Genomic DNA, 72,089 nt, shown 5'->3' with positions numbered 1-72,089 from the left:
CACATTGCAGGCCAAAATCATGGTGCAGCCTTACAGGGGTTATCCGATTTTTTTATATTTTTAATTTCATGTTCCAACCTTGATTAGAGTAACAACTTTTTAATTGGCACTTATTAAATATTGCTTACTGGGCCAGCACTCCTTGGTCTTCCGGGATTATGTGCTGTACATTGTACATGGGATCTTAGCCTAGTCACAACCCTCAGAGCACGTGAAAGATTGTGCATACAACAAAACAGATACAGTGGCGTGCAGAAGGCCTAAAAAGTGCCAGCATATGTAGAATGTAAGACGGTACAAGGAATCATTGTGGATGATAGGTACGTGTCACTGAGGTTCCTGGCCTCAGTGGAGTAAGAGACGTTTTTTTGTGTGTCAGCAGCAGTTGCTGTTTGACACCTTAATACTTAGTATGGCTGTATAGCTGATTCGGGACGGCTCTTACTGGAAGTAGTCAAAGTGTTGGGTGGGTGACTACTCCCCATTTTCCAGGCCGGGTTTTGCCAGGCCTAAAAACCAGCCAGCACTGCCAGGTGAGGAGGATTACCTCAGTCTGACAGTGGAGCTCAGGAGAAGTGTTTGCTGGGATCTGAGGCATGCTCCGTGCTGGAGGGCTGATACGCGTCTGTAAGGGAAACGGGCCCCCTAAAAGCATGCTATGGACTGCTGGAGGCAGAACTGCCAACAAGGTGATTTTTGTTATGTGGACTTTCCATTGTGTGTGAACTAACACCAAGACTACAAAGTGACATTTTGTTTTTGCTTTATGTGTGAATAAACACGGAAGTTTGATTTAAGAACTGGTATTTTGCCTCTGTACTGCGTCCGCACACCCTGTCTACCAGAGCGAATCCCCACAATTGGTGGAGGATGCGGGCAAGAGCAGTGAGGCTGGCAAGAACGCCAATATTTTTGGGTTCTGCATTTTTCCAGGCACGGTTGTATGTCGTATATACCAGTTCCCCACAACAAAATGGAGGCTGTTGTGAAGGCCCTCATGGAGGCTAATCTGCAGCAGTGAGAGATAAACCTGCACCAACGCAAGGCTAATAAGCAGCAGCAGGAGACCAACCAGTTGCTGCTACAACATGTGATGACTTTGCAGACAGCAGGAGCAATCCCGAACGTCCACGATACCCAGAAAGCAGTCCGTACCGCGATTCCTAAGATGACCCCCGCAGACGACATTGAAACCTACCTGGCGATGTACGAGAAAGTGGCCATCAGGGAGAAGCTACCCCGAGACCAGTGGGCTGAGGTCGTCGCTCCGTTCCTGGCATCCGATTCCCAGCGAGTGTATTTCGACTTGCCGGACGATCAAGCGACCGACTACCAAAAAGTAAAGGGTGAGATTTTGGCAAGACTGGGGGTGAATGTGTTGGTCTGGGCCCAGCAGGGGTTTAAGCCGGCAGAGCCTGCGAGACCCCAGTATTATGACTTATTTCACCTCTTGCAAAAGTGGCTACAGCCTGATGTGCTGAATCCCACGGCTATGCTGAATAGACTATTGGCAGATATGTTCTGGAGGGCTCTGCCACCCCCTCTCTAGCACTGGATCGGCCAGGTGTCTCCTGGCAATTCCCTGGGAATGGTGGACCTGGTGGAGCGCTACGAGGCTACTAATAATCTTACGGGGGGGGGGGGGTCTTTTGGGAGGGGGAAAATCAAACCCCGTAAATCTCCATCCCAGACCCGGCGACTTGTACTAACCAAACATACCCGGGATGTACCCCCTACGAACCTGGCTCCGATAGTCTGCTGGCGGAGTCAGGAGCCTGGCCATGTAAGAGCTGACTGTCCACATCAGGTGTAACCCATGGATACTAACCATGGCTACCGTCAGTCGTTATATGCCAGGAACTCTAAACCACTTGTGCCGGGTGGAAGTGGGAGACACTCCAGAGGAGGCTCTGCTGGACTCAGGGAGTCTGGTGTCCCTAGTAAGGGCTCCCCTGGTACGGTCCACAGAGTATACTGGCCGGAAAGTCGGGCTTATGTGCATCCATGGAGACTTAAAAGACTATCCCACCGCCCTGGTGTCTCTAACCACAGGGGCCGGCAGGTGGACTCACAAAGTGGCAGTTGCCCCAAATTTACACTACAAACTTATAATAGGGAGAGACTTCCCGGTCTTCCCGGCACTGTGGCCTGCTACGAGAGTGACTGATACCTATGAGACAGGGGTAACCCAATCAGAGTGGCCTGGCTCCAGGGGGGGGGGGGGGGGCAGAACCCTGGGAACCCGAGGCCGAAGGGCCAGCAGTAGGGGTGATTGCCACTTCGGTGGAAGATCGGGGGACAACCCCACTGAATGTAATGGTGGGAGATATAGAGCACTTGCCGCCGAGGCCTGAGCTCGCTGACCTTAATGTCTCTGGGGATAATTTTGGTACTGCACAACACCGAGACCCAACCCTATCACGAGCTTTGGGAAATGTATTAATAATAGATGGTGAACCACAACAACCAGGGGCAGAGTCGGTGTTTCCCCGTTTTGTGGTTCATCAGGATATGTTATATCGGGTAAACCAACTGCGGGGTGAACATATTGAACAGTTAGTGGTGCCCCAGGCTTATCGCAAACTAGTGTTAGAGTTAGCCCACCAACATGTTCTCGGGGGGCATCTGGGAATGCAGAAAACACAGGACTGGATACTACAACGGTTTTACTGGCCCAGTGTGTTTAGAGAGGTGGACGACTTCTGTAAGTCTTGCCCGACCTACCAAGCAACTAGCCCCTAGCACCTTTTCCGCAGTCCCTTGGTACCTCTCCCGATCATCGAGGTACCGTTTGAGCGAGTTGCGATGGACCTCGTAGGCCCAGTATAAAAGTCCGCTAGAGGACACCAACACATCTTGGTCATCCTAGATTACGCCACTCGTACCCGGAGGCGGTGCCACTGCGACATACATCCACTAAACTGATAGCTAAGGAGCTAATGGAAATGTTCTCCCGAGTGGGGCTACCTAAAGAGGTTCTGACTGACCAGGGGACCCCTTTTATGTCTAAGGTCATGAGGGAGCTCTGTAAGTTGCTGCATATCGAACAGTTACGGACGTCCGTTTACCATTCGCAAATGGACGGTCTGGTTGAAAGGTTTAATAAAACATTAAAAACCATGTTAAAAAGGTTGGTGTCTAAAGATGGGAAGGACTGGGACCTTCTTCTGCCCTATCTCATGTTCGCTATGCGAGAGGTGCCCCAGGCCTCTACTGGGTTCTCGCTCTTCGAATTGCTATATGGCAGACATCCTGGCGGTTTGTTGGACGTAGCCAAAGAGGCGTGGGAACAGCAACCCACTCCGCATAGAAGTGTCCTTAAGTATGTTGCCAAGATGCAACAGCGGATATAGACCGTTTTGCCTCTTGTCAGGGAGCATATGGCCCAGAGTTCGATCTATAATCAGCAGGCTCGGGTCAGGATCTTTAACCCGGGTGATCGGGTTCTGGTGCCAACCGTAGACCGTAAGTTCCTGGCCAGGTGGCAGGGGCCCTACAAGGTACTCAGAGGAAGTGCAGATGATGCTGAGGCTAGACGTCATTGAGGAGTCTAAAAGTGAGTGGGCTAGTCCTATAGTGCTAATACCCAGGCCGGACGGGACACTACGGTTCTGTAACAATTTTTGTAAACTGAACGAGATTTCCAAATTCGATTCGTATCCCATTCCCCGGGTGGATGAGCTTATCAAGAGGTTAGGACAAGCCTGGTATTTTTCTGTTTTGGACCTCATGAAAGGGTACTGGCAGGTGCCATTAACGGAGGCTGCCAAAGAGAATACTGCCTTCATCACACCTGAAGGGCTGTATCAGTAGAAGGTGCCCCCACCAATTTTCAACGACTTATGGACATTGTGCTGCGTCCACATCGTCGGTATGCTTCAGCTTACCTCGACGATATTGTCATCCACAGTACCGATTGGAAAAGTCACCTACCCAAAGTGCAGGCTGTAGTCGACTCCCTTCGGAAGGCGGGACTAACCGCTAACCCCAAAAAATGTGCGATAGGGTTAGAGGAGACTAAATACCTGGTGTATGTCATTGGGCGCAGAGTGATCAAACCCCAAGTAAACAAAATAGAGGTGATAAAAAATTGTCCCCGACCTGTCACCACTAAACAAGTAAAGTCATTCCTAGGAATGATAGGCTATTACATGAGATTTATTCCCCACTTTGCTAATGTAACCATTGAAAGAGTTATTGAAGGGACGCAAGTCAGTGATGGTTCACTGGAATGACCGGGCGGAAGAGGCTTTCTCCGCTTTGAAGTCGGCCCTATGTGGGTCCCCGGTTTTGGTGACGGCCGACTTCAAGCTGGAATTCATACTGTATGGCATGTGTTCACCCCTCAGGGTTGAACAAAGGGAGGAGGTATGTAAGAAGGTACAAGGAATCATCGTGGATGATAGGTACGTATCACCAAGGTTCCTGGCCTCAGTGGAGTAAGAGATGTTTTTTTATGTGTTAGCAGCAGTTGCTGTTTGACACCTTAATACTTAGTATGGCTGTATATCTGATCCGGGACGCCACTTACTGGGTGTAGTCAAAGTGCTGGTTGGGTGACTACTCCCCATGTTCCAGGCCGGGTTTTGCCAGGCTAAAATCCAGCCAGCACTGCCAGGTGAGGAGGATTACCTCAGTCTGACAGTGGAGCTCAGGAGGTGTGTGTGCTGGGATCTGAGGCTTGTGCCATGCTGGACGGCTGAGGCCCATCTGTAAGGGAAACGGCCCCCTAAAAGCTTGCTATAGACTGCTGTTGGCAGAACTGCCAACAAGGTGATTTTTGTTATGTGGACTTTCCATTGTGTGTGAACTAACACCAAGACTACAAAGTGACGTTTTGTTTTTGCTTTATGTGTGAATAAATACAGAATTTTGATTTAAGAACTGGTAATTTGCCTCTGTATTGCATCCGCACACCCTGTCTACCAGAGCGAATCCCCACAAGAAGTATACGTGTAAAAGAGTGTCAGTATGTGTAGAAGTATGCGTGTAAAAGAGTGTCGGCGTATGTGGAAGTATGCGTGTAAAAGAGTGCCAGCATGTGTGGAAGTGTGCGTGTAAAAGAGTGCCGGCATATGTAGAAGTGTGCGTGTAAAAGAGTGACGGCATGTGTAGAAGTATGTGTGTAAAAGAGTGCCAGCATGTGTGGAAGTGTGCGTGTAAAAGAGTGCCGGCATATGTAGAAGTGTGCGTGTAAAAGAGTGACGGCATGTGTAGAAGTATGTGTGTAAAAGAGTGCCAGTAGAAGTGCATGTATCTATACACACAGCTCGGTTCTGTTACTGTATCTATACACACTGCTTGTTCTGTTACTGTATCTATACACGCAGCTTGGTTCTGTTACTGCATCTATACACACAGCTTGGTTCTGTTACTGTATCTATTCACGCAGCTTGTTTCTGTTACTGTATCTATACACACAGCTTGGTTCTGGTAATGTATCTATACACGCAGCTTGGTTCTAATACTGTATCTATACACGCATCTTGGTTTTGTTACTGTATCTTCGCACGCAGCTTGGTTCTGTTACTGTTTCTATGAACGCAGCTTGGTTCTGTTACTGTATCGATGCACACAGCTTGGTTCTGTTACTGTATCTGTGCACACAGCTTGGTTCTGTTACCTTATCTATGCACACAGCTTGGTTCTGTTACTGTATCTATGCACACAGCTTGGTTCTGTTACTGTAGCTATGCACGCAGCTTGGTTCTGTTGCTGTATCTATGCACAGAGCTTGGTTCTGTTACTGTATCTATGCACGCAGCTTTGTTCTGTTACTGTATCTATGAACTTAGCATGGTTCTGATGCTTTATCTATGCACACAGCTTGGTTCTGTTACTGTATCTATTGGGGGGTATCGCTCTGGTATACAGGATTAGCGGACGCAGTACAGAGGCAACAACAAGTTCTTTGGATCAAATAGGTCAGTGTTTTATTCACGCTTTAGGCAAGTGACAAAACAGGCAGTCATAATCAAACAAAAAGTCACCTTGCGGTGTTGGTAGTAATTCACACCATGTGGCAATTCTGCCTCAAAGAGTCCTTGACCATAGCAGCACCAACCCGTTTTCACGCCAAACAGGTAGCAAGCCTTCATCCAGACACAAGGCTCCCAGATCCCAACACAGAGAGACCTGGCTTCTAAGCCCAGCTGCCTATTTAAGGACAGCCAGGTGCTGCCAAAACCTGGACGGCACTTAAAATCTGGTCCAGTATTTGACCTCACCTGGCTGTAAATCAGCCCAGCAGCACATGCTTGGAGGAAAATACCTGTTTTCCCAGACAAAACCTCTCACTGTGTCACATAACCACCCCCCCCCCTTTGTTCAATCCTGAGAGGGGGTGAACACACGCCAGACAGTGTACCCGGGACAGGGCATCCGCATTTTCCTGTAACCGTCCTGTCCTGTGTTCCTCCGAAAACTTAACGTTTTGTAGGGAGAGAAACCATCGGGTGACCTGGGCATTTCTGTCCTTGGTCTGGCTCATCCACTTGACAGGGGAGTGGTCAGTCACCAGGCGGAATCTTCTCCCCAATAAATAATAGCGGAGAGATACTAGTGCCCACTTGATAGCCAGGCACTCTCTCTCCACTATACTATACCGGGTCTCGGCTGGGGTGAGCTTACGACTGAGGAAGACAATGGGATGCTCCTCCCCGTTGACTTCCTGAGACAGTATAGCACCGAGGCCTACTTCGAAGGCATCGGTCTGTATTATAAACTCCCTTTTGAAGTCGGGCATCACCAAAACCGGGGACCCGCACAGGGCCGACTTCAAAGCGGAGAAAGCCTCTTCCGCCCGATCATCCCAGCGAACCATCATTGACTTGTGTCCCTTCAAGAGTCCTGTCAAGGGGCGTGGCTAGAGTAGCAAACTGGGGAACAAACCTTATGTAATAGCCCACCATTGCCAAGAAGAACTTTATTTGCCTAGTGGTGACAGGTCGGGCCAATGCCGTATCGCCTCTATTTTGTTCACTTGGGGTTTGATGACTCAGCGCCCAATGACATACCCCAGGTACTTAGTCTCTTCTAACCCTATCGCACATTTTTTTGGGTTAGCGGTTAGGCCAGCTTTCCGAAGGGAGTCCACTACAGCCCGCACTTTGGGTAGGTGACTTACCCAGTCTGTACTGTGGATGACAAAATTGTCCAGGTAAGCCAAAGAATACCGACGATGTGGACGAAGCATGATGTCCATTAGTCACTGAAAAGTGGCGAGGGCGCCATGCAGACCAAAGGGTAAGACCTTATATTGATACAGCCCCTCAGGCGTGATGAAGGCAGTTTTCTCTTTGGCAGCCTCCGTTAAGTGCACCTGCCAGTACCCTTTCGTGAGGTCCAAAACAGAAAAATACCGGACTTGTCCTAACCTCTCGATGAGCTCATCCACCTGGTGCATGAGATACGCATCAAATTTGGAAACCTCGTTAAGTTTTTCAAAGTCGTTACAAAACCGCAACGTCCCCTCCGGCTTGGGTATCAATACTATAGAACTGGCCCACTCACTTTTTGACTCCTCAATGACGTCTAGCTACAACATTAGCTGCACCTCCTCCAATATGGCTTGTCGCCGAGCCTCGGGTACCCGGTATGGTTTTAATCTGACTTTTGCCTGAGGCTCAGTGACAATGTCATGCTGGATTATGGAAGTGCATCCAGGGAGGTCCGAGAACACATCCGTGTTCCGACTAACGAACTCCCTGGCCTCCTGAGTCTGTTTAGAGGAGAGGCTGTCAGCAATTTTTACTGTGGCAGCAGCTTCTCTTGCATAGAGGCAGAGGGGCCGGTACCTCTTCTCCTGTACAGGTTTGTTGTAGAAATATTAATATTAGAAATCCGCTCGCATCAGGCTTTGTGTAAGGAAAGGTAAAAATCTCAACTGCAGTCAAACAAAGGTGTTACCATCTTGAGTTCTTCTGAGCAACCGCCCCTCCTCCACAGTCTGCTCACCTTTTATTTCGTCACAGTAACAATAGAAAGGGGTTGGCCCATCACCTGACCACTTACTTCATGTAACAAGGATACAGAAGTGATGACACAGGAAGATGAGATAGTTCAGGTACATGTCAAAGGACAGGGGAGGGCATCAACGTGGCTGGACAGTGCAATGCACACACCCCATCCCTGTATAAGGAAGGATGAGCCATGTCCATTGTCTAATCAGCCAGGTGGTCGCCCATCCCCCATCACTGTCAGCATGGATCCCATTCAATACTGCTCAAAGTGACCAGTATCTAGTGAAGATCATTCTACTGGTTCTTATAGGTTTGAGATTATCTGCAAGACATTGCTACGGCTATTGTCAGTATACGGTACGAGTATACCGACAAGGCAGATATGCATGTCTTAAAAGCAGATATGTATCCAGAATGGGATAGCGACGCCGCAGCAGAGGTATAATATGTATCTCTCGTTATGCAGACTTCACTTCTCTAATGTGTATAGACATTTGAAGGGAAGAAGCCCAGTGCATTGTCCTTAGTGCTCACAAACCGGCAAACGCCCCCCTACACACTAAGAACATGTCTCCAAGCCCATGAGAAGGTTTTCATACTGACGGTTTTACCACTGGTCCTGATTCAACCCAAGTACCCTCTGCTAGAGCGTTCTTCGGTTAAATTTGACACAGGGAGACAGATGACAATCTATAAAACACACACACATCCTAAGATAAAATGTCTGCATAATAAAATTTCCACAACAGTCCCTCCTCTTTGTCATATGCTCCCCAGTGTCCCTCGATGAATCTCGATCTTCTTCTTGTCTACGAAAAGTCCTGAATCCATAAAACAAAACAGATGATGGAAAACAGAAAGTCAATCTTGACACGTAGCTTCTTTTCTTCGTGAGGTGACTCAGGAGGTGGCGTTTCGCGTTGGTCGCCGGCTGGTTTGGAATCCTCTGCATTTGGTCCATGGTTTGGTCTTCAGGGCGTCTTGTCTGTTCGGTAACTCGGTCGATTAGACATCAGGAACATCTCACTCTGGCGTATAGAAGGAATGGAAACAAAAAACATAAGTACATGTCATATTTCCTTTGGCCCGATTCCAATGGAAAACCAGAGCCCCAAGACCTCCCAAAGCTTTAAAAAGGATTCCGACCCTCACTAGTCATAGCTCCACCTCTGCCCTGCTCCTGTCAGTATGGGCCTGACCCTTGTCAATGGTGTCTGCTAGCCAGGCATAACCATACCACATCTACGGGTCGCCTAGCTGCCCGGACACCCACACAGGATTAACAAGCGAGGAGCAGGAGCCAGAGCTAATATTAAACCTATAGCTGATTTTACCCTCTAGGAATGTATCGTTATGTGCTATCAACAAATGTCTCCTTGTAACAAATAAACAAAAGTGATACTCTTCATTCTTTGACTTAGTTGAGCAGCTTCTTGCAGTGACCTGTGTGGATCCAGTTGTCTCGTCCCTCGAACTTCAGAGAGGTTGGCGTCATCAGCAGCATCTGGAATGGCCCAAGATATCCCGTCCTCGGATGTTTCTTTAGCAAAACCCAATCACCTGGTTGACTAGAATGAACACTGGTTATTGAGTCTGGGTCCGGGAGAAACTCCCGAACCCTGTGGTGGACATCGTGTGATAACCCGTGGGGCTGCCTGGGGGCATACCTGATGGAATAAAAGGGTTACAGCGGAACATTCAGGCCATGAATCGGCCGTGATTTTTACCTTCTTTGCAAAAATCGGACCCAAGTACCATCAAAGAAAAGGCAGTCCTGATGGTTCTCAACGTAATTCCCTACTAGGTTAGAAATTGATTGACATTTGAGAGGTTAGAATGGTTAGTAAAAAGTTTGAAGATCGTTGTTTTCAGCACCACTTTCCCCCCTTTTCATCGTCCTTAAAACCAGGACGAAGAGAAGCTGGATTTAACATGGTGCATCGTCTCAAGGTTAGATGGAGAGATGAGGGAGGGATGAGAGAGAGATAGAGAAAGAGAAAAGCGCTTCTATTGGACTCCGTAGTTTTAGTTGGACGGGAGTACATGACAGTGCTAGTTCGCACTTTCTGGGACTTTTGAATGCTCTGTTGCTGGAGATCGATGGATTCGTGCAGCCACAGTTCTGCTTTCTGGAGGGAACCATGGCTTTGGAGTCTAGTGGGGAATTCACGGACAAACTTTTCCCCATCCAGACCTCAAAGGTCCCTTCTTTTGGGGTGGGTCCACTCTGAACCTACAGTCCCTTGGTGCCAATCTTTGAGGGGCTTAACAACTCCTCCTCCATAGATGGATTTCATGTACTGCTTGGCTGTCCTATAGTCAGAAGTGGTACCCTTCTGTTCCCTAGATTTCCCTAAACCCATGCTCGAGCCTTCTAAAGGTAGGTGCGTCCACCTACAGTGTCCCGCGACACACGCTTGGACTGTCTTGCGACACACACCTGGACGGCTGCTACTCCCCTTCGTTCGCCTCTGAGTTGCCCTAGGGTTTCTGGCACCGACACATGGACTCTGTTCACCCTAGTTAGACCTCATGAAAAGGAGTAATCAGTGTGAGGAAAAAGGCTCTCGCCGAAACACGGCGGCCCTCTTAGTCTCCTAATGATATATACCAGCCTCGGTTTTGGCTCTGAATAGTGACCTGACCACAGGATAAGGCTTCCAATTGACCTGGAGTGGAATGTGCGCACAGGAAACAAACACACAGTACTCCTGTGGGGAAAGGGGTTACTCACACAGCTATTGGTATGCCCGGGTGATATATATCACCTTGTCTCCTTAAAAAAAGCTCATTAACTCACTTTCCTTTGCCTATATTATTCTATATAGTCAAGCTGAACAGCACACAAAGCCCTTTTTGCAGTGACTGATCAAAAACCTCTCGCTCAGCAGCAACCCTTGAATTCAGACAGTAGTTCCCACACAATATCATGAGACCCCCAGTACTCCTAACCAAATCTACAGAGAATAGAGAGAGAGAGAGAGAGAAAGAATAAGAGAGAAAGAAAGAGAAAAGCGCCAAAATATGAAAAAGGAAAAAATTAATAATAGCCTAAAAAAAAAATGGGTTAGTAAAAAGGAAAAACTAAAAGAAAACTTGATTACATCAAAAAACTAAAAAATAAAAATGGGTTAGTAAAAGAAGACCTGTAAAAAGGAGAGAAAAAAAAAACAACATAGAAAACTTCAGTTACAGAAAGTCTTGCTATATACATTGAGATTCGGTAAAAAGTAAATTTTAACTTAAAAACCGAAACTCAAATACAAAAACAAAAATCTTAGGAACACATACAACTGTATAGGACTGAATTAACACATCAATGTCTTGGAGGGTTCAACTCAAACCGTGAAAAATAGCAGGAGAATTTCTACCCACCCAGTCATTGAAATGTTAATTTGCCCAGTCCCAAACCAGCTTCAGATTCATTTTACCACAGAAACAGGATTTAACATTACAAGGTCCCAAAACCGTTTTTTGTTTTTTTTTAGGGGAAGGGAAAAATCTATTGAAATTAGGTCTCAGAGTTCCTCCATTTTCTGTAAATACAAACAGTAAAATGGTTTACAAAGACCTTAATTTACCATTCTCTGGCACACAAAAATTAGAAACTCTACTGAATTCCAGGAACCGATCTGTTTCCTCTCTGAGCTTCAAATTTTCACATTTTAACCGTTCATATTGGGATTTAAAATCTGCTTCATTGATCAATGACTTTGGCTGTCCCTGGGTTCTCTGCCTTTGCAAAGAACCATATCTGGGACCATTACCCCACCTTGCTGAATAAACCACTTTACTTCTAGGTGTGGTTCTGGGGTACTTAACATACCTGTGTCTGTTGCCATTAGCAACGTCACAATATCGTGCAATGTGCCCGTATTCCCTGCATGCAAAACAACAAATAGCTTTCCTCCCTGCACAATACCTTGTCTGGGCACATGGTGATTTGACTTGGCGCACAACATTAACCATCCTAGCATGACTAGATCCCACACTACTATCTGCATTGAGTCCACTTACCACGGACTCATCTGAGGAATCTTCTGGCATTGTGTTAATACTTCCAACTCCAGGATCAGACACATTGTCCATCTCCATCCCTGAGTCGGTTCCACTATCTGACCCACAGTCCTCAGACTTCTCCATGCTTACAGCCCATTCATTGCCTCTAACCCCAGACACATTACTCTCTAACGGTTGCTTCAATGCATCTGGCTGCACTAAGCACTGAGAATGTTCATCTTCTGTCATCCTGCAGAGAGCAGACAATTCCCTTACAGCACCCTGTGCATGCGTCAGGCTTTCAGATAACCATTCATTCTTGAGTTGGAGCTCAGTATTACACCTCACAATACATTCATAATTAGCGCTAGCCTCAGCTGCCTGCTGGACAAAAGTTCTCAATTTAACAATTTCCACTTTTAAATTTTCCACTTCTCCTTCCAAACTCAGCTTCAGCCTACAAGACTCCTGATATTTATCCGCTATCCACCTAGCAGCAAAAATCAGAGCATACTTGCCTTTCCTTTTGCACCATTTTTTGGTACCGATCAGGTTTGCTACACAATTCTGAGCTTGCAGCCATGGATCAGTAGATCCATGCATAGCTTGAAGAATGGCCGCCGTGTCCTTCAACTTTGCAACTTCTTTAACCACCTCAGCCCCCCTAGCTTAAACACCTTTAATGACCAGGCCACTTTTTACACTTCTGCACTACTCTACTTTCACCGTTTATTGCTCGGTCATGCAACTTACCACCCAAATGAATTTTACCTCCTTTTCTTCTCACTAATAGAGCTTTCATTTGGTGGTATTTCATTGCTGCTGACATTTTAACTTTTTTGTTATTAATCGATATTTAACGAAATTTTTGCAAAAAATGACATTTTTCACTTTCAGTTGTAAATTTTTTTTAAAAAAACGACATCCATATATAAATTTTTCTCAAAATTTGTTGTTCTACATGTCTTTGATAAAAAAAAAAATGTTTGGGTAAAAAAAATGGTTTGGGTAAAAGTTATAGCGTTTACAAACTATGGTACAAAAATGTGAATTTCCGCTTTTTGAAGCAGCTCTGACTTTCTGAGCACCTGTCATGTTTCCTGAGGTTCTACAATGGCCAGACAGTACAAACACCCCACAAATGACCCCATTTCGAAAAGTAGACACCCTAAGGTATTCACTGATGGGCATAGTGAGTTCATAGAACTTTTTATTTTTTGTCATAAGTTAGCGGAAAATTATGATTTTTTTTATTTATTTATTTTTTCCTTACAAAGTCTCATATTCCACTAACTTGTGACAAAAAATAAAAACTTCCATGAACTCACTATGCCCATCACGGAATACCTTGGGGTGTCTTCTTTCCAAAATGGGGTCACTTGTGGGGAAGTTATACTGCCCTGGCAATTTAGGGGCCCTAATGTGTGGGAAGTATTTTGAAATCAAAATGTGTAAAAAAAAATGACCTGTGAAATCCTAAAGGTGCTCTTTGGAATGTGGGCCCCTTTGCCCACCTAGGCTGCAAAAAAGTGTCACACATCTGGTATTGCCGTACTCAGGAGAAGTTGGGCAATGTGTTTTGGGGTGTCATTTTACATATACCCATGCTGGGTGAGAGAAATATCTCGGTCAAATGCCAACTTTGTATAAAAAAATTGGAAAAGTTGTCTTTTGCCGAGATATTTATCTCACCCAGCATGGGTATATGTAAAATGACACCCCAAAACACATTGCCCAACTTCTCCTGAGTACGGCGATACCAGATGTGTGACACTTTTTTGCAGCCTAGGTGGGCAAAGGGGCCCACATTCCAAAGAGCACCTTTAGGATTTCACAGGTCATTTTTTACACATTTTGATTTCAAAATACTTACCACACATTAGGGCCCCTAGAATGCCAGGGCAGTGTAACTACCCCACAAGTGACCCCATTTTGGAAAAAAGACACCCCAAGGTATTTCGTGATGGGCATAGTGAGTTCATGGAAGTTTTTATTTTTTGTCACAAGTTAGTGGAATATGAGACTTTGTAAGAAAAAAAAAAAATCATCATTTTCCGCTAACTTGTGACAAAAAATAAAAAATTCTAGAAACTCGCCATGCCCCTCACGGAATACCTTGGGCTGTCTTCTTTCCAAAATGGGGTCACTTATGGGGTAGTTATACTGCCCTGGCATTTTAGGGGCCCTAATGCGTGAGAAGTAGTTTGAAATCAAAATCTGTAAAAAATGCCCTGTGAAATCCGAAAGGTGCTCTTTGGAATGTGGGCCCCTTTCCCCACCTAGGCTGCAAAAAAGTGTCACACATGTGGTATCGCCGTACTCAGGAGAAGTAGGGCAATGTGTTTTGGGGTGTCTTTTTACATATACCCATGCTGGGTGAGAGAAATATCTCGGCAAAAGACAACTTTTCCTATTTTTTATACAAAGTTGGCATTTGACCAAAGATATTTATCTCACCCAGCATGGGTATATGTAAAATGACACTCCAAAACACATTGCCCAACTTCTCCTGAGTACGGATATACCACATGTGTGACACTTTTTTGCAGCCTAGATGCGCAAAGGGGCCCAAATTCGTTTTAGGAGGGCATTTTTAGACATTTGGATCCCAGACTTCTTCTCACGCTTTAGGGCCCCTAAAATGCCAGGGCAGTATAAATACCCGACATGTGACCCCATTTTGGAAAGAAGACACCCCAAGGTATTAAATGAGGGGCATGGCGAGTTCATAGAAATGTTTATTTTTTGGCACAAGTTAGCGGAAATTGATTTCCGCTAACTTGGGACAAAAATTTCCATCTTTCATGGACTCAATATGCCCCTCACGGAATACCTTGGGGTGTCTTCTTTCCGAAATGGGGTCACATGTGGGGTATTTATACTGCCCTGGCATTTTAGGGGCCCTAAAGCGTGAGAAGAAGTCTGGAATATAAATGTCTAAAAATTTTTACGCATTTGGATTCCGTGAGGGGTATGGTGAGTTCATGTGAGATTTTATTTTTTTACACAAGTTAGTGGAATATGAGACTTTGCAAGAAAAAAAAAACAACAACAACAATTTCCGCTAACTTGGGCCAAAAAAATGTCTGAATGGAGCCTTACAGGGGGGTGATCAGGGAGTGTATATGGGGTTATCACCCCACTGTCATTGATCACCCCCCTGTAAGGCTCCATTCAGACGTCCGTATGTGTTTTGCGGATCCGATCCATGTATCCGTGGATCCGTAAAAAACATACGGACGTCTGAATGGAGCCTTACAGGGGGGTGATCAATGACAGGGGGGTGTTCAGGGAGTCTATATGGGGTGATCACCCCCCTATCATTGATCACCCCCCTGTAAGGCTCCATTCAGATGTCCGTATGTGTTTTGCGGATCCGATCCATGTATCCGTGGATCTATAAAAAACATACGGACGTCTGAATGGAGCCTTACAGGGGGGTGATCAATGACAGGGGGGTGATCAATGACAGGGGGGTGATCAGGGAGTCTATATGGGGTGATCACCCCTCTGTCATTGATCACCCCCCTGTAAGGCTCCATTCAGACGTCCGTATGTGTTTTGCGGATCCGATCCATGTATCCATGGATCTGTAAAAAACATACGGACGTCTGAATGGAGCCTTACAGGGGGGTAATTAATGACAGGGGGGTGATCAATTTCAAACGTAACTGGGTTGAAATTTTCTACCAGACTAAAGTTAAGTCCTTTGTTAAGGGCACTTATACATGGGGCTGGAAGTTCAAGTGTAGTCAAGTTTACAACAAGACTCTCTCTGGATGTTATGGTGGAACAACATGTCATTGGCGCCATGACACCTGTTTTCTGTTGCGTGATGACTTTCTTGCTGGTCTTCCTTTTCCTTCCCCTTCTTGTGCTGTGTCTAAAGGGGGTATGTTCTCTACGGCACTTTTGTTCACACTGGCATCATCCGACATGCTGGAATCACTGTCTGTTGTCCAGTAGTCACTTCTGTTTTTTCTCTGAGGACGTCTTCTTCTCTGTCTTCTTTTAATCCAGTCGAATATTTTACCGCTGTCATAATCACATTTATCACGCAGGAATTTATCTTTTTTTCTTTCCTTTACTTCTGACTGTGTGATGACTAATTTTTTGTTTAATCTTTTTTCAAAATTCATCAATTGATTTTCCGTCAGTCTTTGCGTTTTTCAATTCTTCACTGATTCTGTTATATTCCTGTTCTTCCCTTTTTAGTACTAAGGTGAGTATTTGAGAGGAGAAACTCATATGCAGCTCTTTCCACTCAGTTGTGAAAGCTTCATCCTCCTCATATTGGAGGAGTTCTTTATACAGGGAGTGCAGAATTATTAGGCAAGTTGTATTTTTGAGGATTAATTTTATTATTGAACAACAACCATGTTCTAAATGAACCCAAAAAACTCATTAATATCAAAGCTGAATATTTTTGGAAGTAGTTTTTAGTTTGTTTTTAGTTTTAGCTATTTTAGGGGGATATCTGTGTGTGCAGGTGACTATTACTGTGCATAATTATTAGGCAACTTAACAAAAAACAAATATATACCCATTTCAATTATTTATTTTTACCAGTGAAACCAATGTAACATCTCAGCATTCACAAATATACATTTCTGACATTCAAAAACAAAACAAAAACAAATCAGTGACCAATATAGCCACCTTTCTTTGCAAGGACACTCAAAAGCCTGCCATCCATGGATTCTGTCAGTGTTTTGATCTGTTCACCATCAACATTGCGTGCAGCAGCAACCACAGCCTCCCAGACACTGTTCAGAGAGGTGTACTGTTTTCCCTCCTTGTAAATCTCACATTTGATGATGGACCACAGGTTCTCAATGGGGTTCAGATCAGGTGAACAAGGAGGCCATGTCATTAGATTTTCTTCTTTTATACCCTTTCTTGCCAGCCACGCTGTGGAGTACTTGGACGCGTGTGATGGAGCATTGTCCTGCATGAAAATCATGTTTTTCTTGAAGGATGCAGACTTCTTCCTGTACCACTGCTTGAAGAAGGTGTCTTCCAGAAACTGGCAGTAGGACTGGGAGTTGAGCTTGACTCCATCCTCAACCCGAAAAGGCCCCACAAGCTCATCTTTGATGATACCAGCCCAAACCAGTACTCCACCTCCACCTTGCTGGCGTCTAAGTCGGACTGGAGCTCTCTGCCCTTTACCAATCCAGCCATGGGCCCATCCATCTGGCCCATCAAGACTCACTCTCATTTCATCAGTCCATAAAACCTTAGAAAAATCAGTCTTGAGATATTTCTTGGCCCAGTCTTGACGTTTCAGCTTGTGTGTCTTGTTCAGTGGTGGTAGTCTTTCAGCTTTTCATACCTTGGCCATGTCTCTGAGTATTGCACACCTTGTGCTTTTGGGCACTCCAGTGATGTTGCAGCTCTGAAATATGGCCAAACTGGTGGCAAGTGGCATCTTGGCAGCTGCACGCTTGACTTTTCTCAGTTCATGGGCAGTTATTTTGCGCCTTGGTTTTTCCACACGCTTCTTGCGACCCTGTTGACTATTTTGAATGAAACGCTTGATTGTTCGATGATCACGCTTCAGAAGCTTTGCAATTTGAGGAGTGCTGCATCCCTCTGCATGATATCTCACTATTTTTGACTTTTCTGAGCCTGTCAAGTCCTTCTTTTGACCCATTTTGCCAAAGGAAAGGAAGTTGCCTAATAATTATGCACACCTAATATAGGGTGTTGATGTCATTAGACCACACCCCTTCTCATTACAGAGATGCACATCACCTAATATGCTTAATTGGTAGTAGGCTTTCGGGCCTATACAGCTTGGAGTAAGACAACATGCATAAAGAGGATGATGTGGTCAAAATACTCATTTGCCTAATAGTTCTGCACTCCCTGTACACTCTGAGTCCCCTGGGTACTTTGCCGCTCATGTTGTATGACTTTAGTGAGTTAACTGTCCAAAATAAACGAACCTCTTTATCTGCGAGGTTAGTGACACGCATCTCCAGAGCTTTTGTACTTAACCACCTCCGGACCGCCGAACGCAGCGCCGCGTCCTGGAGGTGGTTGATTCATTCCTCCTGGACGCATATACGCGTCCTCTCGCGAGACGCGAGATTTCCTGTGAACGCGCGCACACAGGCGCGCGCGTTCACAGGATCGGAAGGTAAGCGAGTGGATCTCCAGCCTGCCAGCGGCGATCGTTCGCTGGCAGGCTGGAGATGCGATTTTTTTAACCCCTAACAGGTATATTAGACGCTGTTTTGATAACAGCGTCTAATATACCTGCTACCTGGTCCTCTGGTGGTCCCTTTTGCTTGGATCGACCACCAGAGGACACAGGTAGCTCAGTAATATGTAGCACCAAACACCACACTACACTACACCCCCCCGTCACTTATTAACCCCTTATTAACCCCTGATCACCCCTGATCACCCCATATAGACTCCCTGATCACCCCCTGTAATTGATCACCCTCCTGTCATTGATCACCCCCCTGTAAGGCTCCATTCAGACGTCCGTATGTTTTTTACGGATCCACGGATACATGGATCGGATCCGCAAAACACATACAGGCGTCTGAATGGAGCCTTACAGGGGGTGATCACCCCATATAGACTCCCTGATCACCCCCTTGTAAGGCTCCATTCAGACGTCCGTATGATTTTTACGGATCCACTGATACATGGATCGGATCCGCAAAACACATACGGACGTCTGAATGGAGCCTTACAGGGGGGTGATCAATGACAGGGGGGTGATCACCCCATATAGACTCCCTGATCACCCCCCTGTCATTGATCACCCCCCTGTAAGGCTCCATTCAGACATTTTTTTGGCCCAAGTTAGCGGAAATTATTATTTTTTTTCTTACAAAGTCTCATATTCCACTAACTTGTGTCAAAAAATAAAATCTCACATGACCTCACCATACCCCTCACGGAATCCAAATGCGTAAAATTTTTTAGACATTTATATTCCAGACTTCTTCTCACGCTTTAGGGCCCCTAGAATGCCAGGGCAGTATAAATACCCCACATGTGACCCCATTTCGGAAAGAAGACACCCCAAGGTATTCCGTGAGGGGCATATTGAGTCCATGAAAGATTGAAATTTTTGTCCCAAGTTAGCGGAAAGGGAGACTTTGTGAGAAAAAAAAAATATATATCAATTTCCGCTAACTTGTGCCAAAAAAAAAAAAATTCTATGAACTCGCCATGCCCCTCATTGAATACCTTGGGGTGTCTTCTTTCCAAAATGGGGTCAAATGTGGGGTATTTATACTGCCCTGGCATTCTAGGGGCCCTAAAGCGTGAGAAGAAGTCTGGGATCCAAATGTCTAAAAATGCCCTCATAAAAGGAATGTGGGCCCCTTTGCGCATCTAGGCTGCAAAAAAGTGTCACACATCTGGTATCGCCGTACTGAGGAGAAGTTGGGCAATGTGTTTTGGGGTGTCATTTTACATATACCCATGCTGGGTGAGATAAATATCTTGGTCAAATGCCAACTTTGTATAAAAAATGGGAAAAGTTGTCTTTTACCGAGATATTTCTCTCACCCAGTATGAGTATATTTTTTTTATTCGCTGATGGGCATAGTGAGTTCATGGAAGTTTTTATTTTTTGTCACAAGTTAGTGGAATATGAGACTTTGTAAGAAAAAAAAAAAATAATCATTTTCCGCTAACTTGTGACAAAAAATAAAAAATTCTAGGAACTCGCCATGCCCCTCACGGAATACCTTGGGGTGTCTTCTTTCCAAAATAGGGTCACTTGTGGGGTAGTTATACTGCCCTGGCATTCTAGGGGCCCAAATGTGTGGTAAGTATTTTGAAATCAAAATCTGTAAAAAATGGCCGGTGAAATCCGAAAGGTGCTCTTTGGAATGTGGGCCCCTTTGCCCACCTAGGCTGCAAAAAAGTGTCACACATGTGGTATCTCCGTACTCAGGAGAAGTTGGGCAATGTGTTTTGGGGTGTCATTTTACATATACCCATGCTGGGTGAGAGAAATATCTTGTCAAAAGACAACTTTTCCCATTTTTTTATACAAAGTTGGCATTTGACCAAGATATTTATCTCACCCAGCATGGGTATATGTAAACTGACACCCCAAAACACATTTCCCAACTTCTCCTGAGTACGGTGATACCAGATGTGTGACACTTTTTTGCAGCCTAGGTGGGCAAAGGGGCCCACATTCCAAAGAGCACCTTTCGGATTTCACCAGCCATTTTTTTACACATTTTGATTTCAAACTACTTACCACACATTTGGGCCCCTAGAATGCCAGGGCAGTATAACTACCCCACAAGTGACCCCATTTTGGAAAGAAGACACCCCAAGGTATTCGCTGATGGGCATTGTGAGTTCATAGAAGTTTTTATTTTTTGTCACAAGTTAGTGGAATATGAGACTTTGTAAGAAAAAAAAAATCATAATTTTCCACTAACTTGTGACAAAAAATAAAAAGTTCTATGAACTCACTATGCCCATCAGCGAATACCTTAGGGTGTCTACTTTCCGAAATGGGTCATTTGTGGGGTGTTTGTACTGTCTGGCCATTGTAGAACCTCAGGAAACATGACAGGTGCTCAGAAAGTCAGAGCTGCTTCAAAAAGCGGAAATTCACATTTTTGTACCATAGTTTGTAAACGCTATAACTTTTACCCAAACCATTTTTTTTTTTTACCCAAACATTTTTTTTTTATCAAAGACATGTAGAACAATAAATTTTGAGAAAAATTTATATATGGATGTCGTTTTTTTTGCAAAATTTTACAACTGAAAGTGAAAAATTACATTTTTTTGCAAAAAAATCGTTAAATTTCGATTAATAACAAAAAATGTAAAAATGTCAGCAGCAATGAAATACCACCAAATGAAAGCTCTATTAGTGAGAAGAAAAGGAGGTAAAATTCATTTGGGTGGTAAGTTGCATGACCGAGCAATAAACGGTTAAAGTAGTGTAGGTCAGAAGTGTAAAAAGTGGCCTGGTCATTAAGGGTGTTTAAGCTAGGCGGGCTGAGGTGGTTAAAGGGAATCTGTCACTAGCATATTAGCAAATTGGATCTTTCTACATAGGGAAGACTATCTGCCCTATGTATGAGAGGTTCAGGGAGCATATTAATTCCGTCAGGTCGGGAAAAGGATGCCCAAGACTCATAGAACATGTACAGAACGAACATGAAGGCAATATAAAATGCCTGAAATTTGCAGCCCTGGAACATGTCGCAGCCCCGATCGTGGGTGGAGACAGAGACCGCCTTCTCCTGCAGAGGGATGCTGATTGGATTATTCGCACAGATGCGATGGCCCCTCTAGGGTTAAATGACCGTAACGACTTAAATGTATATTTATAAAGATAATAGTGACACATACCTAGATTTAGTACACATATGTATAAGTAGACGTATTAGTTGTCAGGGATGTTTTTATAGTCCGTTACCTTAATCCAGATTCAGTATGTGAGGCAAATTGATTGCAGCTTCTCTTGATAGCGTCGATAGTTGCCAAGGCAACATAGACGCTATTAAAAGGGAGCGCACAGGTAGCGTGATTAGGTCAGAGGAAGCGCGAGTGCGCGAAACGGCCGTCGCCAGCTGATCACTCAGCAGAGATACGCTCATGTCCGCCCCAGCCCGCTGAATCTTGTATTTTAACTAATACGAATAAAGACACAACTTGCAACATTTGGGTGAGTGCCGCTTCCGTTATTCATTCTACTACACCACGTGGTAGTGTCATGGCGTGGGCATGTATGGCTGCCAATGGAACTGGTTCTCTTGTATTTATTGATGATGTGACTGCTGACAAAAGCAGCAGGATGAATTCTGATGTGTTTCGTGCAATATTATCTGCTCATATTCAGCCAAATGCTTCAGAATTCATTGGATGGCGCTTCACAGTGCAGATGGACAATGACCCAAAGCATACTGCAAAAGCAACCAAAGAGTTTTTTAAGTGAAAAAAGTAGAATGTTCTGCAATGGCCAAGTCAATCACCTGACCTGAATCCGATTGAGCATGCATTTCACTTTCTGAAGACAAAACTGAAGGGAAAATGCCCCAAGAACAAGCAGGAACTGAAGACAGTTGCAGTAGAGGCCTGGCAGAGCATCACCAGGGATGAAACCCAGCGTCTGGTGAGGTCTATGCGTTCCAGACTTCAGGCTGTAATTGACTGCAAAGGATTTTCAACCAAGTAGTAAAAAGTGAAAGTTTGATTTATGATTATTATTCGGTCCCATTACTTTTGGTCCCTTAACAAGTGGGAGGCACATATGCAAACTGTTGTAATTCCTACACCGTTCACCTGATTTGGATGTAAATACCCTCAAATTAAAGCTGACAGTCTGCAGTTAAAGCACATCTTGTTCGTTTCATTTCAAATCCATTGTGGTGGTGTCTAGAAGCCAAAAATCTTAGACTTGTGTTGATGTCCCAATATTTATGGACCTGACTGTAACAACCACATACACCAAAAGGTTCTTTCAGTAGATTTTTTTCCTGATATCAGCAGATTGGAGTACACAGATTTCAGTTCACAAAGAGCAAAACTTTCTGAAAAAATGAGAGTAAGGAAAAGGATATTACCTTATGCCGGCCTTTTTTGCTTTTTGAAAATTAAGCTGTGTCTCCTTTAAGTTCTGCTGATAACGGGGAAAAAAATTATCTTCCTAACTGTGCTTGCCAACTGTTGTAGAAATATTAATATTAGAAATCCGCTCGCATCAGGCTTTGTGTAAGGAAAGGTAAAAATCTCAACCGCAGTCAGACAAAGGGGTTACCATCTTAAGTTCTTCTGAGCAACCGCCCCTCCTCCACAGTCTGCTCACCTTTTATTTAGTCACAGTAACAATAGAAAGGGGTTGGCCCATCACCTGACCACTTACTTCATGTAACAAGGATACAGAAGTGATGACACAGGAAGATGAGATAGTTCAGGTACATGTCAAAGGACAGGGGAGGGCATCAACGTGGCTGGACAGTGCAATGCACACACCCCATCCCTGTATAAGGAAGGATGAGCCATGTCCATTGTCTAATCAGCCAGGTGGTCGCCCATCCCCCATCACTGTCAGCATGGATCCCATTCAATACTGCTCAAAGTGACCAGTATCTAGTGAAGATCATTCTACTGGTTCTTATAGGTTTGAGATTATCTGCGAGACATTGCTACGGCTATTGTCAGTATACGGTACGAGTATACCGACAAGGCAGATATGCATGTCTTAAAAGCAGATATGTATCCAGAAAGGGATAGCGAAGCCGCAGCAGAGGTATAATATGTATCTCTCGTTATGCAGACTTCACTTCTCTAATGTGTATAGACATTTGAAGGGAAGAAGCCCAGTGCATTGTCCTTAGTGCTCACAAACCGGCAAACGCCCCCCTACACACTGAGAACACGTCTCCAAGCCCATGAGAAGGTTTACATACTAACGGTTTTACCACTGGTCCTGATTCAACCCAAGTACCCTCTGCTAGAGCGTTCTTCGGTTAAATCCGACACAGGGAGACAGATGACAATCTATAAAAAACACACACACATCCTAAGATAAAATGTCCACATAATAAAATTTCCACAACAGTGGTAATTCACACCATGCAGCAATTCTGCCTCAAAGAGTCCTTACTGATAGCAGCACCAACCTGTTTTCACACCAAACAGGTAGCAAGCCTTCATCCAGACACAAGGCTCCCAGATCCCAAAACACAGAGACCTGGCTTCTGAGCCCAGCTGCCTATTTAAGGACAGCCAGGTGCTGCCAAAACCCGGACTTAAAATCCGGTCCGGTATTTGACCTTACCTCGCTGTAAAACAGCCCAGCAGCACATGCTGGGAGGAAAATACCTGTTTTCCTAGACAAAACCTCTCACTGTGTCACACTATGCACAGAGCTTTACTTTATCTAAAGGACAAAGCTTGGTATTGTTATGGTATCTAAGTACTGCGCTTGAAGGGGGTGCCTAAGTTAAATTTTTTGAGGCCAAACTACAGGGAGGCTATTAAAAAAAAACAAAAAAAAAACATTGCTCTGTTCTCTCTGCCAGGCTGCAGCTGGGACATAATATTTTTTATTAGTGGCCCCAGTTAGAATAATACCCCCCATTAGCGCCCCAAGTTAGAATAATGCCCCCACTAGTGCCCCCGTTTTGCTTCTGCAAAAAAAATAAAAGCACTCACCTTCTCCATTTGCTCGTGCTGCGGTGGACGCCCCCTGCTGACTGGAAGCTCAGGACAGGACCTGCGCTCCACGGTGATGATATCTCGCAGGTCCTGTCCTGAGCATCCAGTCATCAGCGCAAGCAAATGGAGGAGGTGAGTGTTTTGTCTTTTTTTATTTTGTTTTGTTTTTAATTAACACAGGGGGAGGTAAAGGCTGTGCTAATGAGCGCTAATGGAAGCGCTCATTAGTAGCAGTCAGGAAAATATCGGCAATTGACATTGCCACTTAATTACCGGCCTTGTGAGATACCGGCCAGGTGGCAACCCTACATACAACATATCAATGTGCATGAACATATAATCCTGCATGTTAAAGGGGTTGTCTCACCCAGGGGCAGACTGTGTTGTAAGTAACTTGCTAATGTAGTTTCGTTAGCAGTAATGGCTCTGGTCCTCACTATGTTCTTTTTTCTTCTTTTCTATACACTGCTCATCTCTAGGGATTACGTCCACCACTGCAGTGCAGCAGCGGTGGCCGCGATAGCACACAGCAAGAAAAAGTGAAGGAGACCGCTATTATATGCAGTGATCTCCTCCACAGTATGGGGAGGAGCGATCGCTAATGCCATCTCTTGTCTTCATACAAAATCTATTTCTGTGCGCAGGCTTCCGCCTAGCAGTGATCCGGGTGACGTCACTGGCACTAATGGGTCCTTTTTAGCACTGCCCTAGCCTATAAAACAGCCTAGGGAAGTGCTAAAGACCTCTCATTTGTGACTGTGACGTCACCGGGCTCACTGCCAGGCGGAAGTCTCCACCTAGCATACCTATATGAAGCTCGGTACATCACTGGTAAAGAAAAAGTCCTTACCCTGTGAGATGTAGCGCAGGGCAAGTGGGAGCATCGGAGCAAGAGATGTTCAGATGATCCACTCATACTGTACATGGTAAATGAGTGGAGGGGAGCTAATGCCCGGTTTCAGCTCTGAACCTGGACAACCTCTTTAACTGCACCATTGTTTCAGTGGATTTGGGCCCTCTGAACTATTGGGCCCCATAACAGTTGCTGTGCCTGCTACCCTGGTAGTTACGCTCATGTGGTTTTGTGAAACTCGCAAATCCACAGCATATCCGTCCTGTGTGGACATATCTAATACAGTCCTGTGAAAGATGCTTTAGGCCTGTGATGGCTAACCTCCGGCACTTCAGCTGTGGTGAAACTACAACTCCCAAGATGCACACTTGCTTGGCTGTTCTCAGAACTCCACAGAAATGAATGGAGCATGCTGGGAGTCGTATTTTTACCACAGCTGGAGTGCCGGAGGTTAGCCATCACTGCTAGGCTATGTTCACACTGTTTTTTTTTCATGTGTAGAAGTTGACATGGCTTTGCAAGACAATTGCAGTTTGATATGCTATGTGCTGTGCCCTCTACTTTTTACACCCATACTCTGCTACAGTTAATTGACCTGCCAATTTATTTTCTGCATTGTGGATTTCAAATCTGCAGAAAAAATCCTCACTGTTTGGACAATAACATGGATTTCCCATTGGAACCAATGGTAAGTGGATTTCACGCAGATTTAGGTATGGAATAAGTGACAAAATCAGTATAAAAATTCTGCTGTGTGACAGTACTTTTAAAGAGATACTTCCATTAGAAAAGGGTATTTTTAAAGCTCAATATTCATAGAAAACTACTTAAATTTTTTTTTGGGCTGTTATTCTTTTTCAACTAGATCATTGAAAATAAATACTAAATACTGTCCTGGCCTGTAGCAGTCAGCACAGAGAGATAAAACTCCTATATACACTGGTAATCCATGGTTTAGTTTACTGCTGCTGTGAAGGGAAGGTGGTATCTGCTAGTATAATAATAGATTATAGAATTTGGATAACAGTATGACAGCTGTATTGTTTTGTTGAGAGGCCTAGATAATGATGTCCACAGAAGAACACTGCTCAGTGTAAGGCAAGTTTCACACTAGCGTTCCGGACAGCTTTACATATGGCCGTACCCGTATGTGTGATGCTCTCAGTCACTCACCTCCATTCCCTCTCACGGTGAATGTTCTGAGAAAGTCAACGGAGGCTGTTTGCCATGCTAAAAGTCCAAAGTGCTATCGGTACAGTAAGGAGGGGTTATCAGTGACTGTTAGCATTGCGTGTATAAGTGTGAATACAGAAGAAAGCTGTCAGTCACTGATAACACTATATATATATACAGTACAGACCAAAAGTTTGGACACACCTTCTCATTCAAAGAGTTTTCTTTATTTTCATGACTATGAAGGCATCAAAACTATGAATTAGCACATGTGGAATTATATACATAACAAAAAAAGTGTGAAACAACTGAAAATATGTCATATTCTAGGTTCTTCAAAGTAGCCACCTTTTGCTTTGATTACTGCTTTGCCCACTCTTGGCATTCTCTTGATGAGCTTCAAGAGGTAGTCACCTGAAATGGTCTTCCAATAGTCTTGAAGGAGTTCCCAGAGATGCTTAGCACTTGTTGGCCCTTTTGCCTTCACTCTGCGGTCCAGCTCACCCCAAACCATCTCGATTGGGTTCAGGTCCGGTGACTGTGGAGGCCAGGTCATCTGGCGCAGCACCCCATCACTGTACTTCATGGTCAAATAGCCCTTACTTTCAAAGTTTTCCCAATTTTTCGGCTGACTGACTGACCTTCATTTCTTAAAGTAATGATGGCCACTCGTTTTTCTTTACTTAGCTGCTTTTTTCTTGCCATAATACAAATTCTAACAGTCTATTCAGTAGGACTATCAGCTGTGTATCCACCTGACTTCTCCTCAACGCCACTGATGGTCCCAACCCCATTTATAAGGCAAGAAATCCTACTTATTAAACCTGACAGGGCACACCTGTGAAGTGAAAACCATTTCAGGGGACTACCTCTTGAAGCTCATCAAGAGAATGCCAAGAGTGTGCAAAGCAGTAATCAAAGCAAAAGGTGGCTACTTTGAAGAACCTAGAATATGACATATTTTCAATTGTTTCACACTTGTTTGTTATGTATATAATTCCACATGTGTTAATTCATAGTTTTGATGCCTTCAGTGTGAATCTACAATTTACATAGTCATGAAAATAAAGAAAACTCTTTGAATGAGAAGGTGTGTCCAAACTTTTTGTCTGTACTGTATATATATATATATATATATATATATATATATGCTCAGCTTCTCCTGCTCTATAACATGCTGCTGTCAGATTGCACTGCATTTTGTGGTAACAGGTTCTTTTTAAAGAGCCAGGACAGGAAGTAGACTACATGGAGCGACTTTAAAAATGTTATGCAGAAAACCATCCTTTTTTTTGTAAAAAAATAAAATAAAAAAATACATGGAATATTCATGTACAGAGCCTTGAAAAAGTATTCATACCCCTTGAACTTACCTAAGTATTCATACCCTTACTTAGTAAATTCATAACTTAATTAAGTATTCATACCCCTTGAACACCTTACAGCCAAAAACTTAAATGTATTTTATTGGGATTTTATGTGATAGACCAGTGATGCCCAACCTACGGCCCAAGGGCCAAATGCGGCCCGCGAAGCCGTGTCATGCGGCCCGCGCAAAGCGATGCTGCCTGTGCCTGCAATCTCCCCGCCCATCGCCGCCTCCTAGCTAATTTATTCACTGCACTTGCCTCTGTGAAATTGAAGAGAAGCGCCGTAATCTCGCATTCATCGTCTTCCTGGCCTCTGCCAGTGCGCCTGTGCGAGATTATGGCGCTTCTCTTCAATTTCACAGAGGCAAGTGCAGTGAATAAATTAGCTAGGAAGCGGCTCTGGGTGGGGGGATATCTGTGGACGACACTGAGGGGGATATCTGTGGACGACACTGAGGAGGATATCTGTGGACGACACTGAGGGGGATATCTGTGGACGACACTGAGGGGGATATCTGTGGACGACACTGAGGGGGATATCTGTGGACGACACTGAGGGGGATATCTGTGGACGACACTGAGGGGGATATCTGTGGACGACACTGAGGGGGATATCTGTGGACGACACTGAGGGGGATATCTGTGGACGACACTGAGGGGGATATCTGTGGACGACACTGAGGGGGATATCTGTGGACGACACTGAAGGGGGGATCTGTGGACGACACTGAAGGGGGGATCTGTGGACGACACTGAAGGGGGGATCTGTGGACGACACTGAAGGGGGGATCTGTGGACGACACTGAAGGGGGGATCTGTGGACGACACTGAAGGGGGGATCTGTGGACGACACTGAAAGGGGGGATCTGTGGATGACACTAAAGGGGGGATCCCTGGATGACACTGAAGGGGGGATCTGTGGACGACACTGAAGGGGGGGATCTGTGGACGACACTGAAGGGGGGGATCTGTGGACGACACTGAAGGGGGGATCTGTGGACGACACTAAAGGGGGATCTCTGGATGACACTGAAGGGGGGATCTGTGGACGACACTGAAGGGGGGATCTGTGGACGACACTTAGGGGGATCTAGGGAGGGGTGTGGGGATGTTGGGGTGGGAGGTCCTGGAGGGGTGTTTGGGTGGGAGCTCTGGAAGGGGTGGGAGGTCCGAAAGGTATGTGGGGGTGGGAGATCCTGGAGGGGGGGCCCATCATTTTTTTTGCTATGGGGCCCAGTCATTTCTAGCTACACCCCTGATTGTTAAGATTGGGCGGGCACTGGAGCGATAGAGCGCCCTGCTGTAGGAGAAGCCGGCGGGAGATGAAAGGAGGAGGGGCCAGCTCCTGGTGGTGCCGGGCACACGGCGCAAGCATGGGGGTGGAGGATCTGACTGAAGCCTAAAGACCAGACATCAAGGTAGACCTGCAGAAGAAGGTGACAGCGCAGTATGTGATGTATACATGTGTGTAATGTATGTAGTGCAGTGTGTGATCATCACATACTGCACTACATACATTACACACATTTATACATCACATGCCCCCTCACAGTAATAATGCCAAGATATGTGCCCTCTTCACAGACGTAATGCTCACACATGCCCCCTCACAGTAGTTATGCCCAGATATGTGCCCCCTCACAGTAATAATGCCCAGATATGTGCCCCCTCACAGTAATAATGCCAAGATATGTGCCCTCTTCACATATGTAATGCTCACAAATGCCCCCTCACAGTAGTTATGCCCAGATATGTGCCCCCTCACAGTAGTTATGCCCAGATATGTGCCCCCTCACAGTAGTTATGCCAGATATGTGCCCTCTTCACAGTAGTAATGCTCACTCGTGCCCCCTCACAGTAGTTATGCCCTGATATGTGCCCTCCTCACAGCTCACAGTAGTTATACCCTGATATGTGCCCTCCTCACAGTAGTTATACCCTGAAATGTGCCCTCCTCACAGTAGTTATGCCCAGATATGTGCCCCCTCACAGTAGTTATGCCAGATATGTGCCCTCTTTACAGTAGTAATGCTCACACATGCCCCCTCACAGTAGTTATGCCCACATATGTGCCCCCTCACAGTAATAATGCCCAGATATGTGCCCCCTCACAGTAATAATGCCAAGATATGTGCCCTCTTCACAGACGTAATGCTCACAAATGCCCCCTCACAGTAGTTATGCCCAGATATGTGCCCCCTCACAGTAGTTATGCCCAGATATGTGCCCCCTCACAGTAGTTTTGCCAGATATGTGCCCTCTTCACAGTAGTAATGCTCACTCGTGCCCCCTCACAGTAGTTATGCCCTGATATGTGCCCTCCTCACAGCTCACAGTAGTTATACCCTGATATGTGCCCTCCTCACAGTAGTTATACCCTGAAATGTGCCCTCCTCACAGTAGTTATGCCCAGATATGTGCCCCCTCACAGTAGTTATGCCAGATATGTGCCCTCTTTACAGTAGTAATGCTCACATGTGCCCCCTCACAGCGTTTGCATTTCTTTCTGGCAAAGCTACCTGGTTCCGGCCCGCAGAATTTATACCAAGTCTAGTGTGGCCCTCAGATGAAAAATGGTTGGGCACCACTGTGATAGACCAACACAAAGTAGCAAGTATGTCTAAAGTGAAAAGAAAAGGATACATGGTTTTAAAATTTTAGAATAAATAAAAATCTGGAAGGTGTGACGTGCATTTGTATTCAGCCCCCCTGAGTAAGTACTTTGTAGGACTACCTTTCACTGCAATTACAGTGTGTCTTTATTAGCTTTGCGCCTGACATTTCTACCTATTCTTCTTTGCAAAATAGCTTAAGCTCAGTTAGATTGGATGGAGAGCGTCTGTGAATAGCAGTTTTTAAGTCTTGCCACAGATTCTCGATGGGATTTAGGTCTGGAACTTGACTGAACTATTCAAAAACATGAATATGCTTTGATCTAAACCAGTCCATTGTAGCTCTGCCTGTATGTTTAGGATTGTTGCCCTGTATTTAGCTCCATTCATCTTCAACTCTGACCAGCTGCTGAACAAAAGCATCACCACTGCATGATGCTGCCACCACCATGTTTCACTGTGGGAATGGTGTGTTTAGGGTGATGTGCAGTGTTAGTTTTCCACCAGACATGGCGTTTTGCATTAAGGCCAAAAAGTTAAACTTTGGTCTCATCTGACCAGAGCACCATCTTCCACATGCTTGCTTTGTCCTCTACATGACTTGTGGCAAACTGCAAACAGGACTTCTCATGGATTAGTTAAAAAAAAAATGGTTTTCTTCTTTCCACTCTTCCATAAAGTCCAGATTTGTAGAGTACACAACTAATAGTTGTCCTATGGACAGATTCTCCCACCTGAGCAGTGGATTTCTGCAGCTGCTCCAGAGTGACCATGGGCCTCTTGACTGCTTCTCTAATTCATGCCCTCCTTGCCTGGGCTGTTAGTTTAGGTGAACGGCCATGTTTTGATAAGCTTGACCAGTGCTCTCTGAGATGTTCAGAGCTTGGAATATTTTTTGTTATAACCTAACCCTACTATACACTTCTCCACAACTTTATCCCTGACCTATCTGGTGTGTTCCTTGGTTTTCATGATGCTGTTTAATCAATAATGTTCTCCAACAAACCTCTGAGGCCTTCACAGAACAGATGTAGTTATACTGAGAATAAATTACCCCCAGGTGGACTCTATTTACTAATTAGGTGACTTCTGAAGGCAATTGGTCACACTGGATTTTATTAGGGATATCAGAGTACAGGGGGCTGAATACAAATGCATGACACATTCCAGCTTTTAATTTTTATTTTTTTTTTGAAAACCATGTATAATTTTCTTTTCACTTCACACATCCTTGCTACTTTGTGTTGGCCTATTACATAAAATCCCAATAAAATGCATTTAAGTTTGTGGGTAAAATGTGAAAATTTTTTGGAAAAGTTCAAGGGGTATGAATACTTTTTCAAGACACTGTATACACTGTTAATATGTGATAAAAATTCTGATGATGGTGACCCTTTAAGCAGAAGGCCAGAATTTCACTTGTGGATTATTAACTTTAGTCATCCTAAGATATAACATTGCACTGATTGCTTGGCATTTGTACAGACATACTGTAAGAAGTTCTTGGCAGACCTTACTTAATTTGACATTGTGAGTCCTGAAGAAAGCGGCAATCTACTGGAAGAGACATCAAACTAGATTTTATATCACAGTGCAATGCGTATTTTAGGTAGAAAAGTCTTTTTATGTCTGTGTTTTACATATAGTACAGCTTTGGTGCAGTCTTTGCGTTTTTAGGTTAGCCAAAACAATGTATCATAGTGGCTCAGACTGAATGATAAATTTAGTGCATGGCTAGATACTTCTGTCTGTGATAATGTCTGTGACAAGACAGTGTCATCCGCGAAGAGTCCGTGTTTGGTTTGTAAGTTTTAGTCCTCCATGTGCCATCCATTTTACAGGTGCAATGCTAGGCTGAAAAGGGGATTTCCAGAGCATCTCCTTCCAATGGTCAGTGAAAAACCACTTACCAGGGCCAATTCTAGCTGCCTGAGGTGAAAATTGAAATGGAGCCTCCTCCCCACCTTCGACTTCTCAATCCAATCCCTCCCTCCCCAGCCCAACTGCAAAAGACATACAGTATTTGGATAAATCTTACATGTAGCGCTACAAATAGAAAACATAATATAGAAACATAGAATGTGTCGGCAGATAAGAACCATTTGGCCCATCTAGTCTGCCCAATATACTGAATACTATGGATAGCCCCCGGCCCTATCTTATATAAAGGATGGCCTTATGCCTATCCCATGCATGCTTAAACCCCTTCACTGTATTTGCAGCTACCACTTCTGCAGGAAGGCTATTCCATGCATCCACTACTCTCTCAGTAAAGTAATACTTCCTTATATTACTTTTAAACCTTTGCCCCTCTAATTTAAAACTGTGTCCTCTTGTGGTAGTTTTTCTTCTTTTAAATATGCTCTCTTCCTTTACCGAGTTGATTCCCTTTATGTATTTAAAAGTTTCTATCATATCCCCTCTGTCTCTTCTTTCTTCCAAGCTATACATATTGAGGTCCTTTAACCTTTCCTGGTAAGTTTTATCCTGCAATCCATGTACTAGTTTAGTAGCTCTTCTCTGAACTCTCTCTAGAGTATCTAGATCCTTCTGGAGATATGGCCTCCAGTACTGCGCACAATACTCCAAGTGAGGTCTCACCAGTGTTCTGTACAGCGGCATAAGCACTTCACTCTTTCTACTGCTTATACCTCTCCCTATACATCCAAGCATTCTGCTGGCATTTCGTGCTGCTCTATTACATTGTCTTCCCACCTTTAAGTCTTCTGAAATAATTACTCCTAAATCCCTTTCCTCAGATACTGAGGTCAGGACTGTGTCAAATATTCTATATTCTGCCCTTGGGTTTTTACGCCCCAGGTGCATTATCTTGCACTTATCCACATTAAATTTCAGTTTCCAGAGTTCTGACCATTCTTCTAGTTTTCCTAAATCCTTTTCCATTTGGCGTTTCCCTCCAGGAACATCAACCCTGTTACATATCTTTGTGTCATCAGCAAAAAGACAAACCTTACCAGCGAGGCCTTTTGCAATATCACTTATGAAGATATTAAACAAAATCGGTCCCAGTACAGCACCACGTACTTATTACATCCAGTGATGTCTCTTCTGATGTAGATCTTCTCTTTCCTCATCTTCTCTATTCAGACCAGACCGCCATGACAAATTAATTTAGCTGCATCTTGTCCCTGCAGAGGTTGCCTCACAGACTTTTTAGGTTCCTCATTTTTCCATCATTCTCACCCTCCTAGTGCACCGATAGTGTTACCCTGCTATCACCTACAATATAGTGCCTGCTATACTGCAGAAATAATAGTGCCATACAGGGAGCCGCCCCATAGTAATAATGCTCTCCAAAGTCCCACCAATACTAATAATTTTTTCCAAATGTGCCCTTGGTATTTAGCATGGCAACTCTTTGTAGTGCCCCCAGTATTTAGCATGGCCCCTCTCTGTAGTGTCTTTAGTATTTAGCATGGCCCCTCTCTGTAGTGCCCCCAATATTTATAATGGCCCTGTCTGTATTGTCCCCAGTATCTATAATGGTCCCCCCCTGTAGTGTCCCAAGTATTTAACGTGGGCCCCCTCTCTGTAGTATCCCCAGTATTTAGATTGGTCCCCCTCTGTTGTGCCCTCAGTATTTAGCATGACCCCTCTCTATAGTGCCCCCAATATTTATAATGGCCCCTCTGTACTGCCCCCGGTAATTATAATGGTTCCCCTCTGTAGTGCCCCCAGTATTTAGCATGGCCCCCCTCTGTAGCTCCCTCTCTGTAGTGTCCCCAGTATTTAGAATGGCCGCTCTCTGTACTGCCCTCATTATATAGCATAGCCCCTCTCTGTAGTGCCTTTAGAATTTAGCATGGCCCCTCTCAGTAGTGCCCCCAATATTTATAATGACCCCTCTGTACTTCCCCCAGTATTTATAATGGCCCCCCTCTTTAGTGCCCCCAGTATTTAGTATGGTCCCCTTCTGTCGCCTCCTCTCTGTAGTGTCCCCAGAATTTAGCATGGCCCCTCTCAGTACTGCCCCCAATATCTATAATGACCCCTCTGTACTTCCCGCAGTATTTATAATGATCCCCCTCTTTAATGCCCTCAGTATTTAGCATGGCCCCACTCTGTAGTGTCATGTGATCCAAAACCAGAAGAGTAGCCTATAGAGAATTAATGTATATTGCTAAGAAATCACTGATCAATCACTGACTATGTGAAAGTGGCCTAATTCTACACTATTGGTTGTCTTACTTTGCTGATTTTTTGCCAAAATTGTAACGCAAAATGGCAAACTTAAAGAGTCACTGTACTTACACAAAATTTTATTTAATAGACAATGGCATCCACCTGAAAAAAAGCTGTAAATTCATGGCCACTAGGGGTCTCACTTCCAGCTAAGTTGCAGTCCACTGCTTGTTGTCAGGCAAGATCCGTCCCTACTAACAGATACACAGAAGACGGCAATGAGGAAGTGAGGGCGTGTCAGAGCTAGCTGTGATCCTGAGATAAAACATCTTCTTCTAAACATCGCAGGAGCCTTCTGCCTTTCTGTAAGTGTGATTTATCCATCCTTATCAGCTTTCTGAGCTACCCAGAAGAAAACAAACATAGTGTGAATTAAGAGAAGTGAGCTCAAAGCATTCAGTACTGGCAGTAGAGAGACGACCCCCTGCTTCTGAGTAAAATGCATCTAGCTGTGCAAATGAAACAGGGAATAATATGGCTGAAAGAGATTTAAGGGGTCCAAACATAACTGTTCCTTCACAGTTATAATTGTACAAAGAAGCACAGCCATTATGCAACCTTTTTTGAAAACTCAGGTACACTTCAAGTTACATACCCTTTCCCACTCGGCTATAGTGCCCTTGGCAGGCAGAGCACAAGTTTTTTCTTTGGGCGTTTACTAAAATGAGATGCGTCAAATTTGCACCAATTTTTGGGGACAAATTAAGGCATGGCTACAACAGTAAATTTGGGCCACTGTGCAAAGGTATTTGTTGGTGAAAAGAGTAGTAGCCCTATATCCATTGTACTGGCCATATAGTGTATGCCATATGATTTATAAAGGCAGCAGGACACCATTAGGTTTCCACTCTCCATGTATGACCTCTAATGTACAGAATGGACACAACGTTTCGTGCCATGAGGGTTTTCTAAACATCACAGATCTCTCAGCAGTAAACTGGATTAAAGACAGTCAACTATGCTTTGATGAGATTTAGATCGTATAATCTGAGCTAGGTCTGTCATGATCTTTCTACTCAAAGAGATTAACCCATTCTCAGATCTCAAAGTTAAATTGTACCTTAAAATGGAAATAATGTTGTTTCTAAAATCTGCAAAGCGAAAGTCTAACTGGCAATGAATTACTGCAGGCTTATCTGATAAATCATCGCAGGGTGAATGTTTCTGGCTGGAGCTAAATTATCTACAATTCTCCCCATCTACATGAGAAGAACTCCAGGGGGCTACGTGACCATTCATTTCTGTATGGCTCCTGCGTTGTCACCACAGTCTGTGGATTATTCCAGAAATAGCTATCACTGTATCTTTTATACTAGGATGACAAATACAAGCTCATTTTTAAAATGAAGATTTATAGCTCTATCTGTGCATCTCCTTTGTGCCTCAGTCAATCCATTATATTAATGGACGTTAAGTTCCACATGTGTATTTTATGTATATATCATGTATACGTGTGCATGTACGCACGTTACCTACAAGTTTACATAAGCAGAAATACCCTGCATTATTTCATTGCATTGCTTCTAAGGGAGAAATATAGCCCATTACGATGGCATGCAGAGTACGTAGACTATCTTATCGCACACAACCCCTTTTAAAGGCATCTGTCAGCAGATTTGTACCTATGGAACTGGCTGACCTGTTACATGTGCACTTGGCAGCTGAAGGCATCGGTGTTGGTCCCATGTTCATATGTGTCCACAGTGCTGAGGAAAATTATGTTTTAATATATGCAAATGAGCCTCTAGGAGCAACGGGGGCGTTGTCATTACACCTAGAGGCTTTGGTCTCTCTGCAACTGCTGCACCCTCTGCACTTTGATTGATAGGGCTAGGGCCCAAGTGTGAGAGGGAGTGGCAGGGGTTGTGTCACTTGAGCAAGTGGCATTTATCATGTAGAGAAAGTTAATACAAGCCACTTCCTAATGTATTGTGATTGTCCATATTGCTTTCTTCCATGGCTGCATTCATTTTTCCATTCCATCACATTATACACTGCCCGTTTCCATGGTTATGACCACCTGCAATCCATCAGTGGTGGCCGTGATTGCACACTATGGGAAGAAAATTTTGGACTTTCTGGTGGCCGGAGGAGCACACATAGGCAAGCACTATTGGAAATAACCATGGCCATAACCATGGAAACGAACAGTGTGTAATGTGATGGAAAAATTTATCCAGCCAGCAAAGGAGGCAATATGGACAATCACAATACATTAGTAAGTGCTTTGTATTAACTTTCTCTACATAATAAATGCTGTTTGCTGAAGTAACACAACCCCTTTAACCACCTCCGGACCGCTGTACGCACAGACGCGTCCTGGAGGTGGTTGATTCATTCCTCCTGGACGCGCCGGCGCGTCCTCTCGCGAGACGCGAGATTTCCTGTGAACGCGCGCACACAGGCGCGCGCGCTCACAGGAACGGAAGGTAAGAGAGTTGATCTCCAGCCTGCCAGCGGCGATCGTTCGCTGGCAGGCTGGAGATGTGTTTTTTTTAACCCCTAACAGGTATATTAGACGCTGTTTTGATAACAGCGTCTAATATACCTGCTACCTGGTCCTCTGGTGGTCCCATTTGTTTGGATCGACCACCAGAGGACACAGGTAGCTCAGTAAAGTCCCACCAAGCACCACTACACTACACTACACCCCCCCCCCGTCACTTATTAACCCCTTATTAGCCCCTGATCACCCCTAATCACCCCTGATCACCCCATATAGACTCCCTGATCACCCCCCTGTCATTGATTACCCCCCTGTCATTGATCAACCCCCTGTAAAGCTCCATTCAGATGTCCGCATGATTTTTACGGATCCACTGATAGATGGATCGGATCCGCAAAACGCATCCGGACGTCTGAATGAAGCCTTACAGGGGCATGATCAATGACTGTGGTTATCACCCCATATAGACTCCCTGATCACCCCCCTGTCATTGATCACCCCCCTGTCATTGATTACCCCCCTGTAAAGCTCCATTCAGACGTCCGCATGATTTTTACGGATCCACTGATAGATGGATCGGATCCGCAAAACGCATCCGGACGTCTGAATGAAGCCTTACAGGGGCATGATCAATGACTGTGGTGATCACCCCATATAGACTCCCTGATCACCCCCCTGTAAAGCTCCATTCAGATGTCCGCATGATTTTTACGGATCCACTGATAGATGGATCGGATCCGCAAAACGCATCCGGACGTCTGAATGAAGCCTTACAGGGGCATGATCAATGACTGTGGTTATCACCCCATATAGACTCCCTGATCACCCCCCTGTCATTGATCACCCCCCTGTCATTGATTACCCCCCTGTAAAGCTCCATTCAGACGTCCGCATGATTTTTACGGATCCACTGATAGATGGATCGGATCCGCAAAACGCATCCGGACGTCTGAATGAAGCCTTACAGGGGCATGATCAATGACTGTGGTTATCACCCCATATAGACTCCCTGATCACCCCCCTGTCATTGATTACCCCCCTGTAAAGCTCCATTCAGACGTCCGCATGATTTTTACGGATCCACTGATAGATGGATCGGATCCGCAAAACGCATCCGGACGTCTGAATGAAGCCTTACAGGGGCATGATCAATGACTGTGGTGATCACCCCATATAGACTCCCTGATCACCCCCCTGTCATTGATCACCCCCCTGTAAAGCTCCATTCAGACGTCCGCATGATTTTTACGGATCCACTGATAGATGGATCGGATCCGCAAAACGCATCCGGACGTCTGAATGAAGCCTTACAGGGGCATGATCAATGACTGTGGTTATCACCCCATATAGACTCCCTGATCACCCCCCTGTCATTGATTACCCCCCTGTAAAGCTCCATTCAGACGTCCGCATGATTTTTACGGATCCACTGATAGATGGATCGGATCCGCAAAACGCATCCGGACGTCTGAATGAAGCCTTACAGGGGCATGATCAATGACTGTGGTGATCACCCCATCACCCCCCTGTCATTGATTACCCCCCTGTCATTGATCACCCCCCTGTAAAGCTCCATTCAGACGTCCGCATGATTTTTACGGATCCACTGATAGATGGATCGGATCCGCAAAACGCATCCGGACGTCTGAATGAAGCCTTACACGGGCGTGATAAATGACTGTGGTTATCACCCCATATAGACTCCCTGATCACCCCCCTGTCATTGATCACCACCCCTGTCATTGATCACCCCCCCTGTCATTGATCACCCCCCCTGTCATTGATCACCCCCCTGTCATTGATCACCCCCCTGTCATTGATCAACCCCCCTGTCATTGATCACCCCCCTGTCATTGATCACCCCCCTATAAGGCTCCATTCAGACATTTTTTTGGCCCAAGTTAGCGGAATTATTATTTTTTTTTCTTACAAAGTCTCATATTCCACTAACTTGTGACAAAAAATTAAATCTCACATGAACTCACCATACCCCTCACGGAATCCAAATGCGTAAAATTTTTTAGACATTTATATTCCAGACTTCTTCTCACGCTTTAGGGCCCCTAGAATGCCAGGGCAGTATAAATACCCCACATGTGACCCCATTTCGGAAAGAAGACACCCCCAGGTATTCCGTGAGGGGCATATTGAGTCCATGAAAGATTGAAATTTTTGTCCCAAGTTAGCGGAACGGGAGACTTTGTGAGAAAAAAATAAAAAATATCAATTTCCGCTAACTTGTGCCAAAAAAAAAAAATTTCTATGAACTCGCCATGCCCCTCATTGAATACCTTGGGGTGTCTTCTTTCCAAAATGGGGTCACATGTGGGGTATTTATACTGCCCTGGCATTCTAGGGGCCCCAAAGCGTGAGAAGAAGTCTGGTATCCAAATGTCTAAAAATGCCCTCCTAAAAGGAATTTGGGCCCCTTTGCGCATCTAGGCTGCAAAAAAGTGTCACACATCTGGTATTGCCGTACTCAGGAGAAGTTGGGGAATGTGTTTTGGGGTGTCATTTTACATATACCCATGCTGGGTGAGATAAATATCTTGGTCAAATGCCAACTTTGTATAAAAAAATGGGAAAAGTTGTCTTTTGCCAAGATATTTCTCTCACCCAGCATGGGTATATGTAAAAAGACACCCCAAAACACATTCCCCAACTTCTCCCGAGTACGGAGATACCAGATGTGTGACACTTTTTTGCAGCCTAGGTGGGCAAAGGGGCCCATATTCCAAAGAGCACCTTTCGGATTTCACTGGTCATTTACCTACTTACCACACATTAGGGCCCCTGGAAAATGCCAGGGCAGTATAACTACCCCACAAGTGACCCCATTTTGGAAAGAAGACACCCCAAGGTATTCCGTGAGGGGCATGGCGAGTTCCTAGAATTTTTTATTTTTTGTCACAAGTTAGTGGAAAATGATGATTTTTTTTTTATTTATTTTTTTTCATACAAAGTCTCATATTCCACTAACTTGTGACAAAAAATAAAAACTTCCATGAACTCACTATGCCCATCAGCGAATACCTTGGGGTCTATTCTTTCCAAAATGGGGTCACTTGTGGGGTAGGCATAATGCCCTGGTATTTTAGGGGCCTAAATGTGTGGTAAGGAGTTTGAAATCAAATTCTGTAAAAAATGACGAGTGAAATCCGAAAGGTGCTCTTTGGAATATGGGCCCCTTTGCCCACCTAGGCTGCAAAAAAGTGTCACACATCTGGTATCTCCGTACTCAGGAGAAGGTGGGGAATGTGTTTTGGGGTGTCATTTTACATATACCCATGCTGGGTGAGATAAATATCTTGGTCAAATGCCAACTTTGTATAAAAAAATGGGAAAAGTTGTCTTTTGCCGAGATATTTCTCTCACCCAGCATGGGTATATGTAAAAAGACACCCCAAAACACATTCCCCAACTTCTCCTGAGTACGGAGATACCACATGTGTGGCACTTTTTTGCAGCCTAGGTGGGCAAAGGGGCCCATATTCCAAAGAGCACCTTTTGGATTTCACTGGTCATTTACCTACTTACCACACATTAGGGCCCCTGGAAAATGCCAGGGCAGTATAACTACCCCACAAGTGACCCCATTTTGGAAAGAAGACACCCCAAGGTATTCCGTGAGGGGCATGGCGAGTTCCTAGAATTTTTTATTTTTTGTCACAAGTTAGTGGAAAATGATGATTTTTTTTATATTTTTTTTTTTTTTCATACAAAGTCTCATATTCCACTAACTTGTGACAAAAAATAAAAACTTCCATGAACTCACTATGCCCATCAGCGAATACCTTGGGGTCTCTTCTTTCCAAAATGGGGTCACTTGTGGGGAAGTTATACTGCCCTGGCATTCTAGGGGCCCAAATGTGTGGTAAGGAGTTTGAAATCAAATTCTGTAAAAAATGACGAGTGAAATCCGAAAGGTGCTCTTTGGAATATGGGCCCCTTTGCCCACCTAGGCTGCAAAAAAGTGTCACACATCTGGTATCTCCGTATTCAGGAGAAGTTGGGGAATGTGTTTTGGGGTGTCTTTTTACATATACCCATGCTGGGTGAGAGAAATATCTTGGCAAAAGACAACTTTTCCCATTTTTTTATACAAAGTTGGCATTTGACCAAGATATTTATCTCACCCAGCATGGGTATATGTAAAATGACACCCCAAAACACATTCCCCAACTTCTACTGAATACGGAGATACCAGATGTGTGACACTTTTTTGCAGCCTAGGTGGGCAAAGGGGCCCACATTCCAAAGAGCACCTTTCGGATTTCACTGGTCAGTTTTTACAGAATTTGATTTCAAACTCCTTACCACACATTTGGGCCCCTAGAATGCCAGGGTAGTATAACTACCCCACAAGTGACCCCATTTTGGAAAGAAGAGACCCCAAGGTATTTCGTGATGGGCATAGTGAGTTCATGGAAGTTTTTATTTTTTGTCACAAGTTAGTGGAATATGAGACTTTGTAAGAAAAAAAAAAAAAAATCATCATTTTCCGCTAACTTGTGACAAAAAATAAAAAGTTCTATGAACTCACTATGCCCATCAGCGAATACCTTAGGGTGTGTACTTTCCGAAATGGGGTCATTTGTGGGGTGTTTGTACTGTCTGGGCATTGTAGAACCTCAGGAAACATGACAGGTGCTCAGAAAGTCAGAGCTGCTTCAAAAAGCGGAAATTCACATTTTTGTACCATAGTTTGTAAACGCTATAACTTTTACCCAAACCATTTTTTTTTTACCCAAACATTTTTTTTTTATCAAAGACATGTAGAACAATAAATTTAGAGCAAAATTTATATATGGATGTCATTTTTTTTGCAAAATTTTACAACTGAAAGTGAAAAATGTCATTTTTTTGCAAAAAAAATCGTTAAATTTCGATTAATAACAAAAAAAGTAAAAATGTCAGCAGCAATGAAATACCACCAAATGAAAGCTCTATTAGTGAGAAGAAAAGGAGGTAAAATTCATTTGGGTGGTAAGTTGCATGACCGAGCAATAAACGGTGAAAGTAGTGTAGGTCAGAAGTGTAAAAAGTGGCCTGGTCTTTCAGGGTGTTTAAGCACTGGGGGCTGAGGTGGTTAAGTATCATCTACAGGGTGGGCCATTTATATGGATACACCTTAATAAAATGGGAATGGTTGGTGATATTAACTTCCTGTTTGTGGCACATTAGTATATGTGAGGTGGGAAACTTTTCAAGATGGGTGGTGACCATGGCAACCATTTTGAAGTCGGCCATTTTGAATCCAACTTTTGTTTTTTCAATAGGAAGAGGGTCATGTGACACATCAAACTTATTGGGAATTTCACAAGAAAAACAATGGTGTGCTTGGTTTTAACGTAACTTTATTATTTCATGAGTTATTTACAAGTTTCTGACCACTTACAAAATGTGTTCAATGTGCTGCCCATTGTGTTGGATTGTCAATGCAACCCTCTTCTCCCACTCTTCACACACTGATAGCAACACCGCAGGAGAAATGCTAGCACAGGCTTCCAGTATCCGTAGTTTCAGGTGCTGCACATCTCGTATCATCTAAAGGCAATCGTCTATGCTGTGAAGATACGAGATGTGCAGCACCTGAAACTACGGATACTGGAAGCCTGTGCTAGCATTTCTCCTGCGGTGTTGCTATCAGTGTGTGAAGAGTGGGAGAAGAGGGTTGCATTGACAATCCAACACAATGGGCAGCACATTGAACACATTTTATAACTTGTAAATAACTCATGAAAGAATAAAGTTACGTTAAAACCAAGCACACCATTGTTTTTCTTGTGAAATTCCCAATAAGTTTGATGTGTCAAATGACCCTCTTCCTAAGTTGGATTCAAAAAGGCCGACTTCAAAATGGCCGCCATGGTCACCACCCATCTTGAAAAGTTTCCCCCCTCACATATACTAATGTGCCACAAACAGGAAGTTAACATCACCAACCATTCCCATTTTATTAAGGTGTATCCATATAAATGGCCCACCCTGTATAACGACCGGCTCTATAAAAATATCACATTATCCACCCCGTCAGGTGAACGCTGTAAAAAAAAAAAAAAAAAAAACTGTGCCAAAACAGCCATTTTTTTGTTTCAAAAATTATTTATTGTATTTTAAGGCAATAAAGATTGGCAACATACTCCCAATGTACCCCGCGCAGGGGGGATATACATAAAAGATAAAAACAGGAAATAATAAACAATAAAGAACAGTATTAATGATCTAGTATCAAATTGGATATACAGACTGCGATATATTCAGACACTGTAAATGTATTTTTAAGTGACTTTGTATGATCTTAACACTTATCCCAGTTGAACATAATAGTGTAAGTCTGGGGAAGCATAGTATGATATCCTGGGGGACCATATTTTTTCAAAAAGTATTATTCTATCGATTGGAATGGCTGTAAGGGCTCTTTCACACCTGCGTTATTGTCTTCCGGCATAGAGTTCCGTCGTCGGGGCTCTATGCCGGAAGAATCCTGATCAGGATTATCCTAATGCATTCTGAATGGAGAGTAATCCGTTCAGGATGCATCAGGATGTCTTCAGTTCCGGTACGGAACGTTTGTTGGCCGGAGAAAATACCGCAGCATGCTGCGCTTTTTGCTCCGGCCAAAAATCCGGAACACTTGACGCAAGGCCGGATCCGGAATTAATGCCCATTGGAAGGCATTGATCCGGATCCGGCCTTAAGCTAAACGTCGTTTCGGCGCATTGCCGGAGCCGACATTTAGCTTTTTCAGAGTGGTTACCATGGCTGCCGGGACGCTAAAGTCCTGACAGCCATGGTAAGTGTAGCGGGGAGCGGGGGAGCAGTGTACTTACCGTCCGTGCGGCTCCCCGGGCGCTCCAGAGTGACGTCAGGGCGCCCCAAGCGCATGGATCACGTGATCGCATGGATCACGTCATCCATGCGCATGGGGCGCTCTGACGTCATTCTGGAGCGCCCCGGGAGCCGCACGGACTGTAAGTATACCGCTCCCCCGCTCCCCGCTCCTACTATGGCAACCAGGACTTTAATAGCGTCCTGGGTGCCATAGTAACACTGAAAGCATTTGGAAGACGGTTCCGTCTTCAAATGCTTTCAGTACACTTGCGTTTTTCCGGATCCGGCGGGCACCTCCGGCAACGGAAGTGCATGCCGGATTCCAACAACGCAAGTGTGAAAGAGGCCTAAGTTTCTCATAAAGCATTATTTTATTGATCCGTCTAATGACTGCCTCGAAACAGAGGGTTGATCTTCTCCTTTCTTGTGCAATATGGATACGGGCTGCCATGAGGATGGGTTGTAGTAGCTTAAAAGAGGCATTAGTGAGTCTAGGAGGTTTATCTCCTAGAAGTAGTACAGATAAGGTTAAGTTAGTTGGGGTGGCTATAACTGAATGTGCAAGGTGGCAGATCCTATTCCAAAATCTGCGTACTATCGGGCAGGACCACCAGATATGTAGATGTGAGCCTCTTTCTAAACAACCTCTAAAGCACTGATCCGGAAAATCCGGGTAAATTGTGTGTAGTCTGGCAGGGACCATGTATGCTCTATGCAAGACTTTAAGCGACGTTTCAGTTAATGAAACCTGCCAGCTATTTTTATTCAAAAAAGTAAAACAGTGGTGCCAACGTTCTATAGACATGATGGTATTCACTGTAGCATAAAAGGTAATTGATCTCCCCATATAATCTGGAGAGGATGCCCGGGGAGGTGGATTGGAATTTGCATATCGATTCCATAATACTTAATTCTAGTTTAGGTGAAGAGCATGTTAAAGATGATAGAAAGTGGAATATTGTTTGTTTTCTGCACCACTGTTCGGGAGCGGGTTTGTATCAGGAGTTAAAATAAGAGACTGATATCAGTTTGCCGTGTAGGATAAAATCATGTAGCGTAGTAAGTTTCTGTGAATACCACCACGCGAATTTAGAAGTGGCTTCTTCTGCAGGCAATGCTGGGTAGGAGAATAAGGTTGTCAGCATAGAGGGTTTGGACTATTCCTCATATTTGGATCGCACTTGGCGCCATAGTAGCATTGAGAAGAAGGTAAAAGGAGCTATTTGTTTCATTTGGGCAGGAAGTGATACTTCCATCCAAAAGAGGGCTGGCCAAGAAGCATAGTATGATATCCTGGGGGACCATATTTTTTCAAAAAGTATTATTCTATCGATTGGAATGGCTGTAAGGGCTCTTTCACACCTGCGTTATTGTCTTCCGGCATAGAGTTCCGTCGTCGGGGCTCTATGCCGGAAGAATCCTGATCAGGATTATCCTAATGCATTCTGAATGGAGAGTAATCCGTTCAGGATGCATCAGGATGTCTTCAGTTCCGGTACGGAACGTTTGTTGGCCGGAGAAAATACCACAGCATGCTGCGCTTTTTGCTCCGGCCAAAAATCCGGAACACTTGACGCAAGGCCGGATCCGGAATTAATGCCCATTGGAAGGCATTGATCCGGATCCGGCCTTAAGCTAAACGTCGTTTCGGCGCATTGCCGGAGCCGACATTTAGCTTTTTCAGAGTGGTTACCATGGCTGCCGGGACGCTAAAGTCCTGACAGCCATGGTAAGTGTAGCGGGGAGCGGGGGAGCAGTGTACTTACCGTCCGTGCGGCTCCCCGGGCGCTCCAGAGTGACGTCAGGGCGCCCCAAGCGCATGGATCACGTGATCGCATGGATCACGTCATCCATGCGCATGGGGCGCTCTGACGTCATTCTGGAGCGCCCCGGGAGCCGCACGGACTGTAAGTATACCGCTCCCCCGCTCCCCGCTCCTACTATGGCAACCAGGACTTTAATAGCGTCCTGGGTGCCATAGTAACACTGAAAGCATTTGGAAGACGGTTCCGTCTTCAAATGCTTTCAGTACACTTGCGTTTTTCTGGATCCGGCGGGCACCTCCGGCAACGGAAGTGCATGCCGGATTCCAACAACGCAAGTGTGAAAGAGGCCTAAGTTTCTCATAAAGCATTATTTTATTGATCCGTCTAATGACTGCCTCGAAACAGAGGGTTGATCTTCTCCTTTCTTGTGCAATATGGATACGGGCTGCCATGAGGATGGGTTGTAGTAGCTTAAAAGAGGCATTAGTGAGTCTAGGAGGTTTATCTCCTAGAAGTAGTACAGATAAGGTTAAGTTAGTTGGGGTGGCTATAACTGAATGTGCAAGGTGGCAGATCCTATTCCAAAATCTGCGTACTATCGGGCAGGACCACCAGATATGTAGATGTGAGCCTCTTTCTAAACAACCTCTAAAGCACTGATCCGGAAAATCCGGGTAAATTGTGTGTAGTCTGGCAGGGACCATGTATGCTCTATGCAAGACTTTAAGCGACGTTTCAGTTAATGAAACCTGCCAGCTATTTTTATTCAAAAAAGTAAAACAGTGGTGCCAACGTTCTATAGACATGATGGTATTCACTGTAGCATAAAAGGTAATTGATCTCCCCATATAATCTGGAGAGGATGCCCGGGGAGGTGGATTGGAATTTGCATATCGATTCCATAATACTTAATTCTAGTTTAGGTGAAGAGCATGTTAAAGATGATAGAAAGTGGAATATTGTTTGTTTTCTGCACCACTGTTCGGGAGCGGGTTTGTATCAGGAGTTAAAATAAGAGACTGATATCAGTTTGCCGTGTAGGATAAAATCATGTAGCGTAGTAAGTTTCTGTGAATACCACCACGCGAATTTAGAAGTGGCTTCTTCTGCAGGCAATGCTGGGTAGGAGAATAAGGTTGTCAGCATAGAGGGTTTGGACTATTCCTCATATTTGGATCGCACTTGGCGCCATAGTAGCATTGAGAAGAAGGTAAAAGGAGCTATTTGTTTCATTTGGGCAGGAAGTGATACTTCCATCCAAAAGAAGGCTGGCCAAGAAACCGCTGGAATAGTGAAGTTTAAAGGGAAACCCATAGGAGTGCTTTAGGAGCGGCTAATATTGGTGCCAGCTGGGCAAGTCTCGCTGATTTGTAGTAAGCTGCTCTATGAGGTATTTTATGTTGGAACATAAGCCTTTTAGCTATGCGTGAGTGTCTGAGACCAAATAAAAGAAAAGATTTGTTTCTGCAGGGTTTGAATCGCTTGTTTCTGGGACCGGTTCTAAACTGATAAAGGATCTTAGGTAGCAACGCCATCTTTACTGCATGTATTCTGCCAATCCAGGATAAGAACGGGCAGTCCCATTTATTCAAATCAGAAATGAATTGTTTAAAGATGGGATCGTAGTTCGTTTTGTATAGGTTATCTACGTTCTTAGTAATTTTAATACCAAGATAGGGTATATAATGATTTCTGGTTTTAAAGCCAAAGTTTAGTTAGAGGAGTTTCTGGGTGTTTACTGGGGTATTACAGAAGAGGACATCAGATTTGGATGTATTAATTTTGAGACCGGACATTGTAGCAAATTGAGTCAAAACTTTCATAAAGTTAGGTAGAGAGGTTAGAGGGTTTGTTAGGGTCAATAACAGATCATCTGCAAAAAGGCTCAGTTTGGTGTGAGAGTGACCTATGGAAATGCCTGTGATATCTGGGTTTGTTCAGATGGCTATTGCTAAGGGCTCCATAGCAAGAGGAAATAAGGCAGGAGACAGCGGGCAGCCCTGTCTTGTACCCCTGTCAATGTGTACAGGCAAAATTGTTGTAGAGGGAATTTTCTGGTATGCTTTGGGGTTAGAGTATAGTATATTGATTGTTTTAAGGAAGGAGCCTCCAAACCCCATCTTTTGAAGTACAGTTTGTAGGTATGACCAAGATATGCTGTCAAACGCTTTTTCTATGTCTAACGCCAGGACTGATAAAGAAATATTGGATCTATTTGCTGTGTGAATAGCATTTAATATTTTACGTACATTGTAGGGTGCCTGCCTTCCTGGGATAAAACAAACCTGGTCCCTATGAACAAGGGAAGGAAGGAGTTGAGTCTACGTGCTAAAATAGAGGTGAGAAGTTTCAAATCAATATTTAAAAGGGATATGGGGTGGTGATTTGTAACCAAGGTAAGGGCTGTAAGAAAGTCTGGGTTGACCCTATGTCCCTGCATGATGTATTTGTATAATCTGAGGATATGGGAGGTAAGTATGTGCGCAAATTTCTTATAATATTTGGCAGTCAGCCCATCCGGCCCTGGGGCTTTTCCCTGTTGGTTTTTAATTGCCCATTCTATTTCATCCATTTAATTGGTTATATGCGTCTCTTGATATAGTTGGTAAGTGAAAGTCTTCTAGAAAAGACTGGGGTCGGGGTGTGTTGCATGAGTCGTATATAATTTTTTATAATATTTGAATAAAGAAGAGTATATTTTGTCAGGATTGGTTGAGGTGTGTCTGCAATGGGCGCCTCCCCCTAGGGCCCTCTATATAACACACCTCCCAGGTGTAGGAATGCCAAGTGGTATGTTGCGGCCTAAAACGTCTCTTTATGTGTGTCACGGTGCTCCTACCTGGATACCCCAGGTTTTGGCTCCGAAGCAGTAAATAGGGGGAATAATTGAGGGATTTGAAAGAAAGATTGAGTTCAGACCTTGTATGTAGTTGAACAGCAGCTTTACTTGAATAAACGTTCATCAGAAACAGTCTTCAAGCTTTGTCTTGGTCCCAGCAGGCTTTAGCATGAAACTGGCAGGCAAACTCCATTCTGCTATATCTGTTTCTCTCTGACTCTGCTGTACTGACAGGCTTAAATATGTTTACTTTCTTCTTGATGCTACACTTTCTCTGTAGTCTGACTCTAAATTATGCCAGGGAATTTTCCTCCTGGCTCCTGAGGCTTCAAGCGTTGGCCTCCATGGCCACCAGAGCTTAAGCTGCTCTGGCTGGCGTGGGCACATCCAGCAGAGACATGCCCCTGCACACCCTTCACTTAGCAGGGGGTAAGCTAGACTGGAACTAACTGGTCCCCACCCTTCCTGCAGGAAATAGGGCTAGCCCACTTCTCCACAGAGGAGGGTTAGAATGGAATGGAAGTACAGCTATGTCGTGTTTGCTGCCACCTGCTGGTGAACCAGGCACATTACATATAAACACTTGCAAACATTAGAAATGCACAGTTTGGTGAACCTGGAACAGAATGTATATATGACATTAATGTTAGCAGACACAGATAGAAGCCGGGTGCAGGAGTGGTAACACCACTCTGGGGTGTTACATGTCCCAGGCGAATTTGAATTTTGTGGACTGTATTTAATGTTTGTCGTTCCCTTAGTTTACGTGCTAATAGTTAATAGAAATATGTAGCTTGTGTCCATGCCATGGCTCATTCAGTTTTGTGCGTCAATAAAGCATCGAGTTCAAGTCTAGTGTCTGTAATGGTTTTTTGTAAGTATCTGGAGCTAATTCAAGTTTTGATATTAAGTATTCTAAATTATCTTGCACTTAGGACCTCTCTTTCTTCAACCTGGAGGCCTGGGAGATGAGAACCGCTCTAATGACCGGTTTATGAGCAAGCCAGTAGTTTTCCGGGGTAACGTGGGGGATGAGGCGTTTAGCTGAAAATATTCTTCCAGGGATTCTTTAACTTTAGCTGCTATTTCAGGGTTTGTCAGTAACGCTTCATTGAGTCTCCATGTATAGGGAATTTTAGTGTTGGGACCCAGGGTAAATACGGTCAGGACTATATTGTGATCAGACCATACACATATCAAATGTCTGGAATTAGCTATGTATGGGAGTGTGATCGAGTTAGTGAGGATCCAGTCTAACCTATAGTGATGGCGATGTGCTGGTGAGAAATAGGTGTATCCTTTCGCTAAAGGGTTAAATTCTCTCCATGTATCAGTGTGAGGATTTGAAATGCCTCCAATAGGTCTTTATTCTGCTTTTCAGATCTGGTCTAGGAGGGGGTAGAAGTCGAATCAATAGATGGATTCAGTGTAAAATTGAAATCACCCCAGCAGATTAGTCTTGTGTATTCCAGTGAGAGTATTTTATTGCAAATAGATAAAAATAATTTTATTGGGTTGACATTGGGAGCAGTGATGGCCAGTTCGCCGTGTTTGCCCGCGAACACATGCGAGCTGCCATCATAACTCACAAGTCCGGCGATGCACAGGTAAGTCCTTACCTGTGCCTGTGCGCGAGACGGTCTGAAATGAAATGCGGTCACCGGGAGCAGGCAGTTCCGAGAACAGCTGCCGGGGGCCTTCATTGGGCGGTTCTAGGAACTGCCTGCACCCGGAGACCGCATTTCATTTCAGACCGGCTCGCCCACAGGCACAGGTAAGGACTTACCTGTGCATCGCCGGACTTGTGAGTTAATATGGCAGCTCGCATGTGTTCGCAGGCCATCACTGATTGGGAGCATGCGTATTGACAAGACATAGTTTATCATTGTACAATTCGCCCAGTAGGATTAGGTAGCAGCCCCGAGTGTCAGTAATTGTCTTAGTGACATGAAATGGGAGGGAGTTTCGTATGAGTGTGGAGACTCCTCTGCTTTTAGTTTGAAACATTGAGTGAAAATTCACCTGATATCTCAAGTTTAAATTTTTTGGGAGGGAAGCATTAGTAAAATGGGTCTCTTGGAGACAGATAACATCCGGTTTATGTTTCTCATAGTCTGCGAAGGCGTTCCTCCTTTTTGGCGGCGAATTAAACCCTCTATTGTGGCTTAGGCTACTTTCACACTAGAGTTAAAATTGTCCGGTATTGAGATCCGTCATAGGGTCTCAATACCGGGAAAAAAAACGCTTCCGTTTTGTCCAAATTCATTGTCAATGGGGATAAAACGTAACTGAACAGAACGGAGTGCTCCAAAATGCATTCTGTTCCGTTCTCATACCGGAGAGCAAACCACAGCATGCTGCGGTATGCTTTCCGTCCTGGGATGCGGAGCATGATTTTCTCGGACACAATACAAAACGGATCCATCCCCCATTGACTTTCAATGAAGTTCATGACGGATCCGTCTTGGGTATGTTAAAGATAATACAACTGGATCCGTTCATAACGGATGCAGATGGTTGTATTATCAGTAACGGAAGCGTTTTTTCTGAGCCCTGTAGCCTTAGGCTACATGCACACGACAGTTAATGGCCGTGTGACGGCCGTTTAAGTAACGGCCGTCACACGGCCATTTTTAGCACCAATGAAAGTCTATGGGGCTATTCACATGGCCGTTCTTTTAACGGCCAGTGAATAGCGGCCGTCCAAAAATAGGACATGTCCTATTTTTGGCCGTTTCCACGGCAAGACTGACCCCATCGAAATCAATGGGACAGTTTTTAACGGCCGATTGACAGGAGTGCACCCGTCTAACTGCCGTTAAAAACGGATACACTTTATCTATATGGCCAAACTCACCTCATCCACAGAGTCGTGGCTGTCGGTTGCTATCCCATAGTCTTGCTGGGCGTTGGGGAAGCGGTGCTCGTGAGCTGGACTGTGGGTGCGAGTCCATCGGAATGTTTGCTAGCCGTAGTACTTCTTGTCCCTCTTCCAGGGAGCGAATGCTGTGGTCTTTGCCTTTGACTTGGAATGACAGCTGAAAACGGAAGCCCCAGCGATACCGAATCTGTGCTTTCTGTAGGGCTAACGTGACCGGTCGTAACTGTCGCCTGCGCTCTGGCGTGGATGGAGCAAGATCAGCAAATAGTTGAACACTAGAGTTCATTCCTGGTAAAGGCGAGATCTTCCTTGCTGCAGTAAGAAGCATGTCCCTGGCCTCTGAGGATGACATCACTAGGCAAGGAAGGGTTTCTTGGTTTAGTCGGTGCCCTATGTATGCGATGTATAGGGAAATTCTGAGGATCAGTTTGTGGTAGTAGAGCATGGAACAGGTTTAGTGCCGTGTCTTTCAAGGCCGCAATCTTCTCCGGGAGGCCTCTAATACGAAGATTAGCCCGTCTTGAGCGATTTTCTAGGTCTTCTAATTTCAATTCTAATTGTGCCAGTTTCATCTCGTGATAGTCAAGACGCGTTTTATCCACATCAAGAGTATCTATGATTTCATCCGTTTTGATCTCCACCTCATCCACGCTTTGACCAAGATCATGCATTTGTTTGGAGATTTCTGACACAGCATTTTGAAGTTCTTGTCTGAACAAGTTCTTTATATTTTCATACAGTTTGGTAGCATTGAACCCCTGGGCGGTGTGAGTTTATGAGGTTGGTATATTATTCAGGTCCCCTGGTGAGTTAGGTGGAGATGCGGGCTGGGAGTTTGTGACAGCCATGTCCGGGGCGGGGTGTGCTGAGTGCGGAGGAGAGCAGGGAGGGACTGTGATAATGCAGTTGCGGTATACGCCTTAGGAATCTTTCCGTATTTTGGCATAGTTAGAGAGGAGCAGGAGGTTATAGATCGCTGTTAACAGCTTTGCAGTCATGATTAAGGTATTGGTTGATATTCCGGGTCTTCACCAACACTTAGCCCCACCATTCCTATACCCGTCTACCCACCATTATCCCCCCGAAATAACCACACCACTCATCAAATGGATTTAATTGGCCACAGCAGCCATTTATTATTAATATAAATACATAACATATATATAACATAACCACAGACGAAGGAGGTCCTGGAAGCCCCAAATTGTCCACTTACAAACCACACGGCAAATCCACCTTGCCTCCAGCCGCAGTATACAAGCTCGGAGACACCCGGTGGTGGACGCCTCGCCAAACCGAACAGGTAAGCCCCACCATGAGAGTCCAGCCCCCACCATAAGGGGCCCTCTCAACCTCAAATCCCGATCCGTAGTCCCAGCTTCCAGTACCTCCTACCGCCTCGACTGCCATGACATACTTTTTTCCCCACCACAACAAACAACCCACATAACCGCCTCTTATTGCCTTATATCCACTCAAATTAATATCCCCGTTATCAAACCAACACGCCTCTCTCCATCCACGAACCTGGCTCGTTCACCTCCTTATCTCACCTCCTCACTACTTCCAAATATATGGGAGGGTGGGTGGGAGTTTTCTTTTTCCACAAAATGGCACCCCTCACCTCAGTACACCCCCATAAATAGCCCCCCAAACTCCTCCCACTATAGCAACGCCCCCCACCCCACCATTCAATTCAAATAACTTAACCCCTTAACCCACCAGACCCTACAACCAAACCTAATCATGCTGGCCTACCCTTAGCTGCGCCCTAGTCCGGCCAAACTGGACTCTGACTGCAAGAGGAGAGAATATTTAAAAGAAGAAAAACTGCTACAAGAGGACATAGTTTTAAATTAGAGGGGCAAAGGTTTAAAAGTAATATCAGGAAGTATTACTTTACTGAGAGAGTAGTGGATGCATGGAATAGCCTTCCTGCAGAAGTGGTAGCTGCAAATACAGTGAAGGAGTTTAGGCATGCATGGGATAGGCATAAGGCCATCCTTCATATAAGATAGGGCCAGGGGCTATTCATAATATTCAGTATATTGGGCAGACTAGATGGGCCAAATGGTTCTTATCTGCCGACACATTCTATGTTTCTATGTTTCTATGTCACATGTCACTGTTGGAGCGCGGTGCAGGACATTTTCGCATTACACACACGCACATGTGCCTCTGGGGTGAGCACGTAGATATAAAAGTAGTTAAGCAGTCAGGGGGTGGTTGCTATGGGCAAAAAAAGGTATGTGCATAAGGCTACTTTCACACTTGCGGCAGAGAGATCCGGCAAGCAGTTCCGTCGCCGGAACTGCCTGCCGGATCAGGCAAAATGTATGCTAACTGATGGCATTAGTAAGACTGATCAGGATCCTGATCAGTCTTAAAAATGCCTGATCAGTCGAAAAAATGCATTGAAATGCCGGATCCGTCTTTCCGGTGTCATCCGGCAAAAACGGATCCTGCATTTATTTTTTCACCTTTTTTTTCAGTCTGCGCATGCGCATACCGGAAGGACGGATCCGGCATTCCGGTATTCTGAATGCCGGATCCGGCACTAATACATTCCTATGGGAAAAAATGCCTGATCCGGCATTCAGGCAAGTCTTCAGTTTTTTTAGCCGGAGATAAAACCGTAGCATGCTACGGTTTTCTCTTTTGCCTGATCAGTCAAAACGACTGAACTGAAGACATCCTGATGCAAACTGAACGGATTACTCTCCATTCAGAATGCATGGGGACATACCTGATCAGTTCTTTTCCGGTATAGAGCCCCTGTGACGGAACTCTATGCCGGAAAAGAACAACGCAAGTGTGAAAGTAGCCTTAGATGGCAGCAATTCTCAGGAGCACATAATGGCTTGCCCAGGTGTAGGTGCATATAAGGATATTTATATATAGCACTGTGGATGATCGCTGATGGGAAGATGTCAGAGCAGTGCCTCTTGCAGTATAGTGTCCACAGGTCAGTCCACACTATGTTTTCCCTTATCTTGGGATATAGGTGTGTGGAGGCAGGAGGGGGGAGAGTAGCTGGAGGGTACCTCTGGTGTACTGTGGTGTTATTTGCATGCTCTCACTGTCCTTGTCAGAACCTCCACGTTCCACCTCCACTTCCACTTCCGGGTGGCTTTTGGAATCAGAAAAGGCCGGTGCTCCAGGCCTTGAGTAGGCCGCAAATACAGATCTGAGCCTAAATGCACAATTCGCCCCTCTGGGTGATCCTCATTGGCTGAGAACACCCAATATAGAAGAAAGGGTTCAGTATAATGGTGTTGGGGCAGCAGATGGCAGTGAATTATATTCTTGCTCTCGGGGCTCTGCCACCGGTCCACACGTATGTTTCCATCTCTGGCCTAAGCCACCCAAAATAGCTATTTTTTGGTCACCTTGCCTCACAAAAAGTATAATAACAAGCGATCAAAAAGTCATATGTACCCTCAAATGGTACCAATCAAACGGTCATCTCATCCCGCAAAAAAACGAGCCTAAAAAATTAAAATGGCTTTCCGAAAATGGCAACACAGAAAACGAGATTTTTTCTTTTCAAAAATGCTTTTACTGTGTAAAATTTAACAAAAATAAAAAATAGACATATTACCATAAGTATCGCCACATCCATAACAACCTGCTCTATAAAAATATCACATGATCTACCCCCTCAGGTGAATGCTGTAATAAAGTAATATAAAAACTGTGCCAAAACAGCCATTTTTTTGTCACCTTGCCCCAAAAAGTGTAATATTGAATGATCAAAAAATCATATGTACTCAAAAATGTTACCAATAAAAACGTCAACTTTTCCCGCAAACAATGAGCCCCGACACAAGATGATTTTTTTTCAAAAATGCTTTATTGGGTAAAACTGAAACAAGAAAAATAAAAATAGATACATTTGGTATTGTCGCATCCATAACCACTTGCTCTATAAAGTTAACACATGATTTATACTGTCAGTTGAATACCGTAAAAAACAAAAAGTAAAACTGTGCCAGAATAGCCATTTTTTGGTTACTTTGCCTCACAAAAAGCATAATATTGAGCGATCAAAAATCATATGTACCCCAAAATAGTACCAATAAAACTGTCACCTTATATTGTAGTTTCCAAAATGGGGTAAATTTTTGGAAGTTTCTACTGTAGAGGTGCATCAGGGGGCCTTCGAATGCTACATGGCAACTTAAAATTATCCCAGTGAAATCTGCCCTTTAAAACCATATGGTGCTCTTTCCTTTCTAAACTCTGCATTGAGTCAGGGTAATGAATATTGAGTTTTGTTTTGCTTTTAACCCTTGCTGTGTTACAAGTAAAATGGATTAAAATGAAAAATCTGCAAAAACAAAGTGAAATTTTGAACTGTTGCCTCCATTTTCCTTTAATTCTTGAGGAACACCTAAAGGGTTAACAAAGTTAGTAAAATCAGTTTTGAATAACTTGAGGGGTGTAGTTTCTAAAATGGGGTCATTTATGGGTGGTTTCTATTATGTAAGTCCCACAAAGTGACTTCATAACTGAACTGGTCCTTAAAAAAGTGGGTTTTGGAAATTTTCTTAAACATTCTAAGAATTGCTTCTAAAATTCAAAGTCTTCTAACGTCCTAAAAAAATAAAATGACACCAACATAAAGTAGACATATGGGAAGTAATAACAATTTTTTTCCCGAGGGTAGAAAGGGTGTGCCCTCCTTTCATTTCGTGGACCTAGGGAGCAGTGGTGTCAGGAAAGCCAGTGTGATAGACTTTCTGCAGCCAGAGCCACTACTACTCCTATCCTCCGCTCCCTCTCCCGCTCCTCCTGGGCTGCAGCACAGTCATAAATGGAAGGAGGTTATGAGACACACTGGATATCAAGAATTACGGTAGTCGAAAAACTACTCAATTTCCAGGACTGAAATCTGAGGGGGGCACTTTGTAGCACATTTATCTATGTCAGGTCATCCCATTGCTCCCCTTCCTTGGAATCTATTAGTGCCAGAGATTATTGCCCAGATTTTGTAATCCTACAGGTGGTGTATTCTTAGACAGACTGTCTAGACTTGCACCAGGCCTATCACAGGGGCTCAGGTTGGATGATAAATCTGATGTAGGGATAGACACTTTTCTCTGACTGTATACTAGTCATTAGTTGGCTTACATTGAGACAGAAATTTATGGCAGGATTGTGGCACAAAATGGCACATAGTATGGCCCACCCCCTTACCTTCAAAGCACTGCCCCCTGTCCGCTAAGTCCCAGTCTTTTTTCGAGCAAGTAATAAAATTGGAGAAACCCTAGTTGTGCCAAAACATGCGGTAATCACAACAATATGCGCCACTTTTTTAGACAGGTTCTAGGCGCGGACACATTAGTAAATCAGGGCCATTGTTTCCATCTACCATTTGCCTCATTATAAGGAGCTAAATAGCATGTTCGTACCACATTCTTGGAAGGTGACACAATGAGGACTCCCCATGCAGGACACTACCTGGAATCTTCCACCCTGAGAGAAGCTCAGTTGCTGAAACCTGCCAATTGTAGGGAAAGTTAGAAGATTTAGCTTCACTTTCATTGACCATCACATGATTACGGTTAGGTAACTTCACACCATGTTTTCAGTGTACAATGGGTCTTACACATTGCTAGGGTCTTGCCCTATTCCTGGGATTTTCCAGGCAAATTTGGGACTGTTGCCAACTACACTGCCTGGCCAGAAAAAAAAAGGTTGCACACTCTAATATTTAGTTGGGCCACCTTTAGCTTTGAATATGGCACGTATTCGCTTTGGCATCATTTCCACAAGCTTCTGCAATGTCACATTTATTTCTGTCTAGCATTGCATGAATTTTTCCCCAAGATCTTGTATTGATGATGTGAGATTTGTACCACTGCACAAAGTCTTCTGCAGCACATCCCGAAGATTCTCAATGGGGTTCAGGTCTGGACTCAGTGGTGGCCAATCCATGTGCGAAAATGATGTCTCACGCTCCCTGAACCACTCTTTCACAATTTGAGCCGAATGAATCCTGGCATTGCTATCTTGGAATATGCCTGTGCCATCAGGGAAGAAAAAAATCCATTGATGGAATAACCTGGTCGTTCAGTACGGTCAGGTAGTCGCTGACCCCTTCTTTGGGCATATAATGTTGCTGAACCTAGACCTGACCAACTGGGAGGCTCTTACCCATTTGCTTCTTTAAATCCAGGTGTGGCCTTTTTTTTGGCCAGGCAGTGTATGTCCCAGACGTGTAAATCTGTATGTCTTCATAGTTACATACTTTGGCAATTTACTCCCATTACTAAAAAAAACAACCCTATGAATACTGTGCAGTGGTTTTTTTGTATACCGTTATATTGAAGCATAGCGATTGTTCTTTCCCATACAGCTGAGACAACGGTTTACCAATGTATAGAAGCCAAAATATGTAATATGTTTGATTACTGAAGTCTATGGGCAGGTCAGACATATATGCAGATTGTCCAGGAGTATATATGGTATGACGGAAAGAACCTCAGCAATGTGCTCTTGCCTTTCCCTTGGATGCAGGGGTAGGAAAATGACAACTTGTCCGAGTGCCACTAGATGGCGCTCAGAGCAGCTGTCATTTTTTTTTAGGCTTGGCCTATAGGGGATCCATATATAGTACTTCGTCCAGTGTTCAATGTCGTGTAAAAAGCAGAATTTCTCTTGATTTCATATAGTCCATTGACTATAAAACACCACATTTTTCTCCAAAAGGGAACCCTGCAGAAAAAAAACCCTCAAGTTTTTCATCTCTTTACATCTGACCTCCCACTGTAAACCCACACAACTGCTGATAGCTTCACTGTATAGTCTGGAAGAGGTCCAGCCATGTTGATGTATCCTGCCAACGATCCCATATCCTCAAGTGTTCAGAGAGCCAGAAGAGATAAAAATAGCTGGTTAGGAAAATCTTACTGCACTGGGGATCCTGTGAAAATGTCTCTGCTGTTCGCTCCCAGGGACCTTGTTCAGGGCACAAACCCAGAGATTCTGGGTCACGTATTCCGCACTCTGTGTGTAATGCAGGATAAGATGGCTTATTATTCCTTGTTTACATCGCATGTGAATTGAAAGGGGTTTTCCAGGTAGATCATGTTGTTACCGGTGCGGCTTTTTGAGGCTTTTTTCTGCCTATCCAGATTGTTGCTGGAATTAGGCTACTTTCACACTAGCGTTTTTATTTTCCGGTATTGAGATGGGATGCGGAGCAAGACGGATCCGTCGTGACCCGCAATGCAAGTCAATGGGGACGTTTTCTCTGACACAATCTGACACAATAGAAAACGTACCCGTCCCCCATTGACTTTCAATGGAGTTCAAGACGGATCCATCTTGGCCATGTTACAGATAATACAACCGGATCCGTTCATAACGGATGCAGATGGTTGTATTATGAGTAACGGAAGCGTTTTTTGCTGAGCCCTGCCTGATCCAGCAAAAACACTAGTGTGAAAGTAGCCTTAGAGAGAAGTGGAGATCCAGACAGTGGCAGCAGATTGGTAGAGGTGAGTATCACTTCTTTTATGTCTTTAAGGGCTCGTCCACATGACCGTGTGAAGCCCGTGCCGTGGACCGCAAATTGCGGTCTGCAATGCACGGGCACCATCCGTGGGGCAGGCGCATGGGGATCGCAGACCCATTCACTTGAATAGGTCCGCGATCCTTCCGTCCCGCAAAAAGATAGAGAAAGCCCCAGAAAGCACTCCGTAGTGCTTCCGTAGTGTTCCGTTCCGTTCCGTTCTTCCGTTCCGCATCTCCGGATTTGTGGAGCCATTGAAATGAATGGGTCCACATTCGTGATGCGGAATGGCCACGGAACAGTGCCCGTGTATTTTGGATCCACAAATGCGGTCCGCAATATGGCAACGGGCTTCACACGTTCGTGTGAACGAGCCCTAAGGCATCTTGCACACGAACGTTTCTTTTTTCCTTTTACATTCCGTTTTTTGAGTTCCGTATACGGACTGCATACGGAACCATTCATTTCAATGGATTTGCAAAAAAAAACAGAAGGTACTCCGTATGCCTTCCGTTTCCGTATTTCCGTTCCGTTCAAAGATAGAACATGTCCTATTATTGTCCGTATAACGGACAAGGATAGTACTGTTCTATCAGGAGCCAGTTGTTCCGTTCCGCAAAAAACGGAATGTACAGGGACGTCATCCGTATTTTTTGTGGATCCGTTTTTTGTGGACTGCAAAATTCTGAAAAAGCCATACGGTCGTGTGCAAGGGGCCTAAGGCTGCATTCACATCTGCGCTTCACATTTCCTTTGTTCTGCTCAGTTATAGGAGCAGAAGAACGAACATAATGGAAGGGCCGGATTTGGCACTTAACTGAAGCGATCGGAACCTACGGCCCCCTTTGACTATGATGGGATTTGTTAGGTTTCCATTCAGGAGAAGGTTTTTGTAGCATGCAGGACTTTTGTTTTTGCTACAAAAACCTTCTCCTGAACGGAAACCTAATAAATCCCATTATAGCAGAAGAACGAAAATGTAAAGCGCAGATGTGAAAGTGGCCTAAGCCGCTCTACCCCGACTGCTACCAATTGTTGTTTTGCTGGAAAACCCCTTTCACTTTTTTAAATATTATTTTGATATGATTTGATGGTTTTACATACTTTATATCCTTGGGATATTATAGTTATATTAGAGACAATGGGTTCTTTAAGTTAGTGTATTATATGTGACATGTCATGTGGATTTATCCTTTGCTTAACAGGGTCCATTCACATGTCCGCAATTTCGTTCCGCAATATGCGGAACGGAATTGCGGACCCATTCATTTCTATGGGGCCGCACGATGTGCGGCTCGGCTCCGGAATTGCGGACCTGCACTTCCGGGTCTGCATTTCCGTTCCCGAAAAAAAATAGAACATGTCCTATTCTTGTCCGCAATTGCGGACAAGAATAGGCATATTCTATTAGTGCCGGTGATGTGCGGTCCGCAAAATGCGGAACGCACATTGGCGGTGTCCGTGTTTTGTGGATCCGCAAAACACAGTACGGACGTGTGAATGGAGCCTAAAGGGAACCTGTCACGTTGAACATGGTGAGCTGAAGGTATCATAGAGCAGGAGGAGCTCAGTAGATTGATATATTGGGGCACATTTTTTAAGACCAGTGTTTCTGATGTTCTTAATGAACCCTTTACTTGGCGGTGGATCCGCCGGTGTTATGAAGAGGCGTTAAGGGCGGTTTCACATCAGTGTTATGACTTACATTATTGCTTTCTATTACAACATGGTTATCACGGAAAATAATGGAATTTGTAAGACGGAATTCAAAATGGAAAACCTTTACAGGCATTCCATTTTTGTCCGTCATAATAGAGGTCTATGGGCATGCATAACGCAACCATCCGGTTTCCGTTATGCAGGACGGAAAAGAAAGTCCCGTCGACAGGACTTTCTTGCCCACAAACCTCTATTATAACGGATCAAAATGGAATGCCTCTAAAGGTTTTCCATTTTAAATTCCGTCTACGAATTCCATTATAACGGAAAGCAATAACAGAATTCATAACGCTGATGAGACCCTGCCCTAAGACTGCTTCCTAGCTGTCTACATTTAGACCAGTTTCTATGTCTAAAACAGGCATAGAAAAGGGTAAATGAGACGGGCCTGCCAGCCTGTCCCCTTCTGCGCCCACACCACGCCCCCTTTTTTAGACCTGGCATGAGTGGGGAGAAGTCACAGATTGTGACGCAAAGGACCTTTTAGGCATATTTCTGTTTGATAACTGACCCCCATACTTCTCACTGCTTTCCCTAGGCCAGTGACGACACATTCATCGGTCACATGGCCTAGACGCAGCTCAGCCCCATGGAAGTGCGATATCAAGCACAGCTCCAATACAATGTACTGCGCTGTGCTTGGTGAGCTGCGAGTGGAGGCTCCTTCTCAATCAGCTGAGCGGCGGGGGTTCCAGGTGTCGGACCTTCACCAATCAGATACTGATGACCTATCCAGAGGATAAGTCATCACTAGTGTTGAGCGCGAATATTCGAATAGCAAATTTTTACCGCGAATATTGTCACTTCGAGAATTCGCAAATATTTCGAATATAGTGCTATATATTCGTTATATCGAATATTCTGCTTTTTTTTTCCATCTGAACACGTTTCCTTTCTGCTTCTTGCTTGTGGGCCAATGAGAAGGAAGCAATGTCAAGTTCACAACCAATCAGTAATCTGTAGTCAGACCTGCTAAAATGCGAAGTTGCACTTAGTGTGAAAAAATATTCGAATCACTGCCGATGAGAGCAATCGCGAATACACTCACCTGAAGAATTATTAGGAACACCTGTTCTATTTCTCATTAATGCAATTATCTAGTCAACCAATCACATGGCAGTTGCTTCAATGCATTTAGGGGGGTGCTCCTGGTCAAGACAATCTCCTGAACTCCAAACTGAATGTCAGAATGGGAAAGAAAGGTGATTTAAGCAATTTTGAGCGTGGCATGGTTGTTGGTGCCAGGCGGGCCGGTCTGAGTATTTCACAATCTGCTCAGTTACTGGGATTTTCACGCACAACCATTTCTAGGGTTTACAAAGAATGGTGTGAAAAGGGAAAAACATCCAGTATGCGGCAGTCCTGTGGGCGAAATGCCTTGTGGATGCTAGAGGTCAGAGGAGAATGGGCCGACTGATTCAAGCTGACAGAAGAGCAACGTTGACTGAAATAACGACTTGTTACAACCGAGGTATGCAGCAAAGCATTTGTGAAGCCACAACATGCACAACCTTGAGGTGGATGGGCTACAACAGCAGAAGACCCCACCAGGTACCACTCATCTCCACTACAAATAGGAAAAAGAGGCTACAATTTGCACGAGCTCACCAAAATTGGACTGTTGAAGACCGGAAAAATGTTGCCTGGTCTGATGAGTCTCGATTTCTGTTGAGACATTCAAATGGTAGAGTCCGAATTTGGCGTAAACAGAATGAGAACATGTATCCATCCTCTGATGGCTACTTCCAGCAGGATAATGCACCATGTCACAAAGCTCGCATCATTTCAAATTGGTTTCTTGAACATGACAATGAGTTCACTGTACTAAAATGGCCCCCACAGTCACCAGATCTCAACCCAATAGAGCATCTTTGGGATGTGGTGGAACAGGAGCTTCGTGCCCTGGATGTGCATCCCACAAATCTCCATCAACTGCAAGATGCTATCCTATCAATATGGGCCAACATTTCTAAAGAATGCTATCAGCACCTTGTTGAATCAATGCCACGTAGAATTAAGGCAGTTCTGAAGGCAAAAGGGAGTCCAACACCGTATTAGTATGGTGATCCTAATAATTCTTTAGGTGAGTGTATATTGGAGCAAATAGCTTATTGGATATCTGGATATAAAGCTATTGTAATGTTCTGCCGTGCCAACCATTTTCTCCAGTCTCAGGAAACTTCCAGCAGCTTGAAAAATGTAGCCAAAGTGACCCACGCCTGTATTTCGCGTTATGAATTCGCATTAAGCGATTTTTACATTGCTGATTTTTCACATTCAATAAAATAATCTCGAATTCGCGAATATATGATGAATATTCTACAAAATATTCATGAAATATCGCGAATTCAAATATAGCCCCTGCCGCTCATCACTAGTCATCAGTATAAAAATCTCAGAAAACCCCTATAAGGAAATTGCTTTACGGCAGCCACATGTGCACAGACACAATGGTCTGGAGGGGACCTCATGGAATTATGTGGGAGAGTTTTCTAGGCATGCTCTGTTATTAGGCTTAGTGGCCAGTGCAAAAACTGGTGGTATGGTTTTTTGTTTAAATATAGATATTAACATGAAAAATTTAAAATAACCTCAAAAATGTTTCGAAATATGTTACACATAAAAACATGATTTAAACAATAGGTCACATTCTGATGACCCATTCCCTATAAAGACTATATATATATATATATATATATATATACTGTATATGTTTTGTTTTTCTTAAGCGCTATATGTCAGCTATAAAAATTGTTTGGTAATAGCAATTGTTTTGTAGTATTGTCTTTCACACCAGCGTTTTTGCTGGATTCGGCAGGGATCAGCAAAGACGCTTCCGTTACTGATAATACAACCATCTGCATCCGTTATGAACGGATCCGGTTGTATTATCTTTAACATGAACTCCATTGAAAGTCAGAGGACGGATCCATTTTCTATTGTGGCAGAGAAAACGGATCTGTCCCCATTGACTTGCATTGTGGGTCATGACGGATCCGTCTTGCTCCGCATCCCATGACGGAAAGAAAACCGCAGCTTGCTGCGGTATGCTCTCCGGTATGGGAAGGCAACCAAACGGAACGGAATGCATTTTGGAGCACTCCGTTCTGTTCAGTTATGTTTTGTCCCCATTGACAATGAATGGGGACAAAACGGTAGCGTTTTTTTGTCCGGTATTGAGACTCTATGACGGATCTTAATACCGGAAAATAGAAATGCTAGTGTGAAAGTAGCCTAAGGCTACTTTCACATTAGCATTTTTTGCGGATCCATCATGGATCTGCAAAAACGCTTTCATTACAATAATACAACCGCATGCATCCGTCATGAACGGATCCAGTTGTATTATGTCTTCTATAGCCAAGACGGATCCGTCATGAACTCCATTGAAAGTCAATGGGGGACAGATTCATTTTCTATTGTGTCAGAGAAAACGGATCCGTCCCCATTGACTTACATTGTGTGTCAGGACGGATCCGCTTGGCTCCACTTCGTCAGGCGGACAGCAAAACACTGCAGACAACATTTTAGTGTCCGCCTCCAGAGCGGAATGGAGACTGAACTGATGCATTCTGAGCGGATCCTTTTCCATTCAGAATGCATTAGGGCAAAACTGATCCATTTTGGACGGCTTGTGAGAGCCCTGAACGGACCTCACAAACAGAAAGCTAAAACGCGAGTGTGAAAGTAGACTAAGGCCTCATGCACATGACTGTTGTTGTGTTCCGTTTTTCGTGATTTTCTGCGGACCCATTGACTTTCAATGGGTCAGTTGAAAACTCGGAAAATGCACCGTTTGTCATCTCCGTCCGTGATCCGTGTTTCCAGTCCATCAAAAAAATAGGACCTGTCCTATTTTTTTCACGGACAACGGTTCGCGGACCCATTCAAGTCAATGGGTCCATGAAAAAACACGGAGGCACACAAGATTGTCATCCGCGTCCGTGATCCGTGTCCATTTTTTTCCTATCATTTGCAAGGCAAACTTGACTTAGATTTTTTTTTTCACTTTTCATGTCTGGTGATCCTCCAAAAATCAAGGAAGACACACGGAAACAAAAACGGAAACGGATCACGGAACAACGGAACCCCGTTTTGCGGACCGTGAAATCGTGTGCATGAGGCCTAAGACTGTTGAGCAGATCCTTATTCAGGACATCCTGAGAAGACTGCAGTAACCAGACACTGGTTGTGACACCTGAGCCTTCTCAATATAGATTGTCTGGGACAAAAAGAAGGACAGATCAGCGACTATTTCAGGCTATTTTAGTTTTTGATATCTGCGTCTTCTCTGGAAACATAAAACCGGCCATGGCTGTTAAATATAACACTCAGAGAATAATCCAATCAAGTCTGGAGTGGCTGAGACTTTTATTACATTTATTACACAGTGTTTTATTCCTATTTTTCATGTTTTCCCTTTTTAACGGTTTTTAGTGTACATTTCTTCTAATAGTTTAGGCATATGATCCACAAACATGGTACATTAGCAGCCAGCTGAATTTTGTAAAGTGATTTATGGGCTTTTAGGGGCATCTGTGAAAAGGTCTGATTATTTCTAATAGAATATTTTTTTCTGCACATCCTGTTTTAACAAACTCGAAATAATTCCAGCAATGATCACCAGTGCCATCAATCATTACTAGCATCACTATTCTGTCACTGATTTATTTTATTATGCTGCATTATAAACTATGGCCACAAGGGGCAATAGTGAGCACATTTATTCAATACAAAATTAATCATGTCCTAAATGATGCTTGGGTAAAGGTAATGTATCAGTGTTTTAAAGGGAACCTGTCACCGGGATTTTGTGTATAGAGCTGAGGACATGGGTTGCTAGATGGCCGCTAGCACATCCGCAATACCCAGTCCCCATAGCTCTGTGTGCTTTTATTCTGTAAAAAAAAAAAGATTTGATACATATGCAAATGAACCTGAGATGAGTCCTGTCTCTGACTCATCTCACATACAGGACACATCTCAGGGTAATTTGCATATGTATCAAATCATTTTTTTTACACAATAAAAGCACACAGAGCTATGGGGACTGGATATTGCGGATGTGCTAGCGGCCATCTAGCAACCCATGTCCTCAGCTGTATACACAAAATCCCATCGACAGGTTCCCTTTAAAGCATCCATTTTAATTGTGTGCATTGTAATTTTTTCTATGGGTGCATATACAAGTAGCGTTTTGCGCTGCAGTGTTTTCAGCTTTCTTCATCAGAACTATAGACTTGGAATGGAGTGGCAGGGCGATGTTTGAAGTCTTTCTGCTGGGAGGAATGGGTGAATGGAGATCCTCATTCTGCTGATCAGCGGGCGTTACGGCGGTACATAGGTAATACATGCTTCTGGTTCTAATACCCTTCAGCGTATGGCCACAGGGGATAGAATGTAAAGGGGTTTTCCATGTCTTTTTAAGTGATGACTGATCCTTTGCATAGGTCATTATCTGATCAGTAGGGGTCCGACACCCAGGACCCCCACCAATCAGCTGTTTCAGAAGGCACCAGCGCTTCGGTGAGTGCCCCGGCCTTCTCGCAGCTTAGCCTAGGCTATGTGAAGTCACATTCATTGGCACGTGGCCTAGACGCGGCTCAGCTTTATTGAAGTGAATGGGGCTGAGCTGCGATACCAATGTACGGCGCTATACAATGTACGGCGCCGTGCTTGGTAAGCGCCCATGGTGCCTTCTCAAACAATTGATTGTCGGGGCTTCCCGGCGTAAGACCAATAATATACTGAAGACCTATCCAGAGGATAGGTCATCAATTTTATAAGTCTCAGAAAACCGCAGATTTGCCCTGGATTTCTCCCTACGAGATCAAAAGTAAAACAGAATAAATTGACATGCTGATTTAAAATCCGCACCACAGGTCAATTTCTGTTGCAAATTTTTTTTGCATGGCATACAGATGAACTTTGTTTAAATCCCATCCACTTTGCTGCTACTGTAAAAGAATGTGGATTTTCTGCATGAAATTCAGTTGGGTAAAATCTGCAGCGTTTACGCCACGTGGCCGCAACCTAAATGTTTACTACCCTGCGTAAAATCCCTATAGATTGTAGTACTCAAGTCAATGATCCTCTATTGAGAGTTTTTTTTTCGCCAAAAATACCCCCATCCATTTTTTGCAAGCATACCAGTCTGTTAATAAGTTAGATAACATCTTACTTGTGGTGTTTTATACTATGTACAGTATGTGAACTCCCTTTTGATGTACAGCGCCATGAAGTTAATGGTGTATCAAATAGATAATATTAATAATAAATGCAATACAAGAAAAGGCCACAGCAAAAAGAGGTAAGGACAATAAATAATAACAATAGTTGTGATAATCAATGTAAGGATAATAGAATGAAATAAAATTGCAATTAATAGTCGATAATTAATACCAGTCCAAAGAAATGAATAAACTGCTTAGGACCCAACAGCAAAAAAAACAGGTAGTATTTCAAATACGGTTGATCACAGCACAGGGTGCTCGTCTGTACAGATCCCCAAATCCACCTATGGGACCCTATTCTTGTTGTATAGACTAATTGACAGCACTCCAAAGTTGCAGGTGACGTATTGTGTGATTTATTCAGCCGGACATAATTTTAGGCAATGTTTCGGGCTATATGTAGTAGCCCTTCATCAGACCCAATGGATGTGAGCAGGTGATTGAGGAGGCGGCTGAATAAATCACACAATACCTCACCTGCAACTTTGGAGTGCTGTCAATTAGTCTATACAGCTAAAACACAGGGGCGGATTAGGAACTTAAAGTGGCCCTGGAAAATTGTCATAGGCAGATCCAGATTGACCGAAGACGGCACAACACAAGTAGGCCGGGGCCAGCAGTACCTTAGTACAGCACAAAATACTGCGCCTTCAGAACCAAATACCACAGTGCAGCAGTATTCACTGTCCTGGGGCACCTGAGACCGCCTGACAGGTGCATAAGTTCCTGATGCTTCTAGCATTAATTAAAGGGGTTTTTCGAGATTTTGATACTGATGACCTATCCTCAGGATAGGTCATCAGTATCTTATCGGTTGGGGTCCGACACCTGGGGCCCCCACTGATCAGCTGTTTGAGAAGGCATCGGCGCTCCTGTGAGTGCTGTGGCCTTCTCTCTGCTTACTAACCACAGCGCCATACATTGTATAGTGGCTGTGCTTGGTATCGCGTTCAGCCACATTGAAGTGAATGGGGTTCAGTGCACTACCAAGCACGGCCCCTATACCATGTACAGCGATGTGCTTGGTAAGCTGCGAGGAGGCCGCGGCGCTCACAGAAGCACTGATGCCTTCTCAAACATCTGATCAGCGGGGGGCCCCGGGTGTCGGACCCCCACCAATCAGATACTGATGACCTATTCAGAGGACATGTTATCAATATCAAAATCTCAGAAAACTACACTTTGAAGCTCAGAGCATCAGATCGTTATCTACCTGGCCGGCAGCCATGAGGAGGGCTCGGGGCGGCCCCCTGGGCATTGGCCCTCCGGGAAATTTCCCTGTAGGGTCTATGGTCAGTCCATCCCTGTAAAAAAACTGTGAAGTAAATCTACCATATGTAGTCAAATATTGTTCATTCCTATCATTCATATCGTGCCACCTGGATATGAGGATGTAAAACCTATATCCAGTGCACCTGGCTGGCACTCCAAAAATGTCCTGTCAAAGTTGAGGGTAAGTTGAGGTGTCCTGTTATAAACTGCATCAAAAAATGTATTTTACTAGTATTAATTATCAACTATCAAGGCTACTTTTACACTGGCGTTAATATTTTCCGGTATTGAGATGCGTCATATGGTCTCAATACCGGAAAAAAACGCTTACGTTTTGTCCCCATTCATTGTCAATGGGAATAAAATGTAACTGAACAGAACAAAGTGGACCAAAATGCATTCCATTCCGTTTTCACACCGGAGAGCAAACCGCAGCATGCTGTGGTTTGCTTTCCGTCCTGGGTTGCGTCCCCCATTGACTTTCAGTGGAGTTCATGATGGATCTGTCGTGGCTATGTTACAGATAATACAACCGGATCCGTTCATAACGGATGCAGATGGTTGTATTATCAATAACGAAAGCGTTTTTGCTGAACCCTGCCGGATCCAGCAAAAACACTAGTGTGAAAGTAGCCCAATTGCAATTTTATTTCATTCTATTATTCTTACATTGATGCCCACAACTACTGTCATTACTAATTGTCCTTATTTAACCTGTACATTGGTATATCAGCCGACCACTGCCTATTTCATCACTTAAAGGGTTTCTACCACCAGAATTACTGTTATGTAGCTGACTGACATTAGCGATGCACCATTGTCAGCACTACATAACAGTATGTTTTTTACATTTCTCCCTGCAGCCGTTTGCTAAAATACACACTTTTATAATATTAGCATATTATAAAAGTGCGTATTTTAGCAAAACGGCTGCAGGGACAAATGTAAAAAACATACTGTTATGTAGTGCTGACATTAGCGCATCGCTACGGTCAGTCAGCTACATAACAGTAATTCTGATGGTAGAAACCCTTTAAAAGCATTTGTACAATATTTAATAATCCCCATAGACTTCCAGCCAATATCTGTAGGTGGTATTTTTTGCATCAAAAGTGCTGAAAAAAAAATGCACCCTAAAAAAATATATATATGGGGGCGAGTGTTAAATAGGTTGTCCGGGTTTCCGAGCTGAACTCGGACACAACCTGATCTGCACTCATTCACCATGAATACTCCCCCATGCCCAAAGCTGGGGCAAGGATATTTTCTTGTCTCATCTCACACATTAATGGCATATTACGAGGAAATGTCATCAGTGTCAGATAGGTGCGGGTCCCCCTCTTATCTCTAGAACAGAGCCCCCAAAGTAAAAGAGCGCGCTGCACATGCACAATTGCCCTCCCTTCAACTCTATAGCTCGGCTATTCTTGGAACTCCCATAGCGGTGACTAGAGGGTGTATGCGCTTGCGCGGTGTGCTCTCCTTCACTTTGAGGGCACAGTTCTGAAGATGGGAACAAGTCCCAGAGGCTGGACCAGCACCAATCTGACATTGATGGCATGTCCTAGAGGAAAGAGAGGCAATAATTCTGGCGCATCTTTAGGAGTTCCATGTGCCAGAAAATGAACTCTACCCTAGAGATCTGGGCACACCAAAAAATTGAACTAAACACATGCATATATAAACATGACAAAGTCTTTATTAAATGTAAAGCAAGGAAACTGGCAGAAATCCTCTTTGATGCCAATTGACGGGCAGGCCCTGGCAGGAAGACAAGTAGATAGTTTGGTGCCCTGGGTGGATAAATTTAAATATCTGGGATTACATATAACACCGAGGCTGGCGGATTTTGAAGAACTTAATCTGTCCCCATTGCTGGCTACTTTTAGGCTTAAAGTGAGGTCATGGTGTAGACTCTTTCTTTCGGTGGTAGGTAGAGTTAACCTTTTAAAAATGGTTATGATGCCCCAGCTGTTATATATACTGAATAATGCTCCAGTTTGGATCCCTCTGGATAGATTTAAGAAAATTCACTCTATATTTAGAGATCTTACTTGGAAGTATGGACAGGCTAGGATAAAACTGGAGACATTACAGTATTCTAAGTCGGAAGGGGGCCTAGCTGTCCCTAACGCATGGATTTATTTTTTGGCTTCCCAATGTCAGCATTTTAAGGGATGGATTGATCTACAAGCACCGGACATGACGGGGCAGATATTGCAGCATTGGCTGGGCAGTCGTGACCTCATGGGCATTCTGGAAGGTTTAGGAATGCATGCAGGGAGGGATAAACTCCCTCTTATTGAACTTATGAAAAAAGTTTGGGCAAAAGTGAAGCTGCTAAGAGGAGTGGGAGGTATTAGTGAACTTTCTCCTATTGGAAAGAACCACTTGTTGCCAGAACTAGTTGCCATACCAGGACTTAGGAACTGGGAAAAATATGGAGTGACGAGAATTGGACAATTAATTAAGGACAAAATATGTAAGTCATTTCAAAACCTGCAGCAGGAATTTAATATCCCTAGGGAGTGGTTCTATAAATATCTTCAAATAAGACATGCCCTTGAGGTCACGTTGCGGAAAGGGTGTGAGATAGCTCAAATGGAGGTGGTTCATAAGCTCGTTCTTCCGACAGGTGGGGGAAAAAGAGGGTTAATATCACAGGTGTATGCTCTTTTACTGGGAAAATTCTTAGAGGGATATCCGCTTTCAAGAATGAAAAAATGGGAGGCTGACGTGGGAGATATGTCTAAGGATAGGTGGGAAGATATATTAGAAGCGGTCCCCAAGGTGTCCTTAAGTGAACAGGGCAAACTGTCCCAACTATTTATCATACATAGAGTGTACAAAACACCGGTGTTCCTGAAAAAGATAGGAGTAAGAAGTGATGACAAGTGCCCAAAGTGTATGGAAGATGGTGCAGACTTGTTGCATATGCTGTGGTCTTGTCCAGTAGTTGGTAATTATTGGGAGGAAGTTAGAAATATGATAAATAGTAAACTGACATTGAAAATTCAAAAAGATCCTAAGGTGTGTATTCTGGGGTATGTGTCTGAGATTGGAGGGACTGAACTGGTTAAGGTCGCTGTGGGGAGATTGCTATATGTGGCCAGGAAACTGATTGCTATGAGGTGGATCCAGGGGAGTCCGCCCACACTGAGCGAGTTTGAACGGAAGGTGCATGACATGCTGATACTTGAAAAAGGGGTGTATGTGAAGAGAGGGTGTCCTCAGAAGTTTGATAAAATGTGGAGTGAATGGTTATCTCACACTCATGTGGTTATATAGGCTTGTGACGGTCAAGACCAGCGGTTAGGGTTGGGGGGGTTAGGGCAGGGTAAGGGGGGGAGGGAGGTTGGGAAGGTTAAGTCACTGGTAATTCTATGTCCAAAATTATTTGCTTTAGCAAGTGAACACGTATTGTACGGATTCATGTTAAACTGAGTGGTGATATATTTATGATTACTGTTGTTCACTGATTCCACACGGTGGATAATGTAAAGAAAAGAAAACACAACGTAATGTTTTATGTTATATTATGTATTTATTGTTTAATAAAAACTATTTGATTTAAAAAAAAATGTAAAGCAAGGAAGGGGGAAACCTTCAGTGAGGAACAAAAACAACCCTAGAGAGGGCTGAGGGGTCCACACACGAGGGCATACAGATTGCAGAAAGGGCCACACAGAAAAATGCCAATGAAATAATAAGGGTCACTATAGGTTTCCCCCTTCCTTGCTGCTGTTTTTATACATATTATAAATCATGTACATTTAATAAAGACTTTTTCATGTTTATATATACATGTGATTAGTTCAATTTTTTTGTGTGTTCAGTATATTGAATCGTTTGGGCTGAGCACGATATATTTTTTATAACCCGGTGATCAAATCTAGTGGGCCTAGAGATCTGGGGTAGACTTCACTTCTGATGTGTCCCAATTTTCTAGCACACAAATTGGTGCTCCCAAATCTCCCAACCATGCCAAATTTTGGCACAAAATTCCACCTGCGCCAAAATATGCAACTTTTTTATATATTCTCCATACGTGTGAAACCAGCCTCATGAAAGGAGAGTGAATAGGCATACATTGTGCCGTGGCAAGCTGGCAGGGCCGCCCTCATGTACGGAGCTGATTCTGAGGCTTGGTGGCACATTCCTGGCTAAGATTTCACCACTGTTTGTACGTTCCTCCTCATATCTAAGAGCCTTCTCTCAAGACCACTTCTCCCTCTACT

Source organism: Bufo bufo, chromosome 3, assembly GCF_905171765.1.
Source record: "Bufo bufo chromosome 3, aBufBuf1.1, whole genome shotgun sequence".
Lineage (NCBI taxonomy): Eukaryota > Metazoa > Chordata > Amphibia > Anura > Bufonidae > Bufo > Bufo bufo.
The sequence above is the reverse complement of the archived record's forward strand: the minus strand, read 5'-3'. Positions refer to the sequence as shown.